Source organism: Oncorhynchus masou, unplaced genomic scaffold, assembly GCF_036934945.1.
Source record: "Oncorhynchus masou masou isolate Uvic2021 unplaced genomic scaffold, UVic_Omas_1.1 unplaced_scaffold_1569, whole genome shotgun sequence".
Taxonomy (NCBI): domain Eukaryota; kingdom Metazoa; phylum Chordata; class Actinopteri; order Salmoniformes; family Salmonidae; genus Oncorhynchus; species Oncorhynchus masou.
In genome coordinates, this window is record NW_027005752.1 from 8076 (window position 1) to 80164 (window position 72089).

Below are 72089 nucleotides of genomic sequence, written 5' to 3' on the forward strand. Positions count from 1 at the left end.
AGCAATGCAATGTAAAACAACCTTAATTCAGACTACATTTTTTTCCCTCAAGCTCGCTGCAATGTCACAGTTTATTTTATTTTACCTTTATTTAACTAGGCAAGTAAGTTAAGAACAAATTCTTATTTTCAATGATGGCCTAGGAACAGTGGGTTAACTGCCTGTTCAGGGGCAGGACGACAGATTTGTACCATGTCAGCTCGGGGGTTTGAACTTGCAACCTTCCGGTTACTGTGCCTGCTGCAATGTAACAGCAAAACTGGCAGATCTGATAAAGAATGGGTACTGGCCTGCCACTGTCAACTGTGACACCATATACCAGGTAGATCTGTTCAGCTCTTTTGAGGAGCTGAAAGTGTCAGCCCCAGGAATGTTCCGTCTGGCATTTATGTGTATTTTGGAGCAGCAAACTGACTTCTTTGGCAGGGTAGCAATCAATTACACTCAGCTTTACCAATGTATGACTTCAGGTTAACTATGTTACATTTTGTTACAAGACTTTGTGTAACAACTTTATTTCCAGTACTATAACTATGTTAACACTTCAGGTCTCTTGCTACAGTGTGTTAGCCTCCTGCACCACTGTCCTACGATGCACCTTATCTGTGCCCCTCTTGCTACAGTGTTAGCCTCCTACTGATTTGATTCCAGGACCATGGACAGAGACGGAGAGAAAACGTCGCTGACTGCAATGCAGCACCACAGAGGTGGAAAGATGCCACTCTAGCTGGAGATTAAATAAATACATGTTTGAAACTGATGTTGGACAATCAAATTCAACATGTAACTAAACGAAATTCGTTACGGCTGGGTCACTGACATGAAGCTTATTTTACACTGCTCCAGCGAAACGAGGCCCGCCATGCATTTATGACAGCAGTTGTTTCCAAAGCTCAAATGATCTTACTCTGTTTTACAGTTCTACGGACATATTAAAATATATGTCGAAACACGTTATATAAAAGTGTTATTTTTATTGTAATTGTATCAATTATGGGGTCGTGCCATGTGTGATAACAGGTGGGATATTATGAATAAGAAACTCGTTTTCTACTATAGGTAGTAGGTTGCATAGTGATAGCAACATTGTAACTCTCCGATGCAGGGGTTAAATATAATTGGAGCTTATTTGTTCATCTTCCAATAAATAAGTGGTAAGTCTACCTGTTTGACAGACACACTTATCAAATCCATAGATGTCGGTATTGCCAAAAACTAAAATAATGTCGCATGCACTGATTAAATACCGTGTCTGGGAAGGGCTTGGTGTGTTTGACTAAAACCGGGGCTTGAGTTGAGTGAGGGTATCACATACCCTTTGTTAATGAAAATGATATCTATTGTTTGCTTTATATTTTGAAATAAATACATAAAACGATTCCAAATTATATCAAGCGTTCTATAACAATGCTTAACTCGGTGATGCCTTATGGTAGAAACAAGTTCAAAAGACGCGATTCCGATGCATATGGTGATATATTGATTCCTCTCTATGACAATATGAAACTAAACTGCAGCCTATAATAGACTTTGCTATTCTGTCTTTACTAATTGAGCTTTTCTCTTTCTGAAAAGAGAAGATGTTTGTTTAAACGCAGGCAGCTTTTAGGGAAGCACTTCTTTTGTTGGGTTATACAGTGCCTTGCAAAAGTATTCATCCCCCTTGGTGTCCTATTTTGTTGCATTACAGCCTGTAATTTAAATGTTATTTTATTTGGATTTAATGTAATGGATATACGCAAAATAGTTTAAATTGGTGAAGTGAAATGGAAAAAATAACTTGTTTCAAACAATTCTAAAAAATAAAAAACGCAAAAGTGGTGCATGCATATGTATTCACCCCCTTTGCCAAGAAGCCCCTAAACAAGATCTGGTGCAACCAATCACATTCAGAAGTCACATAATTAGTTAAATAAAGTCAACCTGTGTGCAATCTAAGTGTCACCTGATCTGTCACATGATCTAAGTATATTTACACCTGTTCTGCAAGGCCTCAGAGTCTGCAACACCACTTTGCAAGGGACACCACCAAGCAAGATGAAGACCAAGGAGCTCTCCAAACAGGTCAGGAACAATGTTGTGGAGAAGTACAGATCAGGGTTGGGTGATACAAATATATCAGAAACTTTGAACATCCCACAGAGCACCATTAAATCCATTATAAAAAAATGGAAGAATATGGCACCACAACAAACCTGCCAAGAGAGGTCTGCCCCCCAAAACTCACAGGCCAGGCAAGGAGGGGATTAATCAGAGAGGCAGCAAAGAGACCAAAGATAACCCTGAAGGAGCTGCAAAGATCCACAGCAGAGATTGGAGTTTCTGTCCATAGGACCACTTTAAGCAATACACTCCACAGAGCTGGGCTTTGTGGAAGAGTGGCCAGAAAAAATAAGCAAACACGTTTGGTTTTCGCCAAAAGGCATGTGGGAGACTCTCCAAACATATGGAAGAAGGAACTCTGGTCAGATGAGACTAAAATTGAGCTTTTTGGCCATCAAGGAAAAAACTATTTCTGGCGCAACCCCAACACCTCTCATCACCCCAAGAACTCCATTCCCACAGTGAAGCATGGTGGTGGCAGCATCATGCTGTGTGGATGTTTTTCATCGTCAGGGACTGGGAATCTGGTCAGAATTGAAGGAATGATGGATGGCGCTAAATACAGGGAAGTTTTTGAGGGAAACATGTTTCAGTCTTCCAGAGATTTGAGACTGGGACTGACAGAGGTTCACCTTCCAGCCTGACAATGCCTAAGCATACTGCTAAAGCAACACACAAATGATTTAAGGGGAACATTTCGATTGAGAATCTGTGGTATGACTTAAAGATTGCTGTACACCAGCGGAACCCATCGAGGTTGAAGGAGTTGGAGCAGTTTTGCCTTGAAGAATTGGAAAAATATCACCGTGGCTAGATGTGCCAAGCTGATAGAGACAATCCCCAAGAGACTTGCAGCTCTAATTGCTGCAAAAGATGGCTCTACAAAGTTTTATTTCTAGTTTGTTTCAAAAAACGAAAAATATTTTGCATCTTCAAATGACACAACCCCCCCCCCCCCAAAAAAAAAAAAAAAAACTATTTGAATTCCAGGTTGTAAAGGCAACAAAATAGGAAAAATTCCAAGGGGGGTGAATACTTTCGCAAGCCTCTGTACAATGGCCTAGTAACCAGCAGTTGAAGCTTACCGTTTTCTGCATCAGTAGAGCCTCTGTCTGGGTAGGAAATATAACCTTTGAAAGTGCCATGCTTAGTTTCATAAGAATGTCTAAATTGTAATTATTTTTGCTTCGCCTAGGGGAGCAGAACGTGATGATTTTATCAATGTAATCAGATTGAAAATATTAGGCTATGTTATTGCCATTGTACTGATTACACAGCCTACTAACCAGATGGTTAAAAACTGTGTTTAATTTGTAGCATAGGCTTATTAATTAGGCTGCTGTTATGTTCTGTTTCTCCAACTATTAGCTGATTTTTAAAAAAAGGGGGAGCGGCAGATTTGTCCAGGTCGGACACTGCCATTTATTACGCAATAAGCTTTGAAAGGTGGTGAGCGACTTGATAAAAGCGGTCGGCTCGAACCCACCCATTCTATATCCTGACAAGTCTACGGCCTTGAAAAACAGAAATAGCAGAAGATTTTGAAAATTGTGGGAGCCAACGCGGATGTCTAGAGACTATACTGATTTTGCCTCTTCCTCTCTGATCTCCGAGATAATTACAAATACCTTCGAACTGATTTATAGACAGACGGGCTCTGAAATAGCCTTCATTTCAAATTCTTTGTTCTTTGGATGAAAACCGGTATGTAAGCCTTCATTTAAATTAGGTTTGTTCACACTCACGATAGATTGTTTATTCGGAGCTACTGCTAAATATAATACAATGTTAACGTGTAGTCTAACATTAGGATGTGAAATAGGTTTCACCTCGGCAAAATCTACATTTCCTAACGTTCAAGAGACATTTATATCGGAAAAGAAAATAATTGATCTCTCAGAATTAAAGATTATGCTGTATTACGTGATCAATCTTTTCTTATGAAAAGTTGTTTAAACTTGAAAGTATCAGTATTGTGGATAGTGTAGGGACTTATTTGTAGCGAAAAAAATAATAATTAAGCGGTTACAATCAAGCCTGTTTTAAAAATTTCTCATGTAAAAAAAGTATTTCTGTGACAGAGTGAAATATTATACTGTATTACTTAATCAACTTTTTTGACTTGACTTGGCTAAACTTTAAAGTAGGCCAATCAATATTGTGGACAGTGTAGGTGTAACGACGTTCTTCGTTTGTCGCAAGAAAGTCGGACCGAAATACAGCGTGTTGGTTACTCATGTTTATTAGTGAAACAAACAACGGAACTATACATGAAATAACTAATAAATACAAAACAACAAAACGGAACGTGAAACCTATTACAGCCTATTTTTTTTATTTTTATAAAAATAATTTATTATCTTCAGTACCATTCATTCTTTACAAATCATAATTTACATACATACACAAATAAAGATATTTTTAATTAAACTAATTAAATTAAACTAAACATAAACCCCAAACAAAACCTCAGGGGAGCATCTTCCCTCCCCGTTACCCTACAAAACACCTTTCCCTATCTCCCCGTCCCTAATCTATCCTCTTACAAATCTAAATGACACCCAGCCCTAAACCCCCCTTCCACCTCTCCCGAGCAGCATGCTGCCCCCACTTCCTCTCCTCCCTCTTCATCCTCCCCCTCAAATCTCCTTCCACTCTCCTCACTATCCCTTCCACCCCCCAATCTCTCCCTGTCTTCACCATGTTCTGCCTGGCTTCCCACAGCCCTCGTTTAAAGAGACTCATGAGAAGCCAGAGCAGAAACCTGTCCCTATCCGTCCCTCTCACTCTCTCTACACCCCTCTCTAACCTGGCCCACGTCAATACAAAATCCCCCTTTACCAAACCTAACAACACCCGTGCCCTAGCCCATACTACTCCGGCAAAGGCACAGTCCCAAAAGACATGACGCACAGTCTCCTCCCTGCCACAAGAGGATCTTGGACAGGTGGGGGATTGCACTAAACTAAACCGGTACAAGATGGAACGTACCGGCAAACACTTATGAAGGCTCAACCAATTCAGGTCCTTGAGCCTGTTGTCCAGACCCCGCACCTGCACTCCCTCCCAGACCGCTTCCGAGATGCCTACTACAGGCGCCCGACTCTCTGCCTTTCTGACCTCCTCGTACAGGTGCCTATGATCTAAACCTACTCGGGCAACTTCAACCTCAGGGTGCGCACGCAGCCACTTGGCCGCATGACCAAAGTGCCACGGCAGCTGTTCCGCCCGAGGACCTGTGTTAGACCACACCATTATGCTTCTCGCCTGATACGAGAAAAACACCCGCAGGAAGTAACCGGACGGGTGTATCACTGGCTGAGCAAGCTCCGTTAACAAGAAAGAAACAAAAATTGTGTCCAGCTTGAGGGGGAAATGTGGTACCCCCCTACCTCCCTCCCCGATGGGACAGATCATACGTGCCCTGGCGACCCACTCATACCTGCCACTCCACATAAACTGAAACACAAGCTTCACTAGAGGCCTTCTCAGACAAACCGGCAATGGGTAGATGTATGCCAAATACAAAAGCGACGGCAACACATCCACCTTTAGGACCAGGACTTTGCCCATAAAAGACAAATACCTAGCTTTCCACATTGCTAGCTTCCTCTGTACCACTGCAATACACATGTTCCAGTTTAGCGTCACAGAGCCGGAGGTCTCAAAATGGACCCCGAGAATCCTCAGGGCCCCCTCACAGAGAGATAACCCCCCAGGCACATCCGTTCTACCGCGCCATCTTCCGAAAAACTTGACGGAAGACTTTGCATGGTTCAGAACTGTTCCCGACGCTCGAGTGAAATCCCCAAAGATGGCAAGGGACCTTGTCAGGCACGAGTCCTTGCACAACAACAAGGAAGTGTCGTCGGCGTACTGCGTCATCTTAACACGCAGTCCACCACTTCCAGGGATCAGCATTCCTTCCACCCCTGTGTCTGCCCTAATGGCAGCCCCCAGAGGCTCCATGTACAGAACGAAGAGGAGAGCCGAGAGTGGGCACCCCTGCCTGACCCCAGACGAGAGGTCAAAAACGTCACCCAAGTGACTATTTACACTAACTCGGCACCCCGCTCCGACACATAATGTACCAATCCATCCTATAAACTTCTCCCCAAATCCTAATCGACCTAACACTCTGAATAAAAAGGATCTATTCACGCGATCGAAGGCTTTCGCCTGATCTAGCGCTGCTACCATAAAAGGCAGTCCTCTATCTTCAACCCAAGCGATGGAGTCCCTGATTAACTGTAGGTTCCATCTAATAGAGCGGCCCTCTACCCCGCACGTCTGATCCTCATGAACGACGTAGGGAAGGGCTGTGTGCAACCGGTCTGCTAAAACCTTTGCAAGTAGCTTGTAATCTACACACAGCATGGTCAACGGCCGCCAGTTGCCAAGGTCAGTTACTTCCCCCTGTCCATGGTGGCGGTTCCGGCTCGGGACGTGGACCCCACTTCATAAATGTCATTGTTCCTCCCCTTTGCGTCCTGGGATGATCCACCCTCGCCGCCGACCATGGCCGAATAGTCCTCACCCAGAAACCTACTGAACAGAGGAGCAGCTCGTGACTGAGGGGCAGCTCGGGACTGAGGCAGCTCGGGACTGAGGAGCAGCTCGGGACTGAGGGACAGCTCGGGACTGAGGGGCAGCTCGGGACTGAGGGTCAGGTTGGGACTGAGGGGCAGCCCAGCACTGAGAGGCAGCCCTGCACTGAGAGGCAGCCCAGTACTGAGAAGAAGCCCAGTACTGAGATGAAGCCCAGCCAGGCAGTTGAATCCGGCAGATCCTGGCTGACTGGCGGATCCTGGCTGACTGGCGGATCCTGACTGACTGGCGGATCCTGGGTGACTGGCAGATCCTGGCCGACTGGCGGATCCTGGCTGACTAGCAGATCTAGCAGATCCTGGCTGACTGGCGGATCCTGGCTGACTGGCAGATCCTGGCTGACTGGCGGATCCTGGCTGACTAGCAGATCTGGCAGATCCTGGCTGACTGGCGGATCCTGGCTGACTGGCGGATCTGGAAGAGTCTGGTTGACTGGCAGATCTGGAAGAGTCTGCTTGACTGGCAGATCTGGAAGAGTCTGGCTGACTGGCAGATCTGGAAGAGTCTGGTTGACTGGCATATCTGGAAGAGTCTGGCTGAATAGCAGATCTGGAAGAGTCTGGCTGACTGGCAGATCTGGATGAGTCTGGCTGACTGGCAGATCTGGAAGAGTCTGGCTGACTGGCAGATCTGGAAGAGTCTGGCTGACTGGCAGATCTGGAAGAGTCTGGCTGACTGGCAGATCTGGAAGAGTCTGGCTGAATGGTAGATCTGGAAGAGTCTGGCTGACTGGCAGATCTGGAAGAGTCTGGCTGACTGGCAGATCTGGACGAGTCTGGCTGACTGGCAGATCTGGAAGAGTCTGGCTGACTGGCAGATCTGGAAGAGTCTGGCTGACTGGCAGATCTGGAAGAGTCTGGCTGAATGGCAGATCTGGAAGAGTCTGGCTGACTGGCAGATCTGGAAGAGTCTGGCTGACTGGCAGATCTGGAAGACTGGCAGATCTGGAAGAGTCTGGCTGACTGGCAGATCTGGAAGAGTCTGGCTGACTGGCAGATCTGGAAGAGTCTGGCTGACTGGCAGATCTGGAAGAGTCTGGCTGACTGGCAGATCTGGAAGAGTCTGGCTGTCTGGCAGATCTGGAAGAGTCTGGCTGACTGGCAGATCTGGAAGAGTCTGGCTGTCTGGCAGATCTGGAAGAGTCTGGCTGACTGGCAGATCTGGAAGAGTCTGGTTGACTGGCAGATCTGGAAGAGTCTGGCTGACTGACGGCTCTGGCTGCTTCATGCTGACTGGCGGCTCTGACTGCTCCATGCTGACTGGCGGCTCTGGCTGCTCCATGCTGACTGGCGGCTCTGGCTGCTCCATGCTGACTGGCGGCTCTGGCTGCTCCATGCTGACTGGCGGCTCTGGCTGCTCCATGCAGATTGACAGTTCTGGCGGCTTCTTGCAATCTGACAGCTCTGACTGTTCCATGCAGATTAACAGCTTTGGCAGCTCCTTGCAGACTGGCAGCTCCTTGCAGACTGGCAGCTCTTTGCAAACTGGCAGCTCCTTGCAGACTGGCAGCTCCATGCAGACTGGCAACTCCATGCAGACTGGCATCTCCATGCAGACTGGCAACTCCATGCAGACTGGCAACTCTGGCTGCTCCAAGCAGACTGACAGCTCTGGCTGCCCCATGCAGACTGGCAGCTCTAGCTGCTCCATGCAGGCTGGCAACACTGGCTGCTCCATGCAGACTGACAGCTCTGGCTGCTCTAAGCAGACTGACAGCTCTGGCTGCCCCATGCAGACTGGCAGCTCTAGCTGCTCTATGCAGACTGGCATCTCTGGCTGCTCCATGCAGACTGGCAGCTCTAGCTGCTCCATACAGGCAGGAGGCTCCGGCAGCGCTGTAGAGGAGGAAAGCTCTAGAACCGCTGAACAGGCGGGAGACTCCGACAGCGCAGGAGAGGGAGAAAGCACTGGCTGCGCTGAACAGGCGATGCGCACTGAAGGCCTGATGCGTGGTGCTGGCACTGGTGGTATTGGGCCGAGGACACGCACAGGAAGCCTAGTGCGGGGAGCTGCTACCGGAGGGCTGGGGTGTGGAGGTGGTACTGGATAGAGGACAGGCACAGGAAGCCTGGTGCGGGGAGCTACCATCGGAGGACTGGTGTGTGAAGGTGGCACAGGATGGACTGGACCGTGAAGGTGTACTGGAGAGCCTGAGAGCAGGACTGGCACAGGACGTGCAAGGCTAGGTAGGTACACAGGAGGCCTAGTGTGTGAGGCTGGCACATTTTTCACCAGCCGACTAACACGCACCTCAGGACTAGTATAGAGCGCTGACCCAGGTGCCATTAAATCCCCGACACGCTCCGTCGGACGAATATTGTACCTAAAGCACCAAACTAGCAACTCCCTCATTACTTTCTCCTCCAATTTCCCCATTAACTCCTTCACAGTCTCTGCTTCGCTCACCTCCAACACCGATTCTGGTCTCCTCCTTGGCCCTTCACGATAAACAGGGAGAGTTGGCTCAGGTCTGTCTCCTGACTCAGCCACTCCCCCTCTGAGCCCCCCCCCCAAGAAATTTTTGGGGCTTCGCTCTGCGCCGCCGTGTCTTTTTTTCCGACTCCATTCTCCTATAGCCCTCTTCGCACTGCTCCAGCGAATCCCAGGCGGGCTCCGGCACTCTCTCTGGGTCGGCCGCCCACCTGTCTATTTCTTCCCACGTCGTAATATCCATACTGTACTCCTCTCTGGGCTGCTCCTGTTTCCATCCACGTCGCCGTGCTGCCTCCTCATACCAGCGCCTCTCCGCTTTATCCGCTTCTAGTTCCTTCTTGGGGCGGCGATATTCACCAGGCTGAGCCCAGGGTCCTTCTCCTTCCAGTTCCTGTTTCCTCTTCGCCTGCTGCACCTTTGGGCGGCTACACTCCCCTGGTTTAGCCCAGGGTCCTCTCCCGTCAAGGATTTCCTCCCATGTCCAGAAATCCTTAATACGCGGCTCCTCTTTGGGCTGCTCCTGCCTGTTGACACGCTGCTCGGTCCGTGAGTGGTGGGTGATTCTGTAACGACGCTCTTTGTTTGTCGCAAGAAAGTCGGACCGAAATGCAGCGTGTTGGTTACTCATGTTTATTAGTGAAACAAACAACGGAACTATACATGAAATAACTAATAAATACAAAACAACAAAACGGAACGTGAAACCTATTACAGCCTATTCTTTTTTTTAATAATTTATTATCATCAATACCATTCATTCTTTACAACACATAATTTACATACATACTCAAATAATGGTATTTTTAATTAAACTAATTAAATTAAACTAAACATAAACCCCAAACAAAACCTCAGGGGAGCATCTTCCCTCCCCGTCACCCTACAAAATACCTTCCCCTATCTCCCTGTCCCTAATCTATCCTCTTACAAATCTAAATGACACCCAGCCCTAAACCCCCCTTCCACCTCTCCCGAGCAGCATGCTGCCCCCACTTCCTCTCCTCCCTCTTCATCCTCCCCCTCAAATCTCCTTCCACTCTCCTCACTATCCCTTCCACCCCCCAATCTCTCCCTGTCTTCTCCATGTTCAGCCTTGCTTCCCACAGCCCCCGTTTAAAGAGCTCATGAGAAGCCAGAGCAGAAACCTGTCCCTATCCGTTCCTCTCGCTCTCCCTACACCCCTCTCTAACCTGGCCCACGTCAATACAAAATCCCCCTTTACCAAACCTAACAACACCGTGCCCTAGCCCATACTACTCCAGCAAAGGCACAGTCCCAAAAGACATGGCGCACAGTCTCCTCCCTGCCACAAGAGGATCTTGGACAGGTGGGGGATTGCACTAAACTATACCGGTACAAGATGGAACGTACCGGCAAACACTTATGAAGGCTCAACCAATTCAGGTCCTTGAGCCTGTTGTCCAGACCCCTCACCTGCACTCCCTCCCAGACCACTTCCGAGATGCCTACTACAGGCGCCGGACTCTCTGCCTTTCTGACCTCCTCGTACAGGTGCCTATGATCTAAACCTACTCGGGCAACTTCAACCTCTGGGTGCGCACGCAGCCACTTGGCCGCATGACCAAAGTGCCACGGCAGTTGTTCTGCCCGAGAACCCGTGTTAGAACACACCATTATGCTTCTCGCCTGATACGAGAAAAATACCCGCAGGAGGTAACCAGACGGGTGTATCACTGGCTGAGCAAGCTCCGTTAACAAGAAAGAAACAAAAATTGTGTCCAGCTTGAGGGGGAAATGTGGTACCCCCTACCTCCCTCCCTGATGGGACAGATCATGCGTGCCCTGGCGACCCACACATACCTGCCACTCCACATAAACTGAAACACAAGCTTCACTAGAGGCCTTCTCAGACAAGCCGGCAATGGGTGGATGTATGCCAAATACAAAAGCGACGGCAACACATCCACCTTTAGGACCAGGACTTTGCCCATAAAAGACAAATACCTAGCTTTCTACATTGCTAGCTTCCTCTGTACCACTGCGATACGCATGTTCCAGTTTAGCGTCGCTGAGCCGGAGGTCTCAAAATGGACCCCGAGAATCCTCAGGGCCCCCTCACAGAGAGATAACCCCCCTGGCACATCCGTTCTACCGCGCCATCTTCCGAAAAATGTGACGGAAGACTTTGCATGGTTCAGAACTGCTCCCGACGCTCGAGTGAAATCCCCAAAGATGGCAAGGGACCTTGTCAGGCACGAGTCTTTGCACAACAACAAGGAAGTGTCGTCGGCGTACTGCGTCATCTTAACACGCAGTCCACCACTTCCAGGGATCAGCAGACCTTCCACCCCTGTGTCTGCCCTAATGGCAGCCCCCAGAGGCTCCATGTACAGAACGAAGAGGAGAGCCGAGAGTGGGCAACCCTGCCTGACCCCAGACGAGAGGTCAAAAACGTCACCCAAGTGACTATTTACACTAACTCAGCACCCCGCTCCGACATATAATGTACGAATCCATCCTATAAACTTCTCCCCAAATCCTAATCGACCTAACACTCTGAATAAAAAGGATCTATTCACGCGATCAAAGGCTTTCGCCTGATCTAGCGCTGCTACCATAAAAGGCAGTCCTCTATCTTCAACCCAAGCAATGGAGTCCCTGATTAACTGTAGGTTCCATCTAATAGAGCGGCCCTCTACCCTGCACGTCTGATACTCATGGACGACGAAGGGAAGGGCTGTGCGCAACCGGTCTGCTAAAACCTTTGCAAGTAGCTTGTAATCTACACACAGCATGGTCAACGGCCGCCAGTTGCCAAGGTCAGTTACTTCCCCCTTCTTATATAAAAGTGACAGCAAACCAACAGCCATTGATCCCCCCGGGACCCCCGTCTCAAGGATGGCCTTCAAGACTTTGAGGACCACTGGTCCAAGTATACCCCAAAACTTGAGATAAAACTCAGCCTGCAGCCCATCCATCCCAGGCACCTTCCAATTTCCCATCCTCCTAAGAGCGCTCTCAACCTCTTCTAGTGAAATCTGGGCCTCCATCACTTCTCTAATGTCCTCCGGCAACCGCCTGGACAAGTGTTCTAAAAACACATTTCCCTGCTCTACATCTATTTCCCTTTCCTTAAATAAACCTTGGAAATGATCAGTTGTCACCCTGACCATATCCTCTGGTTCTCTAACTATACTACCATTTTCTTCCCTAACACCATGCATTACCTTCCTACTCTGTCTTGCCCTAACCAACTTAAAGAACATAGCAGAACAAGTCTCATTATGTTCTAGAAAGCCGCTATGCGCACGCTCCAGGAAAGCTCGAGCCTTCCGCTCTTGCAACTCCCTGAGCTGCGCCTTTAGGGTTGAGGATCTCTCCCAGTCAAACGACCCGCCAAGGTTGCCTGCCTCGTATTCGAGTTCAATTAACCTTTGGATACGATCCACCTCCCTCCTCTCCTCCCTTTTTTTCCTCTTGCAATACCCCATTATAAAAGCCCTAATCCTCACCTTAACTAATTCCCACCACTCTAACACCCCCTCGCACATGGACCGGAGACCCTCAAGCCTCCTAAAGAAAACATAAAACATGTCAACAAAAGCCTGCTCCTCAAGCACATCCCGATCTAGCTTCCAGTACCCCTTACCAAAGAGGCAGACTGGCGACCCCACCTACAGGAGCACCCCGTCGTGATCCGAAAAGAAAACAGGCAACAGCCGCCCAGACAACTTTCCCAAAGACCTGGGTACAAAAATATATAATCGAGCCTCCGCTCAACCCCCCTGGAGTTACGCCATGTAGGACCGTCCATTTTCGGAGTAGTGTGCATACCAACATCTACCAGACCATGGCAAGCCATTAGCCTAGCAATGGCGCCTGCACTGTTATCCCCCCCTCTTCCTAAATCTGTATTAAAATCCCCCCCTATCACTAATTTCCTATTTGTGACACACAGGGTCGTCAGACAGTCCACCATCTCCTTCCTGTCTGCCATCACCTGTGGCCCATACACCACCACTAATCTAAATTTACAATCCCTTATCGTGACATCCACCCCTATAACCCTCCCCTGCATTACCACAAATGAATCCTCCACTTTAACCTCCCTGTGCCCACACAAAATCCCTACCCCCGATGAGTGCACCCCCCTACACCCCAAAACGACTCCCCCTTGTCCCACTCCCTCTTAAATCTACTAACATCCCCTCCATCCCTCAGGTGAACCTCCTGTAAAAAACAAAAATCAAAACCCACACCCTCCAAATAACTAAAAACCACCCTCCTCTTAACAATATCTCTTAAACCCCTTACATTTAAACTAACAAAAGTAAAATTAGACTCCATGAAAAAAAATAAAACATGTAATGCACACAAATTCTAAACTCAGACAGAAAAAAAACAAAAACAGGAGACTCACCCGATGCTCCCCTGCTCCATATCTACCGGTGAGAACACCATCAATAATCCCGACATCCCCCCCTCTTCCTCCATCACACCATCCCAGGATGCAGGAATAGTGTTTGGCTTCGGGGTGCCCTGCACCCTGGGTCTACCCCCACAATCCTCCCCCTCCCCAGTGTTGCAGCTGGTTTGGAAAAAAATAGGGGAGGCTGAGTCCCAAAACAAAAAACTCCCCACCTCCTCCTGTACCCAGTCCTGAGTCTTGTTAGGTGTGCCCCCACCCAAATGAAGTTGAGAGTCTTGGGAAACCAGCAGCAACCCAGAGGTTTCTCCCACCCCCATCACTCTCTTGGCTATCCCCTCCCCCTCACTGTCGGCCAATCGCACCCTCCTCTTCATTCTCTTCTTTGGTGATGGCGGCAGTGGAGAGATACCACCCCCCCCCCCGCCAGCTCTTCCACCATACCCCTCATCTCTTCCACCATGTCACTTTCCCCCCAGTCCACTTGCTCTTCCACCGTCTTCTTCTCCACCACTCCTCCCTCGCTTTCTTCTCTCTCATGCTCCTCCACTCGGTTGCCTTCTTCCACCGCTTTTCCTGGTTCTACTACTCCCGCGCCTTCCGTTTCCTTCTCTCTTCCATCCGCCGCTTCTTGCTCCTCTTCCTTCCTTGTGGCCTTCCCCTCTGGACTTGTATTCTTGTCATGAGGCGTGTTTCCTTCCCCTCCTCTTCTTCCCCCATCCCCCGCTCCTGCTCCCCCCCCAGCCGCAGACGCATATGACCTCTGACGGGCCGGGCACCCCCGCCACAGGTGTGCTGACGAGCCACACCCATGGCATGTCTTAGGCTTGTCACAATCCCTCGCCTCGTGATCCTCAGATCCACAGGCGAAAATGTGACCGTAGGCCATACAGCGCCTACAAAATGGGGGCTGACGTGCATAAAACAATGTCCCCCTGTCAGCCCCAAGGGAGAACATAGCAGGAGGATGGAGGTAGCCACCATGTCCCTTTGGGTCCTCCCTGAGGAGGGCCTGGAAACCTCTCCTCCCATTCCAAAACCCAAGGGAGTCTTTGAGGTGCCTAGCTGAGGAAACGTTATCCATGTATCTCCCCAGAAAAGCCCTCACCTCTTCATCCTTAACGTAAGGGTTGTAAATGTTAACAGTTACAACCCTAAAGTTATTCTTCGCCAGACTTGATATTTCGTAGTGGCACATCGGCCTCTCACCTCCCACTGCTCTTGCCCTTCTCAGGATATCATCATGTTTTTCTTCCGTATATAGCGCGACGTCGTATGCTCCCTCCAACGAGTTGCCTTGGAAACAAAACACGTCCTTCACCGTCAGCTTTAGAATCCCCATCAATATAATCCTTCCAAAAGATTCTCGTCCTAAAGGCTCCAACTCCTTTTCCTTCCAAGCAAAACAAATCGTGTTAGCCAGCCCAATCCAAGGGATCGACCGTGATGATGTATTTAGCACCATCTCCGCAAGGAGAATGGCGCTCGTTCTTTTCTCTTCCAATACAAGAAAAAACGAAGATCCAAAAGTGACCGAGTCTGCCTGGTGAACACTAACACAGAGACAGGAACAATCACCCACGAAATACAAAGCGAAACCCAGGCTACCTAAATACGGTTCCCAATCAGAGACAACGAGAATCACCTGACTCTGATTGAGAACCACCTCAGGCAGCCAAACCTATATAACACACACCCCTAATCAGCTACAATCCCAATAACTAAAAAAAAGAATACAACAAACAATAAACCCATGTCACACCCTGGCCTGACCAACTAATTAACTAAAACACAAAATACTAAGACCAATAAGTAGGAACTTATTTGTAGCCTAAAGAAAAGAAAGGTAGGCCTGTTTTAATTATTCTTATGTCAAAACATAATTTTATTAGATTTATTTGACCTTATTTTTGTATATTTCAGGTAAAATTGATGCATGCTTATCTGAAGCAGCTAGTGAAGATGTGTCTCCCTGGTATCTTCATTGTTACCCTGTTGACCCTCTTTATTCCCGCTGTCCATGGTGGGAAAGTCCTGGTGTTTCCTCAAGAGGGCAGCCACTGGGTCAACATGAAGGTCATTATTGAAGCGCTTCATTCAAGAGGTCACAGTGTGTCAGTAGTAAGGCCATCAAACAGCTGGTACATCAAGGAAACCTCCCTTCACTACAGTTCAATCACAACTGATATTCCAGGTGGAGCTGATGAGGAATTATTTCGCTCATTTGTGTCAAGACTAATACAGATAAAGAGAGAGGGAAACTCTGCTTGGACTCGTTTTAGTTTGGACATGGAGTTGAAGGACGGGTTTTTTGAAATTCACCGCAAAGTGTGTGAGATGATAATCAAAATGTTAGAGAATAAACAGTTGATGCAGTCTATTAAAGAAACCAAGTATGACTTGGTTCTGACAGACCCATTAAATGGGGGAGGTGTTGTGCTGGCGCACTATTTAAATGTGCCACTTGTTTTCAATGTTAGATGGACTATAGGCGGTGAGGGTCATTTTGTTATTGCTCCCTCACCGCTATCTTATGTTCCGATTCCTGCTGCAGAGTTAACAAGAGACATCAACAAGGGATCACAGCTTTCACCTGGTCAGTCCCATGTTATGGAATGAGCAGGTGTTCATAATGTTTTGTACACTCAGTGTATACTGTAGTGGAATCAAGTTTCTCTCAGGGGGAGAAAAGTAATTTATGGTGATTTATGGTCTGGTCAAAAGAATCCGCTTGTAAAAAGAGATGGCCATTCATGAATGATGTTAAGGTTGTATCATCTGTGATCTACATCTGTTTATATGAGTTACTATGCAGTTACTAAGTAGTAATGTATTACGGCAAATAACTTTTCAAAGATGGCTACGGCGAAATACAAGACTTCACAGCAAAAGTCAGAGTGCAAGAAGGAACCAAGCCAATCTTTCACAAACCACGTCCAGTTTCCTATGCAGGAGTAAGGCACATCCTGTCACCACCTTACCATCCGGCATCAAACGGAGCAGCGGACAGAGCTGTGCAAAACTTTAAGAAGGCCTGGACTAGACTCAAGCTTCAGTCTGTGCCCATCCACCAAAGGCTTCCTCGGTTCCTGTTTACTTACCGTAACCACACACAGTAACGGAATGTACACCAGCTGAACTGTTTCTGAAACACCAACCACGTACCCGCCTGACATTGTTGAAACCAGACTTGTCAAGCACTGTGGCAAAGCACCAGCTACAGCAGAAGAAAGCTCATGTCAGACACTCAAATATGTCTGAGAATTCAGAGGGGGAGAGGGTGATGGTACGTGATTTCAGACACCCCAAGCGCCTGTGGAACTCGGGTGTGATCTTGCAACGCAGAGGACCTTTGACTTAAGTCCAAATTGGTCATCGCCATGTCAACGTTCATGTGGATCATCTGCTATGGTCCAATGCCCCAGCAGAGACCCCCAGGACTATTCTCCTGACGGTGGACATACGAGAGAGACAGAGCCTGACCTTCCACCCGAACCTGGCCCACCACCGGAAGCCTAGGAGGAGCGGAGATATCCTATTTGACAGCGAAGGGCACCTCAAAAGCTTGACCTGTGAGTTGAACTGTTTCAGGATGTAACAGACAGTAAAACAAACAAACTCTCTAATATGTCCTAGATTAAAGGAAAGATAAAAGGACATTACCTGGGTTAGTTATTAGGACACAAATTCCATCTTCCGGGCAGAATAATCCCCTGGATTTGTGCTGGGCATTGAAAAGTCTGCTTCAACCCAGTAGTTGAAAAATGTTTAAGAATGCATTGTTCAGATATTGCATTAGTAGTTCCCTAACATATTTACCTTGTTCTCTGGGAGTTAAACACTATGGGGGAGGAGTGTAGAATCCGTGATCTACAGCTGTTCATATTAGTTACTATGCTGTTACTAAGCAGTAATGTATTATGGCAATGTTATGTTACTACACCTAATAGGAAATGCACATGCGCACTATAGTGCCGGGGGCGGTAGAGCACGAGAGGTTTTGACTAAATGAAACTAAATGTACTTCCATCTCCTGCCTGGTCATTTCTCCACCACACAAATATTAAAAGGTGACTCATCTATCTCTCTCTCGCTCCTGTTTAGGAATGGTTGGACATGAAGCTACGCTGGAACACTGATGACTACCTGGGCATCACTACCATCAGAGTCCCATCGGACTCCATCTGGATCCCAGACATTGTGCTCTATGACAAGTAAGTACCATGCCTATGTCTTCCACACAAGGGTTGCAAAGGGAGGATATATTACCTGTGGTTGACTTGGGGAATAGCTGTCTGGTGTTGTGCCAAACCTCCCCCTTCTAATTTCTTTAATTTTGAGTCAAATACTTTCTGTGGCACACATCAGAGTCAAATAGTTTCTATAGAACAAACTTCTATAGAACAAACTTCAAGTCAGGATAGGCAACTGAATATAATAATTCATGTATGTGTGTTATAGTAAACATATAGGGAGTAAAATGTTGGCAAGCAATAAACATTTCAGAACAACTCAATTATTATCCTTACACTTTCAAAAATACTAGTCGAATAAGACATGAGAGATGACAAATACAGCGACATGGGCAGCCCTGGGGCGGCATGGGGCGCCCCCTGGTGCGGGCGGGGGCGGGTGCTGAAGGCGGGGTTCAAACCGCGACATACACTTGAAACAAATAGCCAAATCAAAAAACTGCAGACAAAAATGCTTTCTGCTTCTTAGATCAGTGAAATGTTGGAAGAGCAGAAATCTCAACTAGCAAGCAAGTCGCAGCAACGAAGAACGCGAAGAGGTGGAGAATTTTGGCAGGGGGAGATTTTCAGCACAACCCTGGAACGCCATGTTATCACGCCATGTTAGCACGCCATACCGGAACTTCACATTTTTGGGGAATTGCGTACCAGTTTCTCTATAAAAATCAAGTAGAATTTCGCTGGCCCAGATTCACACACAGAGGTAAAACATGCTGATCAAAGCAGAATGAAGGTGGGATCTTAACTGAACAGCAATGGCGAGTGGGTATTCGTTTCCTGATTCTGCTTTGTTGAAGTTTATTTGCCGCTTGAATCTGTGAGTGGCATTATAGGCTATTCGAGATAGCGCAGATTGAAAATGTGGCATGATACCTGCTCCAAATTGTCAAATGAGGTTTTGTAAGGTCATGAAAAGTCTTGGAAATTAGCTTAATAATTGTTTCTAATGTAATTTATAAAAACACACTATGAAATATGACCAATCAATTTAAAAAACGACATATCAGCCATTATCGGAATGACCCTTTAGTGCAGGGGTGTCAAAGTCAAATGGACGGAGGGCCAAATAAAAAATTTAGCTACAAGCCGAGGGCCGGACTGTTCGAATGTTCATTGAAAAATTTTTAAATGACGCATATAGTCTAGTGAACCTAATTGAACCTACTGAAAACCTGACAAATATATTCCAATATGATCAGATAAATAAAGCAATATTTTCTTATGGCTCTGTCAGTAATCTTTAATTTTCAACAGACACAAAAGACAAATTTCCTTTATATAAAAATCCCCATAACATGAACATTAAATGAAAGAAACCGGTATTCAAGGCACCATCAGTAGCCTATAATTTCTATTTTAGCAAAAGTGGGCTAAATTTACTTCAAAGAAAAAAACAATAATAGCAATTTTCTATCATCCACTCAACTGAAATATTTTTAAAATATAATTGGATTGAAATACAATAAAATAAAGTGCAAAAATCTATTAATCAAAAACAACACTTTGTTTAAGGAGAAGTAACATGCAGTGAAAACAAATATTAAACTTTAACTTTTAAACTTGAACTGAGTAAAAACTCTAAATATGTGATTGCACAGTAATGTTCACTTGTTTGAGGTTGAGGGTGATACTTGGTGGTGTCCCATCTTTTCCACAAGTTCATCAATGTTCGGGGTAAGGCTCTGAGCTGAGGAAATCCTCAGAATTGAGTGGAGGTGTTCAGCAGTAAGTCGACTTCTGTGTGATGTTTTGTTCAGGTTCATCAAAGAAAAAAGTTGTTCACACAGGTATGTGCTGCCAAACATAGACAACGTTTGAGCAGCCTGGATGCGCAGCTGGGGCATTGTGTCGGGGAGGAAACGGGCGAACTCCGCAGCACCCACTGCCGCATATTTTGCCCTCAGTGCATCATTGCATTGGAGGTCAATCAACTCCATTTGGAGGTTTGGTGGTGAGCTTTCCACGTCAACAGCAAATGGGTTACCGAGCAGTTCCAACCTGCTTTTTTGTGCTTCAAAGTCAGCAAATCGGCGTCGAAAGTCAGCGGCAAGCATACCTATTTTATCAGCCAACTGTGCGCTCGGGAACGCACTGGTAGAGAGCTTCTCTTTCATGGTCTGGCAGCTGGGAAAGTGGCTCAAATTTTCTTCCCTTTGCTGTCCAAGAACAGACAAATCTCCTCACGAAGCTCGAAACATCTTTGAAGCACCTTTCCCTGGCTTAGCCATCGCACCTCTGTGTGATAAGGCAAATCACCATGCTCCGTTTCTAACTCCGTCAGAAATGCCTTGAACTGGCGGTGATTCAAACCTTTGGCTCTGATAAAGTTAACTGTGCGCGTGATGATGCTCATTACATGCTCCATTTTCAAGGCTTTACCGCACAACGCTTCCTGGTGTATGATACAATGATAAGCTGTCAGCTCACCTGTCGCGTTTTCCTCTTGCATCTTTTCCCGTATCTTCGCCACCAGTCCGCTCCTGTGTCCACACATCGCAGGTGCTCCGTCGGTTGTCAAACCCACGAGTTTTTCCCAAGGCAGCTCCATCTCATTTACACATCTTGACACCTCTTCATACAAATCATGCCCCGTAGTTGTGCCATGCATAGGACGTAAAGCCAAAAACTCCTCTGTCACGCTTAGGCTGGAGTCCACTCCGCGGATGAAAATTGACAACTGGGCAATGTCAGAAATGTCGGTGCTCTCATCCACAGCCAAGGAATATGCAATGAAATCTTTTCCCTTTTTCACAAGCTGCTCTTTTAGATTGATGGACAACTGGTCTACTCTCTCGGCAATGGTGTTTCTGCTCAGACTCACATTTAAAAAGAGTTGCCTTTTTTCTGGGCAAACTTCGTCACAAACTTTAATCATGCAGTTTTTGATGAAATCCCCTCCGTAAATGGCCGGGCTGATTTAGCGATCTCTTCTGCCAAAATAAAACTGGCCTTGACAGCAGCCTGGCCTTGTGATTTGGCTTTTTTGAACAGAGCCTGTCGAGATTTGAGGCCTCGTTTTAATTCCTCTGCCTTTTGTAGCCTTTGTTCCATGTCCATATTCTTGTTTTTGTCCGCGTGTTTCGTTTCATAATGTCGTCTCAGATTATACTCTTTCAGTACCGCCACACTTTCTCCACACAGAAGACACACAGGTTTTCCAGCTACCTCCGTGAACATATACTCCGACTCCCACCTTGTTTGAAACCCCGGTTCTCAGTGTCCACCTTCCGTTTTGCCATTTTTGATGGGTATCTGAAAGTTAATTTTACTGTGATGCTGACGACTGCTGTGCCAATAAATATTGAAATGAAGCAGCCTACTGCTCGGTGCGTCACCGTTGCATTGTGGGAAATGTAGTATTGGTGCGTGTAAAAGATCTGCGGGCTGCCGGCTTGCTGCGGTCTGCGGGCCGGTTCTAATAATAAATCAAGATCATCCCAGGGGCCGTAAAAAACTTCTCGCGGGCCGGATGTGGCCCGCGGGCCTTGACTCTGACATATGTGCTTTAGTGCATGTCTGTGTTGTTGCGTGTGTGCCAGTCTGGGGTTGCGTGTGTGCCAGTGTGGGGCTGCGTGTGTGCCAGTGTGGGGTTGCGTGTGTGCCAGTGTGGGGTTGGGTGTGTGCCAGTGTGGGGTTGCGTGTGTGCCAGTGCGAGTGGGCGGTTGCTGGAGGAGAGAGTGCAAGCAACATTTCAGCAAAAGGTATACGGTAATGAACGACAGACTAACTAGATCACCAATTCAAAATATAACTTGTAGCAGTTATCTCGCTAGTTAGCTATCGCTAACTAAGCGTTCATTTCATTGTTGCCTTTCCACCTGCACTGTAGAGCCTAAATATATCTGCAACGTTAAACAACTTGGATTCCCCTCTATTATTTTATTTATTTTATATAACCTTTCTTCAAACAGGGAGTCACATTGAGATTAAACATATATTTTACAAGAGAGCCATGTACACATTACAATAGAAACAGAATATTAAAACAACATACAAACGTATAAAACAATAGAATTCGGCACCATAAAAATGTCAATAAGCATTTAATAAAAGCAATCACATTCACCTGTATCCTCAATCAATAATGGAAACTGCCCGAGTGGCACCAGCACATCTAACTGCAGTGAACTTTGCAGAATATTCCACAAATTTGGGCCATAAAAACACAACGGAGATTTCCCAAATCTGTGGAGACTGGAGGGATCTCTAATGTTATCCATTCCTGTGAATGGGTTTGGTTACTTATGTTTCTTATCTTAACTAATGATGTTACTGTCACGAGAATTTTCAATCCCAATGATAATAACTGACAATAAATAGCTCTGACCAATCCCCTGAGATCTGTAAGACCATGGGTTTAATAATAATTAGTCAAAGACTCAGTTTATGCAAAAAGATAGTCCATTATACAAAGACATCCATTTTATAGCTGTGCACATACTTCCACACAAACAGTAGGTATCCTACGCACATACATACACACCAACAGTAGGTGAGTTTTATCCTTCTCCGTAGTTCTCACCACTGTGTATCACTACCCAGCAGACAGTTCCATTCCCCCGAGATTAGGGAAACCTTGAGAAGTACTCCCTGTCCTCATAAATGTTCTCAGAGTTCTTGCCAGGTCAGTTCAAACAGTTGGATTGTTCTTCGGTATTTTCTTAGGCACACACATACACATACAAGTTCAAATCCTAAGCAACACCTTGCTCAGACAGTCTGTGTTTTTCCACTGTACAGATACATAGTCCGGAACCTCCAACGACAGGCCACAGTCCAGAACCTCCAACGACGGTCCCCAGCCCGGGGTCTGCAGCGACGGTCCCCAGCCCGGGGTCTCCAGCGACGGTCCCCAGTCCGGGATCTCCAGCGATGGTCCCCAGACAGGGGTCTGCAGCGACGGTCCCCAGCCCGGGGTCTGCAGCGACGGTCCCCAGTCTGGGTTCTCCAGCGACGGTCCCCAGTCCAGAACCTCCGGCGATGATCCACGCAGAGAGGGTCCCCAGCCCGGGGCCTACGGCGAGGATCCGCAGTCCAGAGCCTCCGGCGATGATTCACGGGTCAGTGCTACAAGAGCGGACTCAGTGTAAAGAAGGGTGGCGGTGTCCAGAACCAGAGCCGCCACTGAGGTTAGATGCCCACCCAGACCCTCCCATATAGGTTTAGGTTTGTGGCCGGGAGTCCGCACCTTTGGGGGAGGGTACTGTCACCTTCGTTATCTTTGTTTTCTTTATTATTTTGTTTAGGTCAGAGTGTGACGAGGGTGGTTTGTTTAGTTTTTGTATTGTCTAGGTTTTTTTGTATGTCTAGGGGTTTATATGTCTATGGTTGCCTAGATTGGTTCTCAGTCAGAGGCAACTGTTTTATCGTTGTCTCTGATTGGGGACCATATTTAGGTAGCCATATTCCTTGTGTGTTTTTTGGGTTGTTATTCTATGTTTAGTTGCCTGTCTGCTCTAGCCATATTAGCTTCACGGTTCGTTTTGTTGTTTTTGTATAGTTTGTTCAGTGTTCGTTCTTTCATTAAATAAGTATGTACGGTTACCACGCTGCGCCTTGGTCTCCTCATTATGACGACCGTGACAGTGAGCTTGGTTTACCTTGTATTTAACACTAAGTGATTTCTAAATTGAATCAAAGTCATGCTGAAGTTCACAAATGGCCTACTGCACTGAGGTGGCACAGGAAAACAAAACTGTGTCATCTGCATATAGAGATGAATGTTACAACTATTAACAGTGTTTCCTATGCCATTAATATACAAAGTGAACAATAATGGACCCAAAATCGAACCCTGAGGAACATCTTTATGAATCTCAAGAAATTCAGATTTAACCCCATCTATGAAGATGGCCTGAGTTATGTTGCTAAGATCATTCTGAAACCATAAACAGGCTGTATATCCCAGGACTACCCTTGATCATTTCTTCAGTAAAACAGAATGATCAACAGTGTCCAACGCCTTTGACAGATCAATAAACAAGGCAGCACAGTTCTTTTTAGCATCCAAGGCATTGACAAGATCATTAATAACTAGCGTGGTTGCTGTGGTAGTACTATGCCCAGGCATAAACCCTGATTGGTTTATATTAAGAATACAATTATCAGATGAAAAGGAACAAAGTTATGCATTAACCAAGGATTCAAGAATCTTAGCTAAACGAGGTAGTCTTGAAATGGGGCGATAGTTGTCAAGATCATTTGTACACTCGACGGAACGACTTGATTACTGTGGTGTCAACATCGCAGCCACTGCCAGCTAGCCTACTCCAGCAGTACTGTATCATTTCAATCATTTTAGTCAACAAGATTCTTGCTACGTAAGCTTAACTTTCTGAACATTCGAGACGTGTAGTCCACTTGTCATTCCAATCTCCTTTGCATTAGCGTAGCCTCTTCTGTAGCCTGTCAACTATGTGTCTATCCATCCCTGTTCTCTCCTCTCTGCACAGACCATACAAACGCTCCACACCGCGTGGCCGCGGCCACCCTAATCTGGTGGTCCCAGCGCGCACGACCCACGTGGAGTTCCAGGTCTCCGGTAGCCTCTGGAACTGCCGATCTGCGGCCAACAAGGCAGAGTTCATCTCAGCCTATGCCTCCCTCCAGTCCCTCGACTTCTTGGCACTGACGGAAACATGGATCACCACAGATAACACTGCTACTCCTACTGCTCTCTCTTCGTCCGCCCACGTGTTCTCGCACACCCCGAGAGCTTCTGGTCAGCGGGGTGGTGGCACCGGGATCCTCATCTCTCCCAAGTGGTCATTCTCTCTTTCTCCCCTTACCCATCTGTCTATCGCCTCCTTTGAATTCCATGCTGTCACAGTTACCAGCCCTTTCAAGCTTAACATCCTTATCATTTATCGCCCTCCAGGTTCCCTCGGAGAGTTCATCAATGAGCTTGATGCCTTGATAAGCTCCTTTCCTGAGGACGGCTCACCTCTCACAGTCCTGGGTGACTTTAACCTCCCCACGTCTACCTTTGACTCATTCCTCTCTGCCTCCTTCTTTCCACTCCTCTCCTCTTTTGACCTCACCCTCTCACCTTCCCCCTACTCACAAGGCAGGCAATACGCTCGACCTCATCTTTACTAGATGCTGTTCTTCCACTAACCTCATTGCAACTCCCCTCCAAGTCTCCGACCACTACCTTGTATCCTTTTCCCTCTCGCTCTCATCCAACACTTCCCACACTGCCCCTACTCGGATGGTATTGCGCCGTCCCAACCTTCGCTCTCTCTCCCCCCGCTACTCTCTCCTCTTCCATCCTATCATCTCTTCCCTCTGCTCATACCTTCTCCAACCTATCTCCTGATTCTGCCTCCTCAACCCTCCTCTCTTCCCTTTCTGCATCCTTTGACTCTCTATGTCCCCTATCCTCCAGGCCGGCTCGGTCCTCCCCTCCCGCTCCGTGGCTCGACGACTCATTGCGAGCTCACAGAACAGAGCTCCGGGCAGCCGAGCGGAAATGGAGGAAAACTTGCCTCCCTGCGGACCTGGCATCCTTTCACTCCCTCCTCTCTACATTTTCCTCCTCTGTCTCTGCTGCTAAAGCCACTTTCTACCACTCTAAATTCCAAGCATCTGCCTCTAACCCTAGGAAGCTCTTTGCCACCTTCTCCTCCCTCCTGAATCCTCCTCCCCCCCTCCCTCTCTGCAGATGACTTCGTCAACCATTTTGAAAAGAAGGTCGACGACATCCGATCCTCGTTTGCTAAGTCAAACGACAACGCTGGTTCTGCTCACACTGCCCTACCCTGTGCTCTGACCTCTTTCTCCCCTCTCTCTCCAGATGAAATCTCGCTTCTTGTGACGGCCGGCCGCCCAACAACCTGCCCGCTTGACCCTATCCCCTCCTCTCTTCTCCAGACCATTTCCGGAGACCTTCTCCCTTACCTCACCTCGCTCATCAACTCATCCCTGACCGCTGGCTACGTCCCTCCCGTCTTCAAGAGAGCGAGAGTTGCACCCCTTCTGAAAAAACCTACACTCGATCCCTCCGATGTCAACAACTACAGACCAGTATCCCTTCTTTCTTTTCTCTCCAAAACTCTTGAACGTGCCGTCCTTGGCCAGCTCTCCCGCTATCTCTCTCAGAATGACCTTCTTGATCCAAATCAGTCAGGTTTCAAGACTAGTCATTCAACTGAGACTGCTCTTCTCTGTATCACGGAGGCGCTCCGCACTGCTAAAGCTAACTCTCTCTCCTCTGCTCTCATCCTTCTAGACCTATCGGCTGCCTTCGATACTGTGAACCATCAGATCCTCCTCTCCACCCTCTCCGAGTTGGGCATCTCCGGCGCGGCCCACGCTTGGATTGCGTCCTACCTGACAGGTCGCTCCTACCAGGTGGCGTGGCGAGAATCTGTCTCCTCACCACGCGCTCTCACCACTGGTGTCCCCCAGGGCTCTGTTCTAGGCCCTCTCCTATTCTCGCTATACACCAAGTCACTTGGCTCTGTCATAACCTCACATGGTCTCTCCTATCATTGCTATGCAGACGACACACAATTAATCTTCTCCTTTCCCCCTTCTGATGACCAGGTGGCGAATCGCATCTCTGCATGTCTGGCAGACATATCAGTGTGGATGACGGATCACCACCTCAAGCTGAACCTCGGCAAGACGGAGCTGCTCTTCCTCCCGGGGAAGGACTGCCCGTTCCATGATCTCGCCATCACGGTTGACAACTCCATTGTGTCCTCCTCCCAGAGCGCTAAGAACCTTGGCGTGATCCTGGACAACACCCTGTCGTTCTCAACCAACATCATGGCGGTGGCCCGTTCCTGTAGGTTCATGCTCTACAACATCCGCAGAGTACGACCCTGCCTCACACAGGAAGCGGCGCAGGTCCTAATCCAGGCACTTGTCATCTCCCGTCTGGATTACTGCAACTCGCTGTTGGCTGGGCTCCCTGCCTGTGCCATTAAACCCCTACAACTCATCCAGAACGCCGCAGCCCGTCTGGTGTTCAACCTTCCCAAGTTCTCTCACGTCACCCCGCTCCTCCGCTCTCTCCACTGGCTTCCAGTTGAAGCTCGCATCCGCTTCAAGACCATGGTACTTGCCTACGGAGCTGTGAGTGGAACGGCACCGCAGTACCTCCAGGCTCTGATCAGGCCCTACACCCAAACAAGGGCACTGCGTTCATCCACCTCTGGCCTGCTCGCCTCCCTACCACTGAGGAAGTACAGTTCCCGCTCAGCCCAGTCAAAACTGTTCGCTGCTCTGGCCCCCCAATGGTGGAACAAACTCCCTCACGACGCCAGGACAGCAGAGTCAATCACCACCTTCCGGAGACACCTGAAACCCCACCTCTTCAAGGAATACCTAGGGTAGGATAAGTAATCCTTCTCACCCCCCCTTAAATGATTTAGATGCACTATTGTAAGTGGCTGTTCCACTGGATGTCAGAAGGTGAATTCACCTATTTGTAAGTCGCTCTGGATAAGAGCGTCTGCTAAATGACTTAAATGTAAATGTAAATGTTGTATCCCCACCGTAATGGAGTGGCCACACATATGTGGATTTCCATGCTTCTTGAATACTTCCTGATAACAATGTTAAATTACCAATGTGGGCTACTGAGTCAGCAATACGTCTGCACACATAAGCAGACCAGGCTCCAAATGATCAGCCCCTGTAGATTTTTTTTGTCTAATGTTAACAAAGCATCCAGGACTTCTTTATCAGTGAATTTCCAAAAGGAAAACTCCTGACCAGCAATTTCAGTATCATTCAATAGATTTTCACCATCTACATACGAACTACTCTTTTCAAGAGCTGGCTTTGAAATACATTCAAATATAAAGCCTGCAGAGATAAAATGGTGATTAAATGCATTAATGATGATCAATTTTGTCAATAAAAGTGCCTGAATCTAAATTAATTTGATGGGAGAGAAGAGGAGACACAACCCTTCAGCGATTTAACAGCTTTCCAGAATAGTGTACATACAGGGTAGTGTACACACAGAATAGTGTACATATTAACATAATAATCCGATTTTGCTTTTTCAACTAGTTTTACACACAGATTTCTCAATTGCCTAAAAGACTGCCAGTCTGGACCCGAGTCTGTGAATCTAGCATTGGCCCAGGCAGCATCTCTGTTGTATATTTATTCAGATAGCTCTGGACTGAACCAAGGGTAAGACTGATTTTGAATTCTCAGTTTTTTAAAAGGGAGCATGTTTATCATGTTTATTGAAAACATTTGTGAAGTGGTTCAGAGCCAACTCTGGGTCAGGTATAGATGCAATGCAATCAAAGTCCCAAAATAAAGGTCACAAAAAAGCCTGTTCTTTGAATTTTTTAAAATTCCTCTTGTTGATAAAACAAGGTTTGGATCGTGGCATCTGTATATCCCTGACACATACAATGGGCCAATGTTCACTAATATCTAAAGCAAATCCCCACTCCCAGCATATTTCTCTGGAGTATTTGTAAATATGAGGTCAATCAAAGTCGATTTCGTAGAGTCATTTAAGTTTGGACGAGTGGGCTTGAATCAGCTGGGTCAAATTTAAATTAGTAAAAAAAATAATTTAAACAGTCAGCATCCTGCGTTCCCCATGTAAGATTAAAGGTCATGGAGAAGTCTGAGTTCAAATCAAATCCAAATCAAATTTTATTTGTCACATACACATGGTTAGCAGATGTTAATGTGAGTGTAGCAAAATGCTTGTGCTTCTAGTTCCGACCATGCAGTAATATCTAACAAGTAATCTAACAATTTCACAACAACTACCTTATACACACAAGTGTAAAGGAATGAATAAGACTATGTACATAAATATATGGATGAGCGATGGCCGAACGGCATAGGCAAGATGCAGTAGATGGTATAGAGTACAGTATATGCATAAGAGGTGAGTAATGTAGGGTATGTAAACAAAGTGGCATGTTTAAACCATTAACAGCGAATAATCAGAAGTCTATAGCATAATCTCTAAGGACCGACTTGAAAAATACAGCTCCTGCTCTACTTCCATTCCAAGTCAAGCACTGTACAATACTGGAAACTTTCTAAGGATTTTCAGGGATTTTATGTAATCTATTACAAGATTCGTGGCCCTTTTGGGTACTTCAGATTATCACAGGTGTCTGTAACAATCTTTGGCCCTCTGTGGCTGATCAATTAATAGCCTCCCGGGTGGTGCAGTGGTCTAAGGTACTACATCGCAGTGCTAGCTGTGCGACTAGAGATACTGGGTTCGCGACCGGGAGACCCATGGGACGGTGCACAATTGGCGCAACGTCGTCTGGGACAAGGGAGGGTTTGGCCGGCAGGGATGATTTTGCCCCATCACGCACTAGCGACTCCTGTGGCGGGTCGGGCGCAGTGCACGCTAACACGGTCACCAGGTGTACGTTGTTTCCTCCGACACATTGGTGCGGCTGGCTTTCGGGTTAAGTAGGCAGTGTAGCTTGGTTGGGTTGTGTTAATACTACATATGTATTCTTTAAAAAAATATATATATACATTTTTCAAGTAGAAATTATGAAAATGACGATAGGTTGCCATAGATTTTCTGTGATTTACCAAAATGACTGAAGATTCCAGTAACTTTGGGAAATGACCATTAGCTTTGCAGCCCTACACAGCATAGACTATATTTTAAACAGCACAAAATTCAATGAATCCAACACATCAAGAAAAGCCTGATTCAACCCCGTCGAAGATAAACAGATGTGAATCCTTTCCTCTCACAGTGCCGATGGACGTTTTGAGGGCTCTGTCACCAAGGCTGTTGTCAAGTATGATGGCACCATCACCTGGACACAGCCCGCTAACTACAAGTCAGCCTGCATCATCGATGTCACCTTCTTCCCCTTTGACCTGCAGAACTGCTCCATGAAGTTTGGCTCCTGGACCTATGATGGCTCACAGGTTGTAGCCTACACAGCATTGTTAAACAGTCTACAGTATATTAATGACCATACAGTCATTAATTGATGTCAGAAATGTGTTAATCTCTTGTTAATACTTTGGGGAGTTGAAGGGAAGATACGTCTGTTGATGTTTCATCTTTTCTAACCTTGTATTCATTCAACAGGTTGACATCCTCCTGGAGGACTTTCATGTGGATAAGAGGGACTACTTTGACAGTGGCGAATGGGATATAGTGAAAGCAACAGGCAGCCGTGGTCTGAGGATGGACGGATCCTGCCACTTCCCCTTCATCACCTACTCCTTCATCATCCGCAGACTGCCGCTCTTCTACACCCTCTTCCTTATTATCCCTTGTATCGGCCTTTCTTTCCTCACCATCCTGGTCTTCTACCTGCCCTCCAACGGCGGGGAGAAGATCTCCCTGTGCACCTCTGTGCTGGTGTCACTCACAGTCTTCCTTCTCGTGATCGAGGAGATAATTCCGTCCTCCTCCAAGGTCATCCCTCTGATTGGGGAGTACCTGGTGTTCACCATGATCTTTGTCACTGTTACGAATCCCTTTTGGCCCGACAGTCTAGGGGGGATGGTAATGAGACCCGTAACATAACTCATGCAAATTATTATTGTGACAAAGTAAAAGTGTGAACGAAATAACCACGACAACAGAAATCTACCGTCAAACTCCAGGTTTATTTATAAACACACGGTAATGGGGGGAGCAGGAAAAGGGGCTGAGCTGGACCCAAGGAAAGAAACAATAAGTATTCAAAAACACCCCTAAGCTAGACTAGCCTACTTTAACAACAGCTAACTAACTAACCAAAAATACAGTGGGTGGTCTGCCCAGTTCTAACTAGTGTATTTAACAAAGTTCACCTACGGGTAGTGTATGCCCATGGGCGACTTGTCTTGGTTTCCCCCTTTTCCCACCAGCAACAAACAGACACCATAACCAAAAACAATACTCACAGGTGATGACAAAGTGCTATGAGGTGTTTAAACAAAAGAGAGGTTAAGACACAAAGCGAGAGTGAAACACAGAGACCTACTGACATGGCATTTACAGAGAGATTGAGCTTTAGAACAAACAAATGATGGGGTTTTTAAACCATGGAGAAGGAACTGTGATAGGTTAGGAAATAGCAGGAGGTGTGTCTTCTGATTGATGATTGATTGTTGACTGATTGGGGAGTGATGATTTTCTCCTGTGAGGGGAGAAGGAGAGAAAAGAAACACACACACAGGATACACACACACACAGGATAACTGTATCCGTAACACTCCCACCCTTAAAAGAGCAACCCTAGGGGTTGCGACTACAGTATTTCAATGAATACTCACAACAAAGCAACAACCTTGCAAAACATACAGAAATCATTTTCACACACGAGACAAAGCATCTGCCAACACATTATCAGAACCCTTTTTGTGGCGGATCTCCAAATTATAATTTTGTACAATCAGCGCCCAACGCATAAGGCGCTGGTTCTGTTTGTACATTCGGTGGAGAAAAACTAAGGGGTTATGGTCAGTATATACAATCACGGGTAGGGCACTGGAACCAATATATACTTCAAAGTATTGCAGAGCCAACAACAAAGCAAGAGCTTCTTGTTCTATTGTCGCATAGTTTGTTTGACATTTATTAAATTTACGTGAAAAATAACAAACGGCAAGATCCACTCCACTCTTGTCCTGCTGCAGTAGAACAGCACCAGCACCTCTGGCACTAGCATCTATCTCAAGTTTGAACGGTTGTTCAAAATCTGGAGCAGCAAGTACAGGTGTACTACATAAGAGGGCTTTCGCTGATTCAAAAGCTCTCTTACAATCAGGGGACCTCACAAATGATCTAGCCGGACTAAGCAAATTGGTCAATGGAGCAACTACCGCAGAGAAATTTTTACAGAAGCTACGGTAGTAGCCAACCATCCCTAAAAAGCGGCGTAGCTCTCGTCTGGTGGTAGGTGCAGGGAATGCAGTTATAGCCAAGACCTTGGCATCAACAGGGCGCACCTGTCCATGGCCAACCTCTTTACCGAGATAGGTAACAGTAGCCTTCCCAAACTCGCACTTTGCCAAGTTCACGGTTAGAGAAACAGCTGCCAACCGTTCACATACTACCCTTAGCGAGTCAACATGATCTGACCACTCAGACAAATAAATCACTAGGTCATCAAGGTATGCACTACAATTAGGAACGCCAGCTAATACGGAGTTAACCAGTCGTTGGAAGGTGGCTGGTGCATTTCGCATCCCAAAAGCCATGACTGAGTACTGTAGGAAGTTGTCTGGGGTCACAAAGGCAGAAATCTCAGAAGCACATGAAGTTAACGGAACCTGCCAGTAACCTTTTAAGAGGTCTAACTTAGTTACATACTTAGCACCACCAATAGTGTCAATACAGTCGTCCAGTCGGGGTAACGGGAACGAATCTGGCATTGTGACAGAATTTACCTTTCGATAATCCGTACATAACCTGGACGTACCATCAGGTTTAGGAACCAAAATGCAAGGAGAACTCCAAGGGCTTGAACTTGGCTTAGCCAGGTCATTCTCCAACAAATATCTCACCTCATCCCTCATTATCTTCCTCTTGGAAGCGTTGATACGATATGGGTGTTGCTTGATAGGTGTAGCATTTCCAACATTAATGTCATGTTCCAACACATTTGTGCGAGTAGGAACGTCATTAAAGAGACATGGAAAACTGTGTAGTAGCCTCACAATATCATTGGCCTGTTCATCCGTTAAATGAACCAGACCGGATTGGATAGACAGCAGCATTTCTGAGTTGGGCAATCTAACACACTGCTGCTGAGTATTGCGCAACTCCAAGCCATCAACATCATCAATATGACAGTCCACTATCATAGCAGTAGTAGCAGAGGAGACAGCAGTACCTTCCTCTGTTTTTGAACTCTCTAACTGTGTGATGGGTCGGGTGTGGTAAGCTTTCAACATGTTAATGTGACACACACGAGATTGGCGTTGTCTATCAGGAGTTTGAAGCACATAGTCAGTTTCACTTATTTTCTTTTCAATTAAATAAGGACCCGAGAAACGAGCTGACAGTGAAGATCCTGGAACAGGTAATAACACCAGTACTTGGTCACCTGGCTGTAGTGGACGAGAAACAGCCTCTTTATCATAGTGTCTTTTCATGCTCCTCTGTGAGGAAGACAGAGCTTCCTTTGCGAGAGCACAAGCTTGGTGTAGGCGCTCACGAAAGCGACTAACGTAGTCCAACACATTCTCATCTCTGGTACACAACTCTTGGGACAAGAACTGTTCTTTAAGGACTTTCATTGGTCCTCTCACTGTGTGACCAAACACCAGTTCAGACGGGCTGAAACCTAGGGACTCCTGCACAGTTTCACGAGCAGCAAACAAAACTAGAGGAACTCCCTCATCCCAATCTTTCTCAGATTCCAAACAATATGTACGTAGCATAGACTTCAGTGTCTGATGCCATCTTTCAAGTGCACCCTGAGACTCTGGGTGATAGGCGCTTGACACATGGTGCGTAATTGACAAGGATTTTAACACCTTCCTGAAGAGCTTGGATAGGAAATTGGTACCTTGATCGCTTTGTACCACCCTAGGTAACCCGAATGTCGTGAAGAATTTTATTAAGGCTTTACTCACTACCGGGGCTGTAATCCTTCTCAGAGGAATGGCCTCGGGGTATCTTGTAGCCATACACATTATAGCTAACAAAAACTGGTTACCCGATTTTTTCTTCGGTAACGGTCCGACACAATCAACCACCACATGCTCGAATGGTTCACCTATGACAGGTATGGGACAAAGAGGAGCGGGAGGAATAACCTGATTTGGTTTTCCTGTTATCTGACATGTGTGGCATGTCCGACAGAACTGAGCCACATCTTGTTTTAAACCCGGCCAAAAGAAATGTCGAAGGATCCGATCATAAGTTTTTGTGATTCCTAAATGACCAGACCACTGGTGATCATGAGCAAGGGATAACACATTTTGTCGAAAGGCTGTAGGAATCACTATTTGGTAAACAGCATTCCAATCTCCATCCGCGTCAACATGGGATTTCCATTTACGCATGAGGAGATTACCATCAATGAAGTAAGCCACGTTCTTCTTCTTCACATCTTCCAATGAGACAACACTAGAAAAACATTTAGCAAGGTTGTTGTCAACCTTTTGGTTAGCAATCAGCTGCTCACGAGTGACTGGTAACTGTATTGCATCAGCAATAAGTTCAACGTTCTTTGATTCTTTCCTGGGCTGTTTGTCAGAGGTGATCAGCTTCTCAGAGGTATCACACAATCCATCCTCTTGATCAACCTCTTTGAACAGAACAGTGTTCGACAAATCTATCTCATCACCCTCTTGTCGTGCCTGAGCACGAGTGACAGCACAAGTGGGGAACACATGTGGATAACTCTGTGCCAGCTCATTCGAGAGAGAGTGGTCACTTTTATCCAATACTTCCAATACGGGTACTACCTTTCCTCCGGCAATATCGTTACCCATTATAAAGGTCACACCTTTCACTGGCAACATAGGGCGTACCCCCACTCTGAATATTCCACTGATTAACTCAGAGTGTACTTTCACAAAGTGCAATGGCACTGGGACAAAACCCATTTCAATACCCTGCACTAACACACTGGAACCACAGTATGTATCGTTAGATAAGGGCAACACATCAGACAATATAAACGACTGCGCCACACCAGTATCTCTAAGGATTTTAACCGGTCGTTGAGACGCCTCGTCATTCGTTAGGGACACAAACCCCTCGAAAATGAATGGTTCATAACTGCTGTCGGGGACTGAGACTTTCAAACTACAGTTACACTGAGGCACCTGTTTTGTTGCAGACCTCACAACCGTACGAATTAGAGCAACACCTGTTGGTGGCTTGGCACGAAGAGGCATCCCTTGTTTGTGTTTAAGCAGGAAGCAATCATTAATCATATGTCCTACTTTATGACAATAGAAACATGGACGCTCATTCTTCTGGCGTGCTTGACATACTACTGCTGGCCGACTAGGACTAAAGGTAGGAAACTCAGTGGCTCTACTCTCAGTTTGAGCCGAAAACACACTCTTGTGCGTCAACACAAACTCGTCTGCCAACACAGACGCTTCTGCCAGGGAGGATACTTTCTGTTTGTTTAGGTAAACTACAATGCGTTCGGGTAAGCAATTTTTAAACTCTTCCAACAAGATTAACTCCCGGAGAGAGTTGAAATCAGTTACCTTACTAGCAGCATGCCATTTATCAAACAGATTTCCCTTGTCTCTAGCAAATTCCACATAAGTCTTACTAGAAGACTTTCTATGAGACCTAAATCTCTGTCGGTATGCCTCAGGCACAAGCTCATAGGCACGAAGAACAGTAGCTTTGACCACTTCATAATTCAAACTGTCCTCCAGAGGTAGCGCTGACAAAACCTCTTGGGCTTTACCAGTTAATTTACACTGAAGTAATAGGCACCATACCTCTTCAGGCCATTTCAATGCTACGGCTATACGCTCAAATACACAAAAATAGGAGTCAACCTCTGACTCTCTGAACAAAGGTACTAAGGCAATCTGACTACTAATGTCAAACGTGTTTGAGGACACAGCAGGTGAGGACGGCTCACAAACAGGCACAGTAGGACCGGAGGCTAGCCTTGCTGTCTCTGCCTCAAGTTCCATCTGGCGCATTTTGAACTCCAACTGCCTTTGTTCTCTGTCTGCCTCAATTTTACACATCTCCAAATGCCGTTGTTCTCGTTCTTTTTCTGCCTCTATTTTACACATCTCCAACTGGAGAGTCTCTCGCCTAATTTGGGCTCTCTCTTCCACCTCCAGTTGGAACTGTGCTAAACGGACAGCCCTCCTGGCATCACCATTTGACAGTGGGGAGAGTGGATCAAAACGGGACAATGTGGCTGGTGTTTTAGCCTCTCCCTCATTATCAGACACCAATGGTCTTACAGGAGCAGCAACATCCGCTACAGGGGTAGTAGGCTCAGGCAGCGGTAACACAAGCACCTGCTCTTCCAACAATACATTTAATACTAGCCGTATCACCTCCGCCTTAACTAAACTCTGCCGGAATCGATACTGAATAATGGTCAGCCAAGGTCATTAAATCAACTCTACGACATTTGTCAAAAACCTCCCACGAAGGGTTATCCAAAAAAGATTTCAAATCAAAAGTAGTCATTTTACACTACTTCACAAGTGCCAAAGAAAATAGCAAACACTAATGCTACTTCAGATATGACGATCAACACTGAACTATACCACTACAACAATCTACATGAGCGGCATGGGTGTCAGTTATGACAGATCCCGGATAAGGCACCACTTATGTTACGAATCCCTTTTGGCCCGACAGTCTAGGGGGGATGGTAATGAGACCCGTAACATAACTCATGCAAATTATTATTGTGACAAAGTAAAAGTGTGAACGAAATAACCACGACAACAGAAATCTACCGTCAAACTCCAGGTTTATTTATAAACACACGGTAATGGGGGGAGCAGGAAAAGGGGCTGAGCTGGACCCAAGGAAAGAAACAATAAGTATTCAAAAACACCCCTAAGCTAGACTAGCCTACTTTAACAACAGCTAACTAACTAACTAAAAATACAGTGGGTGGTCCGCCCAGTTCTAACTAGTGTATTTAACAAAGTTCACCTACGGGTAGTGTATGCCCATGGGCGACTTGTCTTCGTTTCCCCCTTTTCCCACCAGCAACAAACAGACACCATAACCAAAAACAATACTCACAGGTGATGACAAAGTGCTCTGAGGTGTTTAAACAAAAGAGAGGTTAAGACACAAAGCAAGAGTGAAACACAGAGACCTACAGACATGGCATTTACAGAGAGATTGAGCTCTAGAACAAACACATGATGGGGTTTTTAAACCATGGAGAAGGAACTGTGATAGGTTAGGAAATAGGAGGTGTGTCTTCTGATTGATGATTGATTGTTGACTGATTGGGGAGTGAAGATTTTCACCTGTGAGGGGAGAAGGAGAGAAAAGAAACACACACACAGGATACACACACACACACACACAGGATAACTGTATCCGTAACAGTCACGCTCTCCATTGTTATCACCGTCTTTGCCATCAGCATCCACCACTGCTCCACGTCCATGCACCAAGGCATGGCACCCTGGGTGCGTCGTATCTTCCTGCACAGGCTGCCTAAGCTGCTGTGTATGCACAGCCACGTGGACCGCTATGCTACCCCCGGTGGGGCCAGAGCAGGACTTGCAGGGAGAGAGGGGGCAGGACTGGCAGGGAGAGAGGGGGCAGGACTGGCAGGGAGAGAGGGGACAGTAGGGGGCATTATGAAGTCCACGCCTCATCTCTCCCCCACGAATAACCTGCAGGCTGCTTTGGACTCTATCCGTTACATCACCATGCATGTGGTCAGGGAGAACGAGGTCAGAGAGGTATGATCCCATAGAGTTACAGAGAATCAGTCTGCCCCTGCAGTATCAATGACACGGTTGGCATGAGAGAATATTGTGTTTGTTATGATACAAAATCAATCATACAGTACTGAATTTAGGTTTTTGAAGTCTTACTGTAATTCTCTGTCTATATTAATCTTCTCCATATTGTGTATTTGTCTCCATCCTCTGATTGTCACATGCAACTGCACCTCTGACTGCAAAGCCCTCCCAGCCTGTGCCAACGAGGTCAACTGAGACTAAGTGCACTGAGCACAACAAATTCAGAGACACGACAGTCAGTGCAGAGATGGAGACACTTACTCACATGTGGGTGTGGGAGAGCAATGGATTCTAGTTCCATCATAATTTTTGATATGAATGAGGGATTATTGTCTCTATGTTGCTGTATCTGTTTCTAGATTAAATGAACATACAATTGTTTTATATGATATAATCCCTCTATATTCTGGAAGGAAGATACCTCCCTATAGACATATCTCACAAAGTATAACAATGAATACAATTATCCAGGTTAAGTAAGGACCGACGCTGGAGAAGAGAAGCAGGTACAGGGAGTCGAACATTTAATATGGAACAAACATCAAACGGAGACAGCGTCAGAACTGGGTATGCAAAGACAAACAAACATTAATCCTGAAGCAGGGAACAGAGCTTGGTAACAAACAGATATAGGGCAGGTAATAACACAGGTGATTGAGTCCAGGTGAGTCCAATAATTGCTGAAGCTCGTGATGAGGGAAGGCAGGTGTGTGTAATGATGGTGGCAGGAGTGTGTAATGCTGGGAAGCATTTTCTTGCCTCTGAAAAACAGGCTTCTCACGGTTAACGAGACAGGATTATGGAAGGCTGGCCACATGAGACTAGCTAATAATTAACAGTGGTGAATAAATAACTTTTAATCCCCCCCTTTATAAATAAGTGTACAGTAAATAAGTATATGTATATGACCCCTTTACCTTTTATATTTAATATATTTATATTTAATTATATTTTATATTCAAGTCGACATTCCTCTTTTATACACATTACAATTTTATATTACATTTTTAAATATATTACCTTTTTATATACACTACCCTTTTACAGTATATTACCCTTACATTACTCTTTTATAATTTCTTAAAATAATGGCCAAACCGTAGTAATTAACTGGGCCCTAGGTTGGTAAAATACAAAATAAATTGCCAGTTTTTTGACAGTGGCTACATTCTCAGAAAAACAATATTACATAACAAGATCAAGCAAGAGTAATTATAATCCTCTTTGAATAAGCTTCACTGAAGAATTCAGCTGTGAATGCTCTTGTATGATCAAAAGCTACAACTGTTTGGCTTGTGGGATACAGTTAATTTAGGAGACAAATCATTGTTACAGTGAATTAATTGTCCTACTTTCCAGCTTCTAAGACCATCTCTTTGTACTAGAAAGGTGTCTTGAGATTATCTTTTAAGTCTGTGAGTCTGTTAGACACTGGGAGACTTAGTTGGGGACTTAAAACTTCTTCAGGATTGGTGGGTCCCCTGCGGGACGGTTGAGCTAACGTAGGCTCATGCGATTAGCATGAGGTTGTAAGGAACAAGAACATTTCCCAGGACATAGACATATCTGATATTGGCAGAAAGCTTACATTTTTGTTACTCTAACTGCATTGTCCAATTGACAGTAACTATTACAGTGAAATAATACCATGCTATTGTTTGAGGAGCGTGCACAGTTTTGAACATAAAACGTTATTAATAAACAAATTAGGTACATTTGGGCAGTCTTGATACAAGACTTTGAACAGAAATGCAAAGGTTCATTGGATCAATCTGAAACGTTGCACATAACTGCTGCCATCTAGTGGCCAACATATAATTTGCACCTCGGCTGGACTTACATTATGGCCTTTCTCTTGCATTTCAAAGATGATACAAAAAAAAGACAAAAACGGTTGTTGTTTTTTTCTTTGTATTATCTTTTACCAGATGTGCTATAATGTGTCATATTCTCCTACATTCCTTTCACATTTCCACAAACTTCAAAGTGTTTCCTTTCAAATGGTACCAAAAAATGCATACAGGCAGTTAGATTTGGGTATGTCATTTTAGGTGAAAATAGAAAAAAAGGGTCCAATCCTTTTTAAGTCGGTCAGAGTCCACCTGAAAGAACAACAAGAGTTATTGTTTTGCATTCTGTTCAACCTGCCGTCTGATTTCTGCTATCATTCAGATGAAAGATGGCAAGCTACAATGGAAGCATAAGCTTATACTTTCTCATATCTTCACTGGTTGCTTCTTGGAGAATCTACGATGGTGGGAAAATTCTGGTATTTCCCTTAGAAGGTAGTCACTGGGTGAACATGGACATTCTGATCAAGGCTCTTCATTCTCAGGGACACACCATCACCGTAGTACGGACAACTCAAAGTTGGTATGTTAAAGAAGAGTCTCTACATTACAGTTCTATTACAATACCTAGAGAGAGGAACAAGCTCTGTATTAAACTTTATACATTTGCAAATCGAGATGTTCTCTGCCATGTCTAAGGTTCATGGACTGGAATGTGACATGGCAACTGCTGTATTGGAAGACAAGGATTTAATGAAGACCCTGGAGGAGAACCAGTATGACCTGGTGCTTACTGACCCAGCATGGGGGACTGGTATTTTGGTGGCTCATTATCTTCAGCTACCTCTAGTCTACAATGTACGGTGGATAACCAGTGGAGAGGGACATTTAGCCATTGCGCCAACCCCCATGTCTTATATTCCAATGACTGGATCAGGGCTCTCACACAAAATGACCTTCACAGAGAGAGTAAAGAATATGATTTTCTATTTGCTTTGGGAAGTTCAGTACAGACTTGTAATCGAGCCACATTACCAGGCTGTTTGTGATGAGTTTTTCCAACCAGGTGTGGACTTCTATGAGTTATTACAGGGGGCTGATCTATGGCTCATGAGAGTTGACTTTGTGTTTGAGTTCCCTCGTCCCACCATGCCTAATGTTATCTATATGGCAGGGTTCCAATGTAAACCTGCAAAGCCTCTTCCCCAAGAACTAGAGGAGTTTGTTCAGAGTTCTGGGAATTATGGAGTCATTATCATGTCTTTGGGGACTTTTGTGTCTGAGTTTCCACATGATATAGCTGATGTGATAGCTGCTGCTTTTGCCCAACTACCTCAGAAGGTAATCTGGAGACACAAAGGAGACAGGCCAGCTACTCTGGGCAACAATACCTTACTAGTTGACTGGATGCCGCAAAATGATCTGTTAGGACATCCAATGACGAGGCTGTTTGTAGCTCATGGAGGAACAAATGCGGTTCAAGAGGCTATTTACCATGGAATTCCTGTTGTGGGTCTACCTCTGTTTTTTGATCAATATGACAACCTCCTTCGTCTGAAAAAAAGAGGAGGAGCGAAGCTTTTATCCATGGCAACAGTAGACAAGAACTATAACTTCCTGGAGGCCTTGCAGGAAGTTCTGGATGAGCCATCCTACAGAACGAACATGCAGAGACTCTCCAGGCTACACAGGGACGTGCCAATGGAACCCTTGGACACTGCCCTCTTCTGGATTGAGTTTGTCATGAGACACAAAGGTGCTGCTCACCTGCATACAGAGTCCTACAGAATGCCTTGGTACTCCTACCACTCTGTAGATGTTGTCCTGATATTGTTGGCTGTTGTAGTAGTGCTTATTCTTCTTCTTGTTGCAATAGTCAGATATTTAAGCGTTAGAAGTTGCTTGAAAAGAAAGATTAAAAGTGAATGAACAGATCCAATTCTCCACATTCTGGTACACAAAAATAATAGGATAAGTATGAATCAAAGCTGTAATATGTAGCTTTTAGGGTGAACCAACAAAAATCACATGGATATGTGTGTTATAGATCTGTCATTCTCATTGAAAGCAAGTCTAAGATACCGTAGATATATTCTATGGCGCTATTTCTATGATTCCCGTGTTTAAGTTTAGTTTTTGCGTATTTTGCTTTAGGTTTTGTACACCAGCTTCAAACAGCTGAAAATGCAATATTATTCGTTAAGGAAATATATATTTCACAATCTTTAGATGGTACAATGATTATTTACACTAAACGTGTTTGTTTTGTCACATAAACTGAAATTAGGCGTACTATTACAATTTTATCATCCAGGAAATGACAGAGCGATTTCTGCATAGTGCATCTTTGAATCATGAAAATGTATAATGTTGAATTGATGCCAACATAATAGAATGTTAATGTGTAATTTAGTGTGGAATATATTTATTTGTCAAGTATTTCCAGTTGTTTGTGCATTTTGTGATTCAATGCCACACTGAAAACATTTACTGTAAGTGTTAAATTCACAGTGTTAATGTTTTTTTTTTACTCTGTGTAGAGTAGAAAAATATAAATAAAACCCTGCCCATCATTATCAGATTTCACATCATGCTCTATTGCAGGTTGATGTTTAGAATTATTTGTTTCAATATCTGTGTTTTTGCATGTACATTGATTGAATTATTGATTTCTTGCTACAGAAAGATACATACTTTGCCAACCAGCATAATGTGATTTGTAGGCCTGATGTGGCTTGAAAGCCAACAATTTCAGACCGCTGTGTTAGGGAGAAACTAGGCCATCAAAGAAAGGCCATAACATATATGTAATGTATTGTCATAAAAGGTTTAATCTTAATTAAATGATAACACTTAGGCACTCACTTCGTAAAGGCTACAGGCCTGGAAGTGAATGAACGAATGCAACAACCTCTGTCACTAACAAACACAGTCATGGGTGGTAACTCGATCATTCCCTCAAAAGGCACACTGGTAAATATACAAATAAGGCTTTACACCCTACAGTGTTTAAATATAATAAACAGTGAGAGTAAAAACTTTCAAAACTGTTATTTTAACACCAGTTAAGTTGTACTCATACATACATTATGATATAGTACAATGTACAATCTCCGAGTTCAATGTACACTGGTGATTTCGCATTTGTACAGCTAAATAATAACAATGTATGCCATTAAGCAGATTATTTTATCCAAAGTCACTTACAGTCATGCGTGCATACATTTTTCGTATATATTGGTGGCCCCAGCTCTCACAAACATATTGTATATGGCAAACATGTACAAATTGGTGAAAGTCCACAGACACAAAAACATTGTGTTCACTCAGATTAGCTCATTGAACTCCCCCTCTCATCAAGGGATTCTATGTTAATGATCGCATCTGTCAAATAATTGATATGGGTAGGTCTGTTTATGTGTTTAAACAGAAACAATGTAAATGTACAAGACATTAGGAGCACCTTCCTAATATTGAGTTACCATTTTGCCCTCAGAATAGCCTCAATTTGCCAGGGGATGGACTCTACAAGGTGTCAAAGGCATTCCACAGGGATGCTCGTCCATGTTGACTCCAGTGCTTCCCACAGTTGTGTCAAGTTGGCTGGATGTCCTTTGGATGGGGACCATTCCTGAAACAAACTGTTGAGCATGAAAATCCCAGCTGCAATATGTCACTTTTTGGGCGACCCGACAAAATTCACAATTCAGATATGTAAGTTATAGATGACACTCAAACCAGGGCACTCAAATCCTACTACCATACCCCGTTCAAAGGCACTTAAATCTTTTGTCTTGCCCATTCACCATATGAATGGCACACATACACAATCCATGTCTCAATTCTCTCAAGGCTTCAATGTCCTTATTTGACCTGTCTCTTCCCCTTCATCTACACTGATTGAAGTGGATTTAACAAATTACATCAAAAAGGGATCCTAGCTTTCACCTCGATTCACCTAGTCAGTCGATGTCAAGGAAAAAACAGCTGTTTCTAATGTTTTGTACGCTTCAGTGGGCTCCTGAGCGGTGCAGCGGTCTAAGGCACTGCATCTCAGTGCAAGAGGTGTCTACAAATCCAGGCTGTATCACATCCGGCTGTGAATGGGAGTCCCATAGGGCGGTGCAAAATTGTCCCAGCGTTTCCAGGGTAGGCCGTCATTATAAATAAGAATTTGTTCTTAACTGACTTGCCTAGTTTAAAAAAATAAAAATAAATAAAAGTGTATATTCTCTAATGATATTTTATCCCTGGAGGAGAGCCTGTTAGACCTGGTGCTTACTGACCCAGCATGGGGGACTGGTATTTTGGTGGCTCATTATCTTCAGCTACCTCTAGTCTAAAATGTATGATAGATAACAAGTGGAGAGGGACATTTCACCCTTGCACCATCCCCCATGTCTTATATTCCAATGACTGGATCATGGCTCTCACACAAAATGACTTTCACAGATAGAAAAGCATATTCTTCACTCAATCTTTATTATATTTTCATTGGGAAGCTCAGGGTAGATTTTTAATTCAGCCACATTACCAAGATGTTTGTAATGGGTTTGTCCAACCAGGTGTGGACTTCAATGAGTTATTACAGGGGGCTGGTCTTTGACTCATGAGAGTTGACTTTGTGTTTGAGTTCCCTCGTCCCACCATGCCTAGTTGTATCTATAGAGGGTTCCAATTTATGGGAGGGTTACAATTCTCCCTATCGTGTGGGGTAGAATTAAACACGAGTTAGTTCTATATTGGCAATCATTGATGCAGTTTAAGATTAGGGAGCTACATTTTTTTGTTGACGTGCATGGCTTTATTTCTATTACACCATATTGGATGACTTATTCACAATCTATTCACACAGTTCAACGTAACATACTTAAAGACATGCTGACCTCCACTGTTATTGGTTAGAATGTCTTGAGGGTATGATCTTTGACCCTGTGTAACTTTCTTACTCATCATTATTCACTATTAATTCAGGATCATTTTAGTCATCCTAGGCAGATGTGTTGATTTCCACATTAACAATGTTCCAATGATGTAGCTCCAGTTCTGGGACTTCCCAGGCTGCAACCTGGTCTCAGAGCATGTTGTATTATTCTGTACATAAATCCAAGACAGTCCATTTAGTATGATATGTTACGTTTTGTATGGCATGCATTCATTTGTGCATGTCCATCACCTATTTCGTATGATTTCTTACGAATTACAATTCGGATGATATGTTACGAATTTATGTATGATATGTTATGAATTCCAATTTGTTGTATCTCCCATCTCCACAGAGGAACTCTAGAGCTCTGTCAGAGCAACCATCGGGTTCTTGGTCACCTCCCTGATTGCTCAGTTTGGCCGGGTGGCCAGCTCTAGGAAGTGTCTTAGTGGTTCTAAACTTCTTCCATTTAAGAATAATGGAGGCCACTGTGTTCTTGGGGACCTTCAATGCTGCAAAAAAATGTTTGGTACCCTTCCCCAGATCTGTGCCGTGACACAATCTTGTCTCTGAGATTTACAGATAATTTCTTCGACCTCATGACTTGGTTGTTGCTCTGACGTGCACTGTCAACTGTGGGACTTTATACAGACAGGTGTGTGCCTTCCAAAACATGTCCAATCAATTGAATTTACCACAGGTGGACTCAAAGTTGTAGAAACATCTCAAGGATGATTAATGGAAATAAGATGCACCTGAGCTCAATTTTGAGTCTCACAGCAAAGGGTATGAATACCTATGTGAATAAGGTATTTCTGTTTATTATTGTCAATAAGTTAGCAAACATTTCTAAAAACCTGTTTTCACTTTGTCATCATGGGGTATTTTGTGTAGCTTGCTGAGGATTTATTTTATTTAATCCATTTTAGAATAAGGCTGTAAAGCAGGGGTGGGCAACTCCAGTCCTCGAGGGCCTGATTGGTGTCACACTTCTTCTCCATCCCTGGCAAACACAGCTGATTAATGAAATTGCATTCTGAACTGAACATCATGATTAGGTGATTATTAGAGTCAGGTGTGTTGGCTGGAGCTGGGGCAAAACTGTGACACCAATCAGGCCCTCGAGGACTGGAGTTTCCCACCCCTGCCGTAAAGTAACAAAATTTGGAAAAAGTCAAGGGGTGTGAATACTTTCCGAAGTCACGGTATACAGCGCCTTGCAAAAGTATTCATACCTCTTGGTTTTCTTCTCATTTTATTGTGTTTCAAAGTGGGATTTAAATTAATTTAATTGATATTTTTTGTCAACAATCTACACAAAATACTCTGTAATATCACAGTGGAAGAAAAATTCTTAAACTTTTTCAAGATTAATAAAATGTAATAACTAAAATATAGTCTTTGAATAAGAATTCAGCGCCTGGGTTTATATATGTTAGAAACACCTTTGGCATCGATTACAGCTCTGAGGCTTCCTGGGGAAGTCTCTAAGACCTTTGCACACCTGGATTGTGCAATATTTGCCCACTATTATTTTCAAAATTCTTCAAGCTCTTACAAGATGTTGGGCATTTTCAAACTTGCCATAGATTTTCAAGCATATTTAAGCCAAAACTGTAACTTGGCCATTCAGGAACATTCACTGTCTTCTTGGAAAGCAACACCAGTGTAGATTTGACCTTGTGTTTTAGGTTATTGTCCTGCTGAAAGGTGACTTCCTCGCCCAGTTGCTGGTGTAAAGCAGACGGAAGCAGGTTTTCCTTTTTCTTTTTATACTGAAATACTCCATATTTGCCGATGTCTAGTATACCTATACTATGATACAGCCACCACCATGTTTGAAAATAAGGAGGCAGTTACTGTGTTGTGTTGGGTTTTCCCCAAACATTATGCTATGCATTTAGGCCAAAAAGTGTATTCCTTTGCTGTGTTTCTTTGCAGTATTACTTTAGTGCCTTACTGTATTATCCTCCTTTTTTAAATATATTTGTTTTATCCCAGCCCTCGTCCACGCAGGAGGACTTTTGCCGACTGGTAGGCCGTCATTGTAAATAAGAATTTGTTCTTAACTGACTTGCCTAGTTAAATAAAAAATGCTAAGACATGACAGATGCACACATGTATGATAACTGGTATCGCGCACAACGCAATATTTTGTGTGGTAACTCCTCGATCGCACAGACAGAGTTATTGCAAAGTACATTATTTCCAATGGAACGCTACGTTTACCTTGAAGTATTGCGTTGGAGAGGCAGTTTCAGTGTGTTCTGTGTGGTGCATTAGTTATGTTGAACTTTTGTTGCACACAAATACAGATGATGCCGCGTACCATTTGGCGCATTAAAGGTGTAATCAAGGCATAGTGTAGAAGGCTCAGATCAACATGGCAGAGTTGCCAGTTTAATCGTTTTCCTTTATAATGTCGAAATAAAATGTCCCCAACCCGCAAACCACACACTCACAAACTGAAATCACATGTGTACGTTGTAGGCATACAATCAATGATTGGTTGACAATAGAGCCTGGTGAAGGGCCACTGCTGAAACTTGCAGTAAAAAAATGCATCCACGAGGAACAGTGCAGAACGACAGATCTGAGAAGGTACATAACGACAGATCTGTACCTTGTCAGTTCCGGGTATAACCAATGAGGAGATGGCAGGAATGACTTCTATTTTAGCTCTTGGCAACACAGACGCTCGTTGACGCGAGAGAGCAGTGTGGGTGCAATAATTTAACAATAAGGATTTCTACAATTATTTTGCACATCTGTCGTTATGCCCCTGAACAGGCAGTTAATCCACTGTTCCTAGGCCATCATTGAAAATAAGAATTTGTTCTTAACTGACTTGCCTAGTTAAAAAAAGGTAAAATATAAATAAAATACCCACGTGGGTGACTGAAAGACGACCGAGGTCAGTGGCGGTAATGCACCTAATTGATGCAAGTTGCCAATCGCAATATAAAGTCAAGAGAAGAAAAACTAGATACGATTCGGTTGACCGTTTTATGTATGGATTAATTGGCGAAGTAGAGGACCTTGTGCAGTTCAGGTAAAATAACAACTCAATGCTTATATCCCAGGACAAATTAGCTGACAACATCAAGTTAGCTCAACAGGTCAAATTAGCTAGCATTTACATTTACATTTAAGTCATTTAGCAGACGCTCTTATCCAGAGCGACTTACAAATTGGTGAATTCACCTTCTGACATCCAGTGGAACAGCCACTTTACAATAGTGCATCTAAATCATTTAAGGGGGGGGAGAAGGATTACTTATCCTATCCTAGGTATTCCTTGAAGAGGTGGGGTTTCAGGTGTCTCCGGAAGGTGGTGATTGACTCCGCTGTCCTGGCGTCGTGAGGGAGTTTGTTCCACCATTGGGGGGCCAGAGCAGCGAACAGTTTTGACTGGGCTGAGCGGGAACTGTACTTCCTCAGTGGTAGGGAGGCGAGCAGGCCAGAGGTGGATGAACGCAGTGCCCTTGGTTGGGTGTAGGGCCTGATCAGAGCCTGGAGGTACTGCGGTGCCGTTCCCCTCACAGCTCCGTAGGCAAGCACCATGGTCTTGTAGCGGATGCGAGCTTCAACTGGAAGCCAGTGGAGAGAGCGGAGGAGCGGGGTGACGTGAGAGAACTTGGGAAGGTTGAACACCAGACGGGCTGCGGCGTTCTGGATGAGTTGTAGGGGTTTAATGGCACAGGCAGGGAGCCCAGCCAACAGCGAGTTGCAGTAATCCAGACGGGAGATGACAAGTGCCTGGATTAGGACCTGCGCCGCTTCCTGTGTGAGGCAGGGGCGTACTCTGCGGATGTTGTAGAGCATGAACCTACAGGAACGGGCCACCGCCATGATGTTAGTTGAGAACGACAGGGTGTTGTCCAGGATCACGCCAAGGTTCTTAGCGCTCTGGGAGGAGGACACAATGGAGTTGTCAACCGTGATGGCGAGATCATGGAACGGGCAGTCCTTCCCCGGGAGGAAGAGCAGCTCCGTCTTGCCGAGGTTCAGCTTGAGGTGGTGATCCGTCATCCACACTGATATGTCTGCCAGACATGCAGAGATGCGATTCGCCACCTGGTCATCAGAAGGGGGAAAGGAGAAGATTAATTGTGTGTCGTCTGCATAGCAATGATAGGAGAGACCATGTGAGGTTATGACAGAGCCAAGTTACTTGGTGTATAGCGAGAATAGGAGAGGGCCTAGAACAGAGCCCTGGGGGACACCAGTGGTGAGAGCGCGTGGCGAGGAGACAGATTCTCGCCACGCCACCTGGTAGGAGCGGCCTGTCAGGTAGGACGCAATCCAAGCGTGGGCCGCGCCGGAGATGCCCAACTCGGAGAGGGTGGAGAGGAGGATCTGATGGTTCACAGTATCGAAGGCAGCCGATAGGTCTAGAAGGATGAGAGCAGAGGAGAGAGAGTTAGCTTTAGCAGTGCGCAGCGCCTCCGTGATACAGAGAAGAGCAGTCTCAGTTGAATGACTAGTCTTGAAACCTGACTGATTTGGATCAAGAAGGTCATTCTGAGAGAGATAGAGGGAGAGCTGGCCAAGGACGGCACGTTCAAGAGTTTTGGAGAGAAAAGAAAGAAGGGATACTGGTCTGTAGTTGTTGACATCGGAGGGATCGAGTGTAGGTTTTTTCAGAAGGGGTGCAACTCTCGCTCTCTTGAAGACGGAAGGGACGTAGCCAGCGGTCAGGGATAAGTTGATGAGCGAGGTGAGGTAAGGGAGAAGGTCTCCGGAAATGGTCTGGAGAAGAGAGGAGGGGATAGGGTCAAGCGGGCAGGTTGTTGGGCGGCCGGCCGTCACAAGAAGCGAGATTTCATCTGGAGAGAGAGGGGAGAAAGAGGTCAGAGCACAGGGTAGGGCAGTGTGAGCAGAACCAGCGGTGTCGTTTGACTTAGCAAACGAGGATCGGATGTCATCGACCTTCTTTTCAAAATGGTTGACGAAGTCATCTGCAGAGAGGGAGGAGGGGGGGGATTCAGGAGGGAGGAGAAGGTGGCAAAGAGCTTCCTAGGGTTAGAGGCAGATGCTTGGAATTTAGAGTGGTAGAAAGTGGCTTTAGCAGCAGAGACAGAGGAGGAAAATGTAGAGAGGAGGGAGTGAAAGGATGCCAGGTCCGCAGGGAGGCGAGTTTTCCTCCATTTCCGCTCGGCTGCCCGGAGCCCTGTTCAAGTGCAAGCTAGCTAAATTGCCCAAAATCTTTAATGCTTTTCGACCTTTCCCGAAATTAACATAATTGGTTCAGAGTTTGTTTTGATATTTTAACCTGCGTGTTGTGATCGTGTTTGGTGTGGGGGGACAAAATAAATTCATGCACGATGGCGCAGGCGCGCAGCCGGTTTGGGTTCCGTTTAAGGTATCAATCAACGAGTTAAGAATTGTTATAGAACGCTTGATATAATCTGGATAGGTTTAATGTATTTATTTCAAAATATAAAGCAAACAATATATATCATTTTCATTAACAAAGGGTATGTGATACCCTCACTCAACTCGAGCCCAAGTTTTAGTCAAACACACCAAGCCCTTCCCAGACACGGAGGTATTTAATCAGTGCATGCGACAGTATTTTAGTTTTTGGCTATACCGACATATATGGATTTGATAAGTGTGTCTGTCAAACAGGTAGACTTACCACTTATTTAGTGGAAGATGAACAAATAAGCTCCAATTATATTTAACCCATGCATCGGAGAGTTACAATGTTGCTATCACTATGCAACCTACTACCTATAGTAGAAAAACACGTTTCTTATTAATATCCCACTTGTTATCACACATGGCACGACCCCATAATTGATACAATTACAATAAAAATAACACTTTTATATAACGTGTTTGACATATATTTTAATATTTCCGTAGAACTGTAAAACAGAGTAAGATCATTTGAGCTTTGGAAACAACTGCTGTCATAAATGCATGGCGGGCCTCGTTTCGCTGGAGCAGTGTAAAATAAGCTTCATGTCAATGACCCAGCCGTAACGAATTTCGTTTAGTTACATGTTGAATTTGATTGTCCAACATCAGTTTCAAACATGTATTTATTTAATCTCCAGCAAGAGTGGCATTTTTCCACTGCTGTGGTGCTGCATTGCAGTCAGCGATGTTTTCTCTCCGTCTCTGTCCATGGTCCTGGAATCAAATCATCTGAGTTTGCTTGGACACCAGCCTGATCTCCAGCTCCTTCCACCTCTGGAAACTATCAAGGTGTTCATGCGACTTCTCATGCAAGCTGAGTAGGTGGCACAGATTGTTCCAGTCCCTGCTTCCATCCCTGACCAGCATATATGTGCACTCGTGTGATTAAAGTTTGCAGCAAAAACAGAAGGCTGCATCGTTTTGCTTGGAATTGATACGCCTTGGTCTCTCCACTCTCTCCCCGTTCGCCATTCTCCTATTGTAGTGGGCCACCGAAACCTTTCGTTGCCCCTCATCTCTTGGGAAATTCCCCTCCTTATCCTGATGTGGCCCAGCCTGCACTAACATATCCCGTAAAGATCCATTCCTATATTTTGGCCACTCAGCGGGATCTTTATGTTTTTTGTTGTTGTCTGGGAGTCGGATTTAGCAGCAGCACCACCACTGTCATCCGAGACGGGGAGCAACGAATCTGAGTCTGGGTCCAAGATAGTAGGGTCTTCGACGGCATTGTTTGAGAGCTTTCATCATCGGTGGAAGTGCATGGCTCGGACTCCTCCGGTTTGCCAGAATCAGCGAACTGGGGCTCGTTCTCGGTAAATGAAAGGCCTATCCTCCTAGGCTTGTCATTTTCCTCACCGGCTGATGGACATTGCTGCACGCGGATAAATTTCACCGGCAAATTTCTTTGGTTTAGAGATTGTGCCTCTCTTCTCATTGTTTTAACAAATAGCTTCCTGATAGTTTGTGTCTCTTAGACATGGTAGCAAATTGTTTCAAATCTCTATAGATTACTTTTAACTAAAATTATATTCACTAGTAGTAGCTAGCTAACATTAATCGTCTTCTTCACACACAAACATGACAAAAAATACAATCATTTAATTGGCAGATTAATTTGTATTAATGTTTCACAATTGGATCATCCCATATAAACACACACATAACCCAAGCTACCAAGCTAGTGGGAGTGAACTTAGGGAGGGGTGGGGTGGCTGGGGTGGAATGGTGTGGGGGTGGCTATGAGCTTGTGGCTAGGGTGCCGCAGGCGGTGTAGTAACCGATCAGGGGCGCAGGAGGACCGCAGCCAATTGTCAAAATGCCGCCCCAAATTCAAGTGCTTTTGTCTGCCCACATGATAGGGAGAATTGGATCAATTGGAACCTTGTCATATAGATAACATAAGGCATGGTGGGTAGGGAGCTTAAACACAAAGTCATCTATCGTGAGCCATAGATCAGCCCCCTGTAATAACTCATAGAAGTCCAAATCTGGTTGGAAAAACTCATCACAAACAGCCTGGTAATGTGGCTGGAGAGTCAACCTGCGTAAACAGTAAATAGCAAATAGAAAAGCATATTCTTACTCTCTCTCTGTGAAAGTCATTTTGTCTGAGTGCCCTCATAAAGTTATTGAAATGTACGACATTGGTGATGGCGCAAAAGTTAAATGTCCCTCTCCACTGGTTATCCACCATACATTGTAGACTAGAGGTAGCTGAAGATAGTGAGCCACTAAAAAACCAGTCCGCCATGCTGGGTCAGTAAGCACCAGGTCATACTGGCTCTCCTGTAGGGACAGGATGCCTTAAAGACAAAACTTTAGAGTGGCCTTGTTAACATTGACCTTGTTTTTGTTTAAACACATAAATGGACCTATCCTACTCAATTATTTGACAGACCTTGTAACTATAGACAGAAAATCCCAGAGTGAGAGTTCACTGAGTTCATCTGAGTGAATCAATGTTCCTGTGTTTGTGGACTTTCACCTTCATGTTGTTTTTAAACTCTCATAAGAATGTTACAGATGAATTACATGTTCCCTCATTCTCCAATCTAATGTGTTCCTGGATATGTATGGATTTGACATAAAAGGCACAGGTAGATGAGCTGGTTAAGAAGTTTTAAAGTTGGCTTTCTCTACAGAAACAGATGGTGCCTTTCTCTAAGCAGTAGGAAGCAGGTTATTCAGTCAACCTTTTATCTGTTCTTGATTATGGTGAAATGATTTATCAAAGTGCAGCTGCTACTACTCTTAAACCTTCGGATGCCATATCCCATAGTGTGCTTTGTTTTGTTACAGGTGACAGTTTTGATACTCATCCTTGTATCCTGTATCACAAGTTTGGCTGAACGTCGCTAAAGACTTGTAGATCTCTACATTACTCCCTTTATATTGACAAAGCCCTACTTCATAAACTTCCGTCTTATCTAACTTTGTTGTTGAAGTATACACATCTGAGTTGCCTAACCAGTTCACAGGATTGGTTAACTGTTGAGGTTCCTAGGGTCTCCAAAGCTAGCTAAATCTGCTTTAAGTTTTAATGCACCATATTGAATGCACCATTTGCAAATGTATGACGTTTAATACAAAGATGGTCCCTCCCTCTATATCAATTACTTTCTTTATGATTGGTTTTACAAATTCCTCATCCATAGCATCAGTGACAGGTATTATAATAGAACTGTAGTTGGACGACTCTTGTTTGATATACCAACTTTTTGTCATTCGGTACCACTCTGATGGTGTGTCCCTGAGAGTGAAGAGCCTTGATCAGAATATCCATGTTAACCCAGTGACTTCCCTCCCCGGGAAAGACCAGCAACTTCCCACCATGGCAAACTGAACCACACATAATCAACATAATTATAAATATGCACAAGTCATGCTTCCAATATATGTTATCATTTATATGATATATAAAACAAACAGAGCTAGGAAATCATAATCAGTTTGTAAGACACGTTGAACGGATTTTTACATATAGTCAGTTAGCTGACTATATATTCTCATTTATGTACAAGTATTTCTCCCCTGTTTTCAGAGTGATACGGTGTTGTATTCTCAATTCAACGTTTAGTGTAATAATTTCACAAAAGTAACACATTACAAAACTAACAGAAAACCCATTATACAAATAACACAGCAAAATATCTTATTAACAACGCACATGTTCATTCACAATCGACATAAGATGACAGCTACTCTCAGTACGATGCTATTCTTCACTTCAACCGAGCAGAGCTAATATTACTCTCTTCAAACTTAACTCTAACTTCCTCAAGACGTTACTAAGACACACCTTAAACACTCTTGACATGTTAGCGAGTTATAACATTTAAATTACTATTTTTATCATCAATAAAGTACCTGAAAATAGGGGAGAAATAATCACGAGAGTGATACGGTGTTGTATTCTCAATTCAACGTTTAGTGTAATGAGAAAAGACCGCGATTTTCCCCAGGAATATGGTTGGAGACCAGAGCAATCGATCTCCGGCTCATAGATTAAGAGCATTTCGTAGATCACAGATTAACACTTTTAGGCAATACAAAATAAAGTAATCAATATAACGTTTACACATTACTCTCACAATTCGTACACTTTGACAGATTTGAAATTTAACACAATTATATGAATGTTATCAATCTCTATCAACTAATACTGAATGCATCTTTTTAACCTTAGATGTTTTAAGATCCTCACATACTATGAATTTACTAATACTTTTTAATGTATAACAGGCTATGAATATTTCCTTTAACCTGTCACACAAGCATTTTGCTACACCCACGAAAATATCTGCTAAATATGCATATGCGACCATTGATGTGATACAAATCATGAAAGACCATGAAAGCTGTTCTCAATAGGGCCTAATTAATTTCCTATAGGGTTTTGAGAGATTGAGACAATGAAGATGAAACTTTATTCTTCATTTAGATTCACATTTGATACATTATGTAAACAATATCTCACAATACATTACATCATTTCCTATGAACATTAACTTAACGTAATTATTATTAGCTTATTCAGACTGGAGGTAAGATGTAGTGAAATGTTACATGTAAAATGTGTAGCTCACTTTGGCTTTTGTGTTGGTTTATAAGCGTTAAGTAAATGTCAAAGTACTGCTTTTATGAGAACCTTCCCATTTGTTACATTTACCAATGATTTTAGGCTGTTCTGAGGGCTGAATTATCAACCCTTCCAGAATGAATGAAGAATGATGTTGTCGTTAAAGTCTGTATAACGACAAACTGAAAGTTCTTTGTTCTCTTGAAATGACCTCCACAATAGATGTGGAAGAAAAAAATAACAAACCAATGAGGGACAAAGTGTTTTTGGCAAACATCTAAGCTGCATGATATCTTTATTAAAAAACAGAGCTCCTTAACGGTCTTCTGGAGAATCAACATTTACATCAGTTTAACTGTGACACACAAAGAAAGCAGCCACACACAACTATAACAGCATTCATTTTTAAGGTGCACATTTGGACTTTCCTATTCAAACCTTTGATTAAATGGGCTGAACAGTTAAAGTACAGTTGTAAGTTTAGCAAAATCTTCAAAAGCAATTAGATAAAACATCTGTCAACAATACTGTATGTCTACATCAATGCCACATATATTTGTCATGTTAACAAAAAGTATAATGAGTGAGACAAGTAAAAACATATTGTTGTACCACACTGTGTACAGATGAAAGCCATAATCATTCCTCTTTCATTTTCATTTTCAAACATGACCTGCAACAGAAACATCTGATAATGCCAATGAAAGCCAGCAGAGTAAATAACACAACAGTCAGTAAAAAGACCATTACATCTACAGAGTGGTACGAGTACCAGGGCATTCTGTAGGACTCTGTACGCAGGTGAGCAGCACCTTTGTGTCTCATGACAAACTCAATCCAGAAGAGGGCAGTGTCCAGGGGCTCCATTGGCACGTCCTTGTGTAGCCTGGAGAGTCTCTGCATGTTCGTCCTGTAGGATGGCTCATCCAGAACTTCCTGTAAGGCCTGGGAGAATATGTTTCTATCTAGTGTTGCTAAATCCACAACCTTTGCTACACCCTTCACTTTCATTCTAGAAAGATTGTCAGTTTGGTCGAACACCAGAGGAAGGCCTACTATTGGAACACCGTGGTAGATAGCCTCGAAAATCCCATTTGTTCCTCCGTGAGCTACAAACAGCCTTGTCTTAGGGTGTCCTAAAAGATCATTCTGAGGCATCCAGTCAACTAGTAAGGTGTTGTTACCCAGAGTAGCTGGCCTGTCTCCTTTATACCTCCAGATGACCTTCTGAGGCAGTTGGGCAAAAGCAACAGCTATCTCATCAGCTATATCATGTGGAAGCTGCCCAATTAAAGTCCCCAAACACATGATAATGACTCCATGCACCCCAGAACTCTGAACAAACTCCTCTAGTTCTTGGGGAAGAGGCTTGGCAGGTTTACATTGGAACCCTCCCATATATATATAACATTAGGCATGGTGGGACGAGGGAACTCAAACACAAAGTCAACTCTCATGAGCCATAAATCAGCAGCTTGAAACAATGAGAGGTAGTCGACCTCAGGACCAAAGTAACGACTAACTAAAGCAGAATAATGAGGTCCCATTGTCTGTCTGTACAGATACTGCCTGATGATATAAACAAGGAAGTTACGGACCCTCTGAAAAAAACTCATCTTGTCTGTTAACTCTGCAGCAGGAATTGGTACATAAGATAGCGGTGAGGGAGCAATAACAAAATGACCCTCACCGCCTATAGTCCATCTAACATTGAAAACAAGTGGCACATTTAAATAGTGCGCCAGCACAACACCTCCCCCATTTAATGGGTCTGTCAGAACCAAGTCATACTTGGTTTCTCTAATAGACTGCATCAACTGTTTATTCTCTAACATTTTGATTATCATCTCACACACTTTGCGGTGAATTTCAAAGCGAAAGAATTCCTCATCAGCTCCACCTGGAATATCAATTGTGATTGAACTGTAGTGAGGGGAGGTTTCCTTGATGTACCAGCTGTCTGATGGCCTTACTACTGACACACTGTGACCTCTTGAATGCAGCGCTTCAATAATGACCTTCATGTTGACCCAGTGGCTGCCGTCATGAGGAAACACCAGGACTTTCCCACCATGGACAGCAGGAATAGAGAGGGTCAACAGGGTAACAATGAAGATACCAGGGAGACACATCTTCACTAGCTGCTTCACATAAGCATGCATCAATTTTACCTGAAATATACAAAAATAAGGTCAAATAAATCTAATAAAATTACGTTTTGACATAAGAATAATTAAAACAGGCCTACGTTTCTTTTCTTTAGGCTACAAATAAGTTCCTACACTGTCCACAATATTGATTGGCCTACTTTAAAGTTTAGCCAAGTTAAGTAAAAAGGTTGATTAAGTAATACAGTATAATACAGAAACACTTATTTTACATGAGACATTTTTAAAATAGGCTTGATTGTGACCTTCTTCGCTACAAATAAGTCCCTACACTATCCACAATACTGATACTTTCAAGTTTAAACAACTTTTCATAAGAAAAGATTGATCACGTAATACAGTATAATCTTTCATTCTGAGAGATCAATTATTTTATTTTCCGATATAAATGTCTCTTGAACGTTAGGAAATAGTCCAATTCTGTAGATTTTTCCGAGGTGAAACCTATTTCACATCCTAATGTTAGGCTACACGTTAACATTGTATTATATTTAGCAGTAGCTCCGAATCAACAATCTATCGTGAGTGTGAACAAACCTAATTTAATTGAAGGCTTACGTTCCGGTTTTCATCCAAAGAACAAAGAATTTGAAATGAAGGCTATTTCAGAGCCCGTCTGTCTATAAATCAGTTCGAAGGTATTTTAAATAATCTCGGAAATCAGAGAGAAAGAGGCGAAATCAGTATAGTCTCTCGACATCCGCGTTGGCCCCCACAATTTTCATATTCTCCTGCTATGTCTGTTTCAAGGCCGTAGACTTGTCAGCATATAGAATGGGTGGGTTCGAGCCGACCGCTTTTATCAAGTCGCTCACCGCCTTTCAAAGCGTATTGCGTAATGACAGGGCCGGTCCTGAACGTTCTGCAGCCCTTGCCGAGACAAAAATCTGCCCCCCCCCCTATTTTTTTATCAGCTAAAAGTTGGAGGAACAGAACATAATAGCAGCCCAAATAATAAGCCTATGCTACAAATTAAACAATTTTTAACACATCTCGTTAGTGGGCTATATTATCAGTTCAATGTCAATAACACAGCCTAATATTTTCAATCTGATTACATTGATAAAATCACCAATGCCCTGGATGTTCTGCCGCCCGAGCCTCGACAAGAATAATTACATTTTAGCATTGGCGGAAATCCCCCTTCCTCCCTCATCCTGAGAAAAATATGATTTGTCCCCCCCCCCCCCCCCAAAAAAATAGCACTGGAAACATAACTGTAATTTCAATAATATGAATAATACGCAATGAAATCACTTGTGCTGGTTATAGACACTTAATAGCGCGTTTTTAAGTTTCAAAAGAACGAGACCCCTGCCCTTTGTCTCACAACGGTTTGATGCACTGCCTCCCAGCACTGAGCAGTGGCACAAGATGCGTAACTAAGGTGAGGTTAATCCAGTCAATCGCACCACAGCGATGTTGTTTTGTGTTGGCAGGGTTCACACACACACAATAGCTGAATTTGCAGAGCGAAACATTAACTATCAAGCTGGATAGTACCTATTCCATTTTATGTGGTGTCGTCAAAGATGGAATCTTTGCTATTGTCTGTTTATTCCAAGATCAGCATGCAGCTGTAGTGCTTCAAAGTCCCTGTGATAAGGTCAAAGTCCCTGTGATAAGGTTAGCGATAAACTGAACTCCAAACTGAACTACACCATCTTCTACCGTTGTCTTAAATATCTGTAATGGTCTCATTGCAAAAGCTAAAATTGTCGCTCGGGGACTTTGAAGTACCTGTGTGCGGATCTTGGAGTAAACTGACGATAGCAAAGATTATATAGCAAACACCACAGAAATGAGATGCCCATCTCCTACTGTAAATAACCTGCACACTGTGTGTGTAGCCAGCCAGCCAGGTAGAAAAATGACAGAAAAAAGAAAGACAGAGTATTTTTTCAGTACACCAAAACGCCAAAGGTAAGAACCCTAGTAGCCTAATATGTCAAAGACAAGTTGATAAAATGCTCATAAGAAAGAAGTGAAATGGAAATGTTTCACAATGATGTCATTAGGCAAAGCAGGCAACAGATGGTACACAGACAGCAGAGCTGGGGACAGATGGGCAGGGACAGACTGGCAGAGACTGATAGGCAGGGACAGACTGGCAGAGACTGGGGCGGCAGGGTAGCATAGTGGTTATAGCGTTGGACTACTAACTGAAAGGTTGCAAGTTCAAATCCCCGAGATGACAAGGTACAGATCTGTCGTTCTGCCCCTGAACAGGCAGTTTACCGTCATTGAAAATAAGACTTTGGTCTTAACTGACTTGCCTAGTAAAATAAAGGTAAAATTAAAAAGACAATACCGTGGATACCCCCACTCTCAACTTAAACTGGTTACAGAACTAAGATTTGTTTAAGCCAATGGTATTGCTGTTGTGATTAATTGCGTAGCTTCTGGTACCGGTAGGTAGGAGTACGGCAAACACCTTATTTCTTTTCTAGGAGACAGACTGTGAGTCAGTGAGGATGGTGAAAGGGAAAGAGCCAGGGAGAGAGACTTCAGAGGACAGGGTCACAGCCACAGCAGGACCAAGTGTCAACCTTGTTGCCAGCAGCACCAGTATAGGGGACAGTGTCACAGCCACGGCAGGACCAGGTGTCAACCTTGTTGCCAGCAGCACCAGTATAGGGGACAGTGTCACAGCCACGGCAGGACCAGGTGTCAACCTTGTTGCCAGCAGCATCAGTATAGGGGACAGTGGCACAGCCACGGCCAGGTGTCACCTTGTTGCCAGCAGCACCAGTGTGTCACAGCCTTGTTGCCAGCAGCACCAGTATAGGGGACAGTGGCACAGCCACGGCAGGACCAGGTGTCAACCTTGTTGCCAGCTGCACCAGTATAGGGGACAGTGGCACAGCCACGGCAGGACCAGGTGTCAACCTTGTTGCCAGCAGCACCAGTATAGGGGACAGTGGCACAGCATTGTCCAGTTACCTCAGTGATGGCACAAAACCATATCAGCAACACCCACAATTTATAGAACCGCAAACTCTTGCCAACAGAGTGTTGACCTTTCAAGAGAGATGGTTTTGCGATTTCCTCTGGCTACATTATAAATGTGTTTTCACTGTAGCCAAGGGTTTTCAAGCCAGCCATCTTTTGGCCAAAGAGCGGATGCTGCCTTCATTAGTGCAGGATTTAGGAAGTGGAGAAAAGCCATTGTAAAATTCACAGCACATCAAAACTGCCAAACTCACCGCCACTTTGTAACTGTAACAGCACACCAGCTAAATCTAATCAGTGTCCAGTTATCCAGCGCGTGGGGTAAACAGCAGAAATAACCAAAGCTACCTTGCACTGTATGAGAAAGCAACGGCATTGATTGACTCCAATGAATCCATTGAGACACACTCAACACGATTTGCTGGCAAAGCAGTGGATCACTATAGGGCAGAATTCTTTTAAGTGTTGCATGGTGTGCAGGTTCAGTTTGGTGACCATTTTGACGAGGACAATCTAAACGTCCTGCAAAAGTTGGAAAGAGCGCTTCTTACGGGGGAGTTGGATGAGTCTCTAGATCAGTACCCTAAGTTGAACATAGATTCTCTTTCAGTGCAGTTGCCTCTCTTTTGCAACAAATACCCCTATAGCAGCCGTGGAGAGGCAGCAGAGGTCCTCAGGAGGCTTCCAGCGGAGGTGCGGGGGTTGGTTGACCAAGTTGAGGTGCTGATCAGAATTTGGTTTGTGGTGCCAGTGTCTTCATGTGAGGCTGAGAGGAGTTTAAGTGCACTCCATAGTTTAAAGACTTGGTTACGGGCCAGCATGGGCCAAGAGAGACTGAACGGCGTAGTTGTCTGTAATGTACATAAAGACAGGTTGGACAGTCAAGAGGGAAAATATCTGCCAGCAATTTGTTGGATCCATTGAAACCCACAAACATATGTTTGGTTATTTTGTTCAGTAGTGTGTATAGTAGTGGTTCTCAACCTTTTTAGGGTACAGGAACCCCTGCGTATTTTGAGGCAAGGTTTTGAGCGGTCCTCGGGACCTCCACCCCCTCTATATTATATGTAAAGTTACTGGAATCCTTGTGGTGCTGAATACATTCATTACACTTTTTATTTCACGAACCACTTGCAATTACACCAGGGACCCCTAGGGGTCCACGGACCACTATTTGAGAACCCCTGATGTATAGTATGATATTTGTTCTTTTGTTTAGTGGTTTTTAGTACATGACAGTACACTTACTAATGATTTATTTTGTTATTTTATTTCAAATTGCAGACTCTGTGTGACATACTTGTCCATAGCTGCTGTTTGAAGAGTTGAGACACTGACTGAACAATAAATACATATTTTTGAAGGATATTTTGGTTGATTTATTTGGGTTATTCCTTGAAGTAGTTCTTTCGCTTTTATAACTGTACTTATTTTTAGCTTTTTGTTCTTTTCAAGCTATTGTAGTAGACTCAGGACAGTAGCACATATTTAATGACTATATAAATGTATCAGAAAAAGTAAAATAAAAAGGTCAATTCAATACGGATACCAACTAAGTTGTCCTTTTGGAAGGTTCTCCCATGGCACTTTCAAAAGTTACTGTAAGCTTCAACTGCTGGCTACTCGTCCGTTGTACAGTGGCTTGCAAAAGTATTCACCCCCCTTGACATTTTTCCTATTTTGCTGTCTTACAACCTGGAATTAAAATAGATTTTTGGTGGGGGTTCGTATCATTTGAAGATGCAAAATATTTTTTATTGTGAAGCAAACAAGAAATAAGACAAAAAAACTGAAAACTTGAGCGTGCATAACTATTCACCCCCCAAAGTCAATACTTTGTAGAGACACCTTTATCAACAATTACAGCTGCAAGTCTCTTAGGGTTTGTCTCTGTAAGTTTGGCACATCTAGCCACTGTGATTTTTGCCCATTCGTCAAGGCAAAACTGCTCCAGCTCCTTCAAGTTGGATGGGTTCCAACTTTGTGATGGTTCTCAATGGAGATTATTTTAGATGAGATCACACCATGTTCAATGTATTTCTGAAAACTGCACCCATATACAGTGTACAGTACCATTGCCACCTACTGGCCTTTCTTGGTATTGCTGCCACAAAGAAACAGTGGGAAAAATAGTTAAGCCCGCACAAAGAGCAGGCTGGCCTACTGGCTTAAATAGCCCAACTAATCAACCTCAACAAGGAACAGGTGAAACTAAACAGACAAAACAAACAGAAAAGAGAAAAGGGATCGGTGGCAGCTCGTAGGCCGGTGACGACGACCGCCGAGCGCCACCCAAACAGGGAGATGTGACACATTCGGTAGGAGTCATGACAGGATGGAGAAAAAGTGTGACTCCAATCAGGCCCTCGAGGACTGGAGTTGCCCACCCCTGCTTTACAGCCTTATTCTAAAATGGATTAAATAAAATGCTCAGCAAGCTACACAAAATACCCCAAAATAACAGTGAAAACAGGTTTTTAGAAATGTTTGCTAACTTATGAACACTAAAAAACAGAAATACCTTATTCACATAGGTATTCATACCCTTTGCTGTGAGACTCAAAATTGAGCTCAGGTGCATCTTATTTCCATTAATCATCCTTGAGATGTTTCTACAACTTTGAGTCCACCTGTGGTAAATTCAATTGATTGGACATGATTTGGAAGGCACACACCTGTCTGTATAAAGTCCCACAGTTGACAGTGCACGTCAGAGCAAAAACCAAGTCATGAGGTTGAAGGAATCTCAGAGACAAGATTGTGTCACGGCACAGATCTGGAGAAGGGTACCAAACATTTTTTGCAGCATTGAAGGTCCCCAAGAACACAGTGGCCTCCATCATTCTTAAATGGAAGAAGTTTAGAACCACCAAGACACTTCCTAGAGGTGGCCGCCCGGCCAAACTGAGCAATCGGGGAGAAGGCCTTTGGTCAGGGAGGTGACCAAGAACCCGATGGTTGCTCTGACAAAGCTCTAGAGTTCCTCTGTGGAGATGGGAGATACAACAAATTGGAATTCGTAACATATCATACGGTTGCAAACTAGTAAAATATTGGACAAATTCGTAAGGTTTAAGAGTCATCCTAATTGGAATTCGTAACATATCATACGAAATGGATGATGGACATCCACAAATGAATACATGCCATACAAAACGTAACATATCATACTAAATGGACTGTCTTGGATTTATGTACAGAATAATACAACATGCTCTGAGACCAGGTTGCAGCCTGGGAAATCCCAGAACTGGTGCAACATCACTGGAACATTGTTAATGTGGAAATCAACCCGTCTGCCTAGGATGACTAAAATGATCATGAATGAATCGTGAATAATGATGAGTAAGAAAGTTACACAGGGTCAAAGATTATACCTCCAGACATGCAAACCAAAACAGTGGAGGTCAGCATGTCTTAAGCATAAAGTATGTTATGTTGAACTGGGTATATAGAATATGAATAAGTCATCCAATATGCTGTAATAGAAATAAAGTGTAGCTGTCAGGATTTGGCCAGGGTTGTTCCGGGTTTTGGTCACTAGATGCCCCCATTGTGCTTTTTGACCTTATGTTTTTTCCCTTGTTCCCCATTATTATTTGCACCTGTACCTCGTTTCCCCTGATTGTATTTAAACCCTTAGTTTCCCTCAGTTCTGTGCTCTGTGTTTGTATGTTAGCACCCAGCCCTAGTGTTCTGTGTGCTCTTGTCGATTCCGGTGGACGCTCTTGTGGAATTCTGTTTTTTGTTTTTGTTTATTTATTTGTGATTATCTCTTGAGACTTTTTTGTGCTATTCCTACCACCTTTTGGATTTGCCATTTTTGTATTTAAGGACTTCTCCTTTTTACTTTATTAAATACACCGTCTTAAGTACTGCTGTGTCTGCCTCATCTTCTGTGTTCTGCTGACTATTCGTGGCTCAGTTGGTTAAGTGACTGTTTCTCACTCCAGAGACCCAGGTTCGTAACCGGGTCCTGACAGAAACACAGAGCCAAAAATGAACCTAGAGTCAGCCAGTTCCCAGGACCTTTTTGCCATGCTGTCCCACCACCAGGAGACTGTCCAACGCCACGAAGCCGCCCTGGTTCAGCAAGAGGCCTTAATGGCTAGACATTCTCATCTTCTGTCGGAGATGCTGACTTCCATTAAGCAAATATCTGATCGTCTTACCCCGGCAACAGTTCCCGTCCCAGTACCTCAGATTCACGTACCCATGGCAGTTAACCCCCTGGCTGAACCTCGTCTTCCACCTCCCCAACGGTTCTCAGGTGATCCAAGTGCTTGTAAAGGGTTTCTCACCCAATGTTCTCTCTCCTTTGAGCTACAACCCTCGTCGTTTCCCACCGACCGGTCTAAGATCGCTTATATCATCACCCTGCTGTCGGAAAAAGCCCTGGCCTGGGCTACTGCTGTGTGGGATGCCCATAGTTCCTGCTGTGCCAGCTACTCTGCCTTTGCTGAGGAATTCAAACGAGTGTTTCAAGGCCCAAGCAGGGGTTCTGACTCAGCCAAACAGCTCCTGACTCTCCACCAAGGTTGGCGCAGCGTGACGGACTATGCCATCCAGTTCCGCACGGTGGCAGCAGCAAGTGGCTGGAACAACGAGGCGCTCATGGTGTGCTTTCTGAAAGGCCTTTCCGACACTATCCAAGATGAACTGGCCACTCGGGAACCACCGGACAATCTCGAGTCCCTGATCAAGTTGGCCTCACGCATTGACCAGCGTCTGAGAGAGAGAGAACTCAACCGTAGACCTCTAGCCCCTATCAGTCCCAGCTCCGAGTCCCCACCTTTATCCTCGCTGGCTCCATCGGAACCCATGCAGATTGGACGCATCTCCCAGGCTGAGAGAGACCGCCGGATGAGGGAGCGACGCTGTCTATATTGCGGCAAACCAGGCCATTTCCGTTCCACGTGTCCCGGGCTCCAGGGAAACGCTCTGTCCCGTACAGACCGGGGGAACTGTAACGGGAAACATAACCTCCTCCCATCCGTCCAACTCCCGTCTGCTCATTCCAGTCACCCTCTCCTGGGACAACCACAAGCTTCACCTTCAAGCCTTGGTAGACTCTGGAGCCGCAGGTAACTTCATGGATGGTGTCTGGGCGAAGGAGAATGGCGTTCCCTCTGAACTTCTAAGTGAACCCATGAGGGTCACTACATTGGATGGAAGCCCTTTGGGATCTGGACTTGTCACTCATGTCACTACCTCCTTGCGACTTTCAGTTTCACGACACCAGGAATTGATGAACTTTCATTTGATCTCCTGTTCCGAGTTCCCTCTCGTCCTTGGATACCCCTGGCTTCACAGCCATAACCCTCACATCGACTGGTCTGTGGGCACTATCAAGCAGTGGGGTCCTACGTGCCAAGCTACTTGTATTTTCCAGAATTCCCCGAGTTCTACTCCCGAGTCTTTAGAATCCATCGACCTGACCCGAGTGTTACCATGACCTCAAACTGGTGTTTAGCAAACAGAGGGCCACCATGCTACCACCCCATAGACCTTATAATTGCCCCATCAACCTGTTTCCGGGCACTTGCCCCCCCAGGGGTCGGATCTTTTCCCTATCTCCACCCGAACGAGCTGCTATGGATACCTACATCAAGGACGCTCTGGAAGCAGGCCTCATGCGTCCATCCACCTCCCCGGCGGTAGCAGGGTTTTTCTTTGTGGCCAAGAAAGACGGTGGATTACGTCCTTGCATCGACTACCGGGGACTCAATGCCATAACCGTCCGTAACCGTTACCCGCTACCCCTTATGGCCACAGCCTTCGAGCTGCTCCAGGAAGCAGTTGTTTTCACTAAGCTTGACCTGCGGAACGCATACCATCTTGTGCGGATCAGACCTGGTGACGAGTGGAAGACCGCTTTCAACACGCCTACTGGTCACTATGAATACTTGGTGATGCCCTTCGGCCTGACCAACGCCCCAGCGGTGTTCCAAGCGCTCATAAACGATGTGCTTAGGGATATGCTTAACATATTTGTGTTCGTTTACTTGGATGACATCCTCATCTTTTCGAGCTCCCTTCAAGAACACACTAAGCATGTCAGACAAGTACTCAAACGCCTCCTGGACAGCCATCTGTACGTTAAGCCGGAAAAATGTGAATTCCATTCATCCCGAGTACAATTCCTGGGATTTGTAGTGGAACCCGGTCGAGTCCAAATGGACCCCAGGAAGGTAGGGCGGTAGCGGATTGGCCCACCCCCAAATCCGTTAAGGAAGTTCAGCGTTTCCTGGGCTTCACAAACTTTTACCGCAAGTTCATCAAGAACTTCAGCTTGGTGGCAGCCCCTCTCTCAGCTTTAACCAAGGGTGGCAATGCAAGGTTTTTGTGGGGAAGAGAAGCTGAGACGGCCTTCCAAGGACTCAAGCAGCGCGTTCTCTCTGCTCCCATCCTGATACTACCGACTACGGATGAACCATTTGTGGTGGAGGTAGACGCATCAGAGGTTGGTGTTGGAGCTGTCCTGTCTCAGAGGGGTGAAGACAAGAAGCTTCATCCGTGCGCTTTCTTCTCACACCGGCTTACCCCGACTGAGAGGAACTACGATGTGGGGGATCGTGAACTCCTAGCGGTTAAGATGGCATTGAAGGAATGGAGAAACTGGCTCGAGGGGGCTTCTCACCCGTTTCAAGTGCTTACGGACCACAAAAATCTGGAGTATATCCAGCAGGCGAAGCGGTTGAACTCTAGACAAGCTAGATGGTCTCTTTTCTTCAATCGATTCCAGTTTATCCTCACCTATCGGCCCGGGTCGAAGAATCTCAAACCGGATGCCCTGTCCCGAGTCTACGCTCCTGCCATTCGAGATGACACGGACATGCCTGTCCTTCCTGCTGCTAAGATTGTGGCTCCGATTTCGTGGCAAGTTGAGGATACCGTGAGATGTGCTCAAGCTAGCGAACCGGACCCGAAAGGAGGTCCTGCCAATCGGTTGTTTGTCCCCAAGGCAGTGAGGACTCAGGTCCTTCTGTGGGGGCACTCCTCTCGCCTCACCTGTCATCCGGGCGTAGGTCGCACCTTGGAGTTCATCCAGCGTAAGTTCTGGTGGCCTACCATAAGAGAAGACGTTGCCACTTTCGTCAATGCCTGTCCCGTGTGCTGCCAGGGCAAATCTTCTCACCTCCGCCCTCAAGGACTCCTTCACCCTTTACCTGTTCCCCACAGACCCTGGTCCCATATCTCATTGGACTTTATTACTGGACTTCCTCCATCCCATGGCAATACTACTATCCTAGTCATAATCGACAGGTTTTCAAAGGCGGCCAGGTTCGTCCCTCTGACTAAGTTACCTTCTGCCAAGGAAACGGCTGAGTTGGTAATTAATCATGTATTTCGAGTCTTCGGCATTCCTCAAGATATGGTTTCTGACAGAGGTCCCCAGTTCGCCTCAAGGTTTTGGAAGGCCTTCTGCCAACTCATGGGGGCTTCTGCCAGTCTATCTTCAGGGTACCATCCGGAGTCCAACGGCCAAACAGAGAGGATGAATCAAGAGCTGGAAACCACCCTCCGATGTATGACTCGTGACAACCCGTCCACATGGTCATCCTTTATTGTTTGGGCCGAATACGCGCACAACACCTTGCGCTCCTCCTCCACTGGTATGTCCCCGCACGAGTGTCAGTTTGGCTATGCTCCTCCATTGTTCCCGGACCAGGAGGCAGAAGTCAGAGTGCCTTCAGCCTTGAAGTTCGTCAGACGCTGTCGGCTTATGTGGAAGAAGACCCGTCTTAATCTTATGCGTTCCTCACAGAGGTACCAACAACAAGCCAACAGACGTCGCCGTCCCGGGCCTACCCTGCGCCCCGGCCAGAGAGTCTGGCTCTCCACAAGAAACTTACCTCTACGGGTGGAGTCTCGCAAGCTGTCCCAAAAATACATCGGTCCCTTCAAGGTTGCCAGGAGAGTTAACCCAGTTTCTTATCGCCTACACTTACCCAGATCCCTTAAGATTAATCCCACATTTCACATTTCATTGTTAAAACCTGTTGTTTTTTCTCCCCTTGTCCCGGCAGACAGACCTCCCCCTCCGCCTCGTGTCATTGGAGGCCAGCCGGCTTATACCGTCCATCGGATACTGGATTCCCGCCGGGTGCAGCGGTCCTGGCAGTATCTGGTGGACTGGGAAGGCTACGGTCCCGAGGAGCGCTCCTGGGTTCCTGCCAAAGACATCCTGGATCCTGACCTCATTCGTCAGTTCAGGGCCCTCCACCCTGAGAGAGCTGGTAGGAACGTCAGGAGCCGTTCCTAGGGGGGGGATTCTGTCAGGATTTGGCCAGGGTTGTTCCGGGTTTTGGTCACTAGATGCCCCCATTGTGCTTTTTGACCTTATGTTTTTTCCCTTGTTCCCCATTATTATTTGCACCTGTACCTCTTTTCCCCTGATTGTATTTAAACCCTTAGTTTCCCTGAGTTATGTGCTCTGTGTTTGTATGTTAGCACCCAGCCCTAGTGTTCTGTGTGCTCTTGTCGATTCCGGTGGACGCTCTTGTGGAATTCTGTTTTTTGTTTTTGTTTATTTATTTGTGATTATCTCTTGAGGCTTTTTTGTGCTATTCCTACCACCTTTTGGATTTGCCATTTTTGTATTTAAGGACTTCTCCTTTTTACTTTATTAAATACACCGTCTTAAGTACTGCTGTGTCTGCCTCATCTTCTGGGTTCTGCTGACTATTCGTGGCTCAGTTGGTTAAGTGACTGTTTCTCACTCCGGAGACCCAGTTTCGTAACCGGGTCCTGACAGTAGCTCCCTAATCTTAAACTGCATCAATGATTTCCAATAAATCAAATCAAGTTTTATTTGTCACATACACATGGTTAGCAGATGTTAATGCGAGTGTAGTGAAATGCTTGTGCTTCTAGTTCCGACAATGCAGTAATAACCAACAAGTAATCTAACTAACAATTCCTAAACTACTGTCTTATACACAGTGTAAGGGGATAAAGAATATGTACATAAGGATATATGAATGAGTGATGGTACAGAGCAGCATAGGCAAGATACAGTAGATGGTATCGAGTACAGTATATACATATGAGATGAGTATGTAAACAAAGTGGCATAGTTAAAGGGGCTAGTGATACATGTATTACATAAGGATGCAGTCGATGATATAGAGTACAGTATATACGTATGCATATGAGATGAATAATGTAGGGTAAGTAACATTATATAAGGTAGCATTGTTTAAAGTGGCTAGTGATATATTTACATCATTTCCCATCAATTCCCATTATTAAAGTGGCTGGAGTTGAGTCAGTGTCAGTGTGTTGGCAGCAGCCACTCAAAGTTAGTGGTGGCTGTTTAACAGTCTGATGGCCTTGAGATAGAAGCTGTTTTTCAGTCTCTCGGTCCCAGCTTTGATGCACCTGTACTGACCTCTCCTTCTGGATGATAGCGGGGTGAACAGGCAATGGCTCGGGTGGTTGATGTCCTTGATGATCTTTATGGCCTTCCTGTAACATCGGGTGGTGTAGGTGTCCTGGAGGGCAGGTAGTTTGCCCCCGGTGATGCGTTGTGCAGACCTCACTACCCTCTGGAGAGCCTTACGGTTGAGGGCGGAGCAGTTGCCGTACCAGGCGGTGATACAGCCCGCCAGGATGCTCTCGATTGTGCATCTGTAGAAGTTTGTGAGTGCTTTTGGTGACAGGCCGAATTTCTTCAGCCTCCTGAGGTTGAAGAGGCGCTGCTGCGCCTTCTTCACAATGCTGTCTGTGTGAGTGGACCAATTCAGTTTGTCTGTGACGTGTATGCCGAGGAGCTTAAAACTTGCTACCCTCTCCACTACTGTTCCATCGATGTGGATAGGGGGGTGTTCCCTCTGCTGTTTCCTGAAGTCCACAATCATCTCCTTAGTTTTGTTGACGTTGAGTGTGAGGTTATTTTCCTGACACCACACTCCGAGGGCCCTCACCTCCTCCCTGTAGGCCGTCTCGTCGTTGTTGGTAATCAAGCCTACCACTGTTGTGTCGTCCGCAAACTTGATGATTGAGTTGGAGGTGTGCGTGGCCACGCAGTCGTGGGTGAACAGGGGGTACAGGAGTGGGCTCAGAACGCACCCTTGTGGGGCCCCAGTGTTGAGGATCAGCGGGGAGGAGATGTTGTTACCTACCCTCACCACCTGGGGGCGGCCCGTCAGGAAGTCCAGTACCCAGTTGCACAGGGTGGGGTCGAGACCCAGGGTCTCGAGCTTGATGACGAGCTTGGAGGGTACTATGGTGTTGAATGCCGAGCTGTAGTCAATGAACAGCATTCTCACATAGGTATTCCTCTTGTCCAGATGGGTTAGGGCAGTGTGCAGTGTGGTTGAGATTGCATCGTCTGTGGACCTATTTGGGCGGTAAGCAAATTGGAGTGGGTCTAGGGTGTCAGGTAGGGTGGAGGTGATATGGTCCTTGACTAGTCTCTCAAAGCACTTCATGATGACGGAAGTGAGTGCTACGGGGCGGTAGTCGTTTAGCTCAGTTACCTTAGCTTTCTTGGGAACAGGAACAATGGTGGCCCTCTTGAAGCATGTGGGAACAGCAGACTGGTATAGGGATTGATTGAATATGTCCGTAAACACACCAGCCAGCTGGTCTGCGCATGCTCTGAGGGCGCGGCTGGGGATGCCGTCTGGGCCTGCAGCCTTGCGAGGGTTAACACATTTAAAAGTTTTACTCACCTCGGCTGCAGTGAAGGAGAGACCGTATGTTTCCGATGCAGGCCGTGTCAGTGGCACTGTATTGTCCTCAAAGCGGGCAAAAAAGTTATTTAGTGTGCCTGGGAGCAAGACATCCTGGTCCGTGACTGGGCTGGATTTCTTCCTGTAGTCCGTGATTGACTGTAGACCCTGCCACATGCCTCTTGTGTCTGAGCCGTTGAATTGAGATTCTACTTTGTCTCTGTACTGACGCTTAGCTTGTTTGATAGCCTTGCAGAGGGAATAGCTGCACTGTTTGTATTTGGTCATGTTACCAGACACCTTGCCCTGATTAAAAGCAGTGGTTCGCGCTTTCAGTTTCACGCGAATGCTGCCATCAATCCACGGTTTCTGGTTAGGGAATGTTTTAATCGTTGCTATGGGAACGACATCTTCAACGCACGTTCTAACGAACTCGCACACCGAATCAGCGTATTCGTCAATGTTGTTATCTGACGCAATACGAAACATGTCCCAGTCCACGTGATGGAAGCAGTCTTGGAGTGTGGAGTCAGCTTGGTCGGACCAGCATTGGACAGACCTCAGCGTGTGAGCTTCTTGTTTCAGTTTCTGTCTGTAGGCAGGGATCAGCAAAATGGAGTCGTGGTCAGCTTTTCCGAAAGGGGGGCCGGGCAGGGCCTTATATGCGTCGCGGAAGTTAGAGTAACAGTGATCCAAGGTTTTTCCACCCCTGGTTGCGCAATCGATATGCTGATAAAATTTAGGGAGTCTTGTTTTCAGATTAGCCTTGTTAAAATCCCCAGCTACAATGAATGCAGCCTCTGGATAAATGGTTTCCAGTTTGCAAAGAGTTAAATAAAGTTCATTCAGAGCCATCGATGTGTCTGCTTGGGGGGGATATATACGGCTGTGATTATAATCGAAGAGAATTCTCTTGGTAGATAATGCGGTCTACATTTGATTGTGAGGAATTCTAAATCAGGTGAACAGAAGGATTTGCGTTCCTGTATGTTTCTTTCATCGCACCATGTCTCGTTAGCCATAAGGCATACGCCCCCACACCTCTTCTTACCAGAAAGGTGTTTGTTTCTGTCAGGACCCGGTTACGAACCTGGGTCTCCGGAGTGAGAAACAGTCACTTAACCAACTGAGCCACGAATAGTCAGCAGAACCCAGAAGATGAGGCAGACACAGCAGTACTTAAGACGGTGTATTTAATAAAGTAAAAAGGAGAAGTCCTTAAATACAAAAATGGCAAATCCAAAAGGTGGTAGGAATAGCACAAAAAAGCCTCAAGAGACACTCAAAAACAAAAACAGAATTCCACAAGAGCATCCACCGGAATCGACAAGAAAACACAGAACACTAGGGCTGGGTGCTAACATACAAACACAGAGCACAGAACTGAGGGAAACTAAGGGTTTAAATACAATCAGGGGAAACGAGGTACAGGTGCAAATAATAATGGGGAACAAGGGAAAAAACATAAGGTCAAAAAGCACAATGGGGGCATCTAGTGACCAAAACCCGGAACAACCCTGGCCAAATCCTGACAGAATCCCCCCTAGGAACGGCTCCTGACGTTCCTACCAGCTCTCTCAGGGTGGAGGGCCCTGAACTGACGAATGAGGTCAGGATCCAGGATGTCTTTGGCAGGAACCCAGGAGCGCTCCTCGGGACCGTAGCCTTCCCAGTCCACCAGATACTGCCAGGACCGCTGCACCCGGCGGGAATCCAGTATCCGATGGACGGTATAAGCCGGCTGGCCTCCAATGACACGAGGCGGAGGGGGAGGTCTGTCTGCCGGGACAAGGGGAGAAAAAACAACAGGTTTTAACAATGAAATGTGAAATGTGGGATTAATCTTAAGGGATCTGGGTAAGTGTAGGCGATAAGAAACTGGGTTAACTCTCCTGGCAACCTTGAAGGGACCGATGTATTTTTGGGACAGCTTGCGAGACTCCACCCGTAGAGGTAAGTTTCTTGTGGAGAGCCAGACTCTCTGGCCGGGGCGCAGGGTAGGCCCGGGACGGCGACGTCTGTTGGCTTGTTGTTGGTACCTCTGTGAGGAACGCATAAGATTAAGACGGGTCTTCTTCCACATAAGCCGACAGCGTCTGACGAACTTCAAGGCTGAAGGCACTCTGACTTCTGCCTCCTGGTCCGGGAACAATGGAGGAGCATAGCCAAACTGACACTCGTGCGGGGACATACCAGTGGAGGAGGAGCGCAAGGTGTTGTGCGCGTATTCGGCCCAAACAATAAAGGATGACCATGTGGACGGGTTGTCACGAGTCATACATCGGAGGGTGGTTTCCAGCTCTTGATTCATCCTCTCTGTTTGGCCGTTGGACTCCGGATGGTACCCTGAAGATAGACTGGCAGAAG

At 45.2% G+C, this 72089-nt stretch overlaps 1 protein-coding gene and 1 pseudogene across 2 annotated transcripts; one reads left to right on the top strand and one right to left on the bottom strand.

Moving 5' to 3' along the window:
• Positions 1–15490: 15490 nt before the first annotated feature.
• Positions 15491–41547, top strand: LOC135531267 (UDP-glucuronosyltransferase 2B13-like). 2 transcript variants are annotated; one of them, XM_064959391.1, is made up of 2 exons: positions 15491–16099; positions 39933–41547. In XM_064959391.1, exons 1-2 carry the CDS (start codon positions 15494–15496, stop codon positions 40911–40913), a joined length of 1587 nt encoding a protein of 528 aa, XP_064815463.1. In that variant the 5' UTR covers positions 15491–15493; the 3' UTR covers positions 40914–41547. The 2 variants fall into 2 exon arrangements, with proteins under 2 accessions (XP_064815463.1, XP_064815462.1); XM_064959390.1 differs by lacking the exon at positions 15491–16099 and having other exon boundaries at positions 39699–41547.
• Positions 41548–54201: 12654 nt separating this feature from the next.
• LOC135531269 (UDP-glucuronosyltransferase 2C1-like) lies at positions 54202–56699 on the bottom strand (annotated as a pseudogene).
• Between the last annotated feature and the right edge of the window lie 15390 nt (positions 56700–72089).

Coding starts and splice junctions, on each gene's coding strand:
- LOC135531267 (XM_064959391.1), top strand. CDS start 15,494: ATGTGTCTCCCTGGTATCTTCATTGTTACCCTGTTGACCCTCTTTATT. Junction 16,100..39,932: donor CTGCAGAGTTAACAAGAGAC/ATCAACAAGGGA, acceptor GGGCTCTCACAC/AAAATGACCTTCACAGAGAG.